The sequence below is a fragment of the Chenopodium album genome, chromosome 8 (genome assembly GCF_948465745.1).
Source record: "Chenopodium album chromosome 8, dcCheAlbu1.1, whole genome shotgun sequence".
Lineage (NCBI taxonomy): Eukaryota > Viridiplantae > Streptophyta > Magnoliopsida > Caryophyllales > Amaranthaceae > Chenopodium > Chenopodium album.
The window spans coordinates 50,904,558-50,976,646 of NC_137841.1; the positions used below are offsets into that span (position 1 = coordinate 50,904,558).

At 38.1% G+C, this 72,089-nt stretch overlaps 1 protein-coding gene and 1 long non-coding RNA gene across 2 annotated transcripts; one reads left to right on the forward strand and one right to left on the reverse strand.

The window, feature by feature from the left end:
- Positions 1-21,616: 21,616 nt before the first annotated feature.
- On the reverse strand, positions 21,617-23,410 carry LOC145556112 (uncharacterized). Its single transcript, XR_014091747.1, has 3 exons — positions 22,963-23,410; positions 21,941-22,033; positions 21,617-21,823 (listed from the first exon to the last, which is right to left on the reverse strand). It is a non-coding gene; the product is annotated as an uncharacterized LOC145556112 (long non-coding RNA).
- Positions 23,411-39,554: 16,144 nt separating this feature from the next.
- On the forward strand, positions 39,555-39,881 carry LOC145643025 (uncharacterized). The gene has a single exon (XM_081694189.1). It carries the CDS (start codon positions 39,555-39,557, stop codon positions 39,879-39,881), a length of 327 nt encoding a protein of 108 aa, XP_081550315.1.
- The last annotated feature ends 32,208 nt before the right edge of the window (positions 39,882-72,089 follow it).

Here is a 72,089-nt window from a genome sequence, read left to right on the forward strand (position 1 = left end):
CAACTTTCCCTAAATCGGATTGTCATACATCATACAAGAGTTGAGTTGGCAACTATTCCCAAAGAAAAGAGGATTGTCATCACAACAAAAGCACCGACGTACAGGTTCAAAGCAACAGAAGTGTCGACATACAGGCATAGCGGAAGCAAAGTTCAGGCGCGAACTTTTAAAGATCGACAGGCGTGGATCTTCGGTAATTTCCTTTGGAAAATTATCGCATCAAATGAAGGTGACTTCAAGAGAAGATATCTTCGACAACATTCCCTAGCTTGCGGAGAGTTGTCACGAACAACTAGAGGTAATTTCGGGCAAAGTTATCTTCGATGGTATTCCCTAGGATGTGGAATATTATCAATGCGGATGAGGATTGTTTCAAGAGAAATAATCTTCGATGGTGTTCCCTAGGATGTGGAATATTATCAATGCGGAAGAGGATCGTTTCAGGCGAAGCAATCTTCTATATTGGAAGCAGTTACGGGCGTAGCAGTTTTCAAGCAGGATGACATTCACTAGCTTGTAGGAGGTCATCAAAACAACAGTAAAGCGGCAGCAAATCGGTTACTTTCAGAGACGTGTGCTTGACGGTGAAAGATACGCGTTTCTTAACTCTTTTATCTGTTAAACTAACGTTAGTTTGCAGGTATCGACGTTACAAGAGTGATTTAGGATCGCAAAACGTTCTGAATCATTCTCCGTCCCTATCGCTACTTTGACTTTTGTTTTAGAAACTTGCGTTTCTCCAAACTCAGTCAAAGTGGGGGCTTCTGTAGACACCCATTTGTGTCTCCCCTAAACCAAACCCATTGATGAGTACCTTTCACGTCGAATCATAATCGAATGAAGCGAAAGTGTGGAAAGTCTAGTGTTGAAGAAAGTTTTATTTTCTTTTCTCTTCTCCCTCTTTTTGAAAACCTTATTTTAAGAAAACAGCCAATCCAGTTTGGTTGGTCCAGGATATGGGTCCAATAATGGTGTAGTTGGATGGGGCTTGCAAAGACCATTCCAACGATATATTATAAGCCCAATTCGATGAATATTGAGGAAGTTATGGCCAATTTACCAAAATGGGCCCGGTTTGAGCTTTATATGCGGCCCAATGATCTAGGGGAGGGCCTAATATGATTTATCATTCCTAATTCAATTAGGAATGGTTTTAGTCTTCTAGATTCTTCTAGAAGTTTCTTTTCATTCCTAATTCAATTAGCATTGATAAATTGACTTTTGTTGACTTTTCAGAGTTTTAATCAAAATCAAATAGCATTTTCGAAGAAATTATATTATTTTATCCTCCAGTAAGGTAAACTTATCGAATTTTCGAAAACGCGTTAAAATCAAGCTCGGCGTCTGACCCCAGGCCTTGGCGCCTAGAACCAGGCCTAGCGCCTGTTGCTAGCCATTGGCGCCTGGCGCTAGTGTTGGTGCCTGGCGCCAGCTAGCCAGGGTTGGTGCCAGCTCTGTTTTATAAGCGTCAGACTCTGTTTTGTTAATTTATCTTTTTTGGCTGATTTTCTCTATAAATATCGTATTAAAAACTCCGTTTTTATACACCAACTTTCATCAAGATTTTCTTGATTATTCTCTCTCTTTCTCTGCTTTTCTAAACTTTGTTTTCACATACAAAATTCCGCATTCGCAAGATCTAGAAATACCTAGCCATATTCGAAGTTGCCTTCGCCCTAGACGTGAAAGATTTAATTTCTAAGGGTTTGGTCCCAAATCTCTCTTTCAATTATTTAATTTAATTGTTTGTTTATTATTTTCCTTGAAGTTATTAACGTGTGTATTTTGTTATTAGAAAGAGGTACGAAGCATCAAAGTAAGTACTTTAATTGATTAATTGATATTATGATGTAGAAATCATGTTTATATTGTTATTATGATATTCCTAGCATCATGTTTTGGGAAAAGGTTATAATATCAAATATATTAAATATGATTGTTACGATGCTTCCTATGTTCTTCCTAATATTTATGATTGTTAGTATCATGTTAGGGTTAAAGATTTGATTTTTATTGTTTAGTGACATGCTAGGGTTTGTTATTAATTTTGTTAGTATTATGCCTAGGATCTTGCAATTATTATGCTTTAATATTAACATGAACATGATTATGATTATAATCGTTATAATTTATGATTATGAATATTATTATTATTATTATTATTATTTCGATGATAATTATTTTATTTATGATGATATTATTATTATTATAATTATTATTCATGATATTGATTATTTATTGTGTTGCTTGATTTTTTATATTTATTGCTTGATCACGCCTTTTATGCATGCTTAAAGGGAATTTGGTACTTGTAATCAAACTTAATAAGATATTTAATAATCTTGTTAGGGTTAATGTGATTATAATTCAAGTGATCACCAATGATAGTTTATTTGTGCATTAATATTCAACCAACATAGATAAACAGGTTTAGGGTTAACCTATTGATTGCATGTTAATCAGAAAACGCACATGAATACGATCAGAATAAAGTAGAGGCCTATTATTAGGGCAGGTTCAATCTCTTTTAGGTTGGATTTGTACCTTCATCCCCGAACCCTTATTTGGTTCATGACCTTATTTTTACCTTCATTCGTTAAGGGTTGTAACCTTCACCTCGTGAACGGTTTACAAGTTCCTAAAAAACTTGTTGGCGACTCTTTTGCTCTATCTTCTTCCCTTTTGGACGCCACCGTACTTTAGTGTATGATCACAGTGGGTTTCAAGTTAGTGGGATTTAAACGCTTGAAATTATTCCCTACAATTATGTTGTGATTATTTAGTGAACTCTAGCGCATCATCAACCAACATAAATAAAATCTAACATGCATAATCTACTAATGAAATTAATCATAACATAGTATGGCCCCTTAGTCCTAAGAAAACTAGATATGAAAAAACTCCCACTTGAATCATCATGGATCTCCATCCACCTTGCTCCTTTGGGCCTTCATTTCATGGGCTTCTTTGGACTAACACTATTTTAAATAACTATTCTATTTACTTTAAATAAAAGTTACAAAAAATACTTAACGATACGCAGACCGTATTTAGATTACAAAAATACTTCACGATGCGCAGATCGTATTTAAGAATCTATGGGCCATACTAGTCTATATATATAGCAACATATTATCATATATTGTAAAAGTGCCATATAATAAATCACTCAACATGCTTGTCTAAACTACAACATCGAATGTTCATAATAAAGTCAACGCATTTCCTAAAATATCTCATATTTTAATTATAATTAGATAATATCATATATTATTCATGACCGTTTATAAAATATCATATATTTAATTTAGTCATAAGATATAATCAAATCATATTTTAATCTAGAAAGATAAATCATATTTAATCTTTCATGATTATCCTAACAAGTTTAGGAGATTCTATCCTAATTACTAGCCAATAAAATAATTTTAAAATCAATTATGTCCTAATCTAATTATGGGATAATCACATTATTTAAAATTATTATCCTTTTGGAATATGCTAAGAATATCCTAGTCAATCTTATCCAAAATTAACAACTTTAATTAGGATAATTACCAATTTAACAACTTTAAATATGGATAATATCAAATATAACAACTTTTGAATATTTGATTTTATCCAAAAATAAAAGATTTTATCCAAATAAAATCAATTTTATCTTTTAAAATAAAAGATCATATTTTCAAAATATTCTATCTTATCCAAAATAAAATTGATTTTATCCCAAAAAAATTCACAATTATCTTGAAATAATTTTTAAAATAAGATAACTAATTTTTTTTTTTTTTTGAAAAACCGTGACTGCACAGTTGCTGGCCACCGTGGTTGGCTAGCCGGAGCTAGCCACGGTGGCTGGCTGCTTTGCAACAGCCACTTCCGCAAGGCAGCAGCAACCAGCAGTAGAGGCAGCCACGGCAGCAGCGTGCAACGCTTGCACAGCTGCTGCCTCAGCCACCAAGACCGCCGCCCTCCCTTTTCCCTCCCTCTTGGACTGCCACCTGGTCCGCAACCGCCGTGGATGCGCCACCCAGCCGCGGTTGTCGACCACCTAAAACATTTTTTTTGTGTTTTAATTTAATTATAATAACATTTATCATAATTAAATTGAATCAGTCCATAAGATTAAAATTAAATCACATTTAACTTTAAAATTAGGGTTCTTCATAAAATTAATCCCAATTTAATTTTAACTTTTAAAATTAAATTGATCATCATACATAAAACATTTTTATGCATAAATCAATCCGATTAAAACTATGAATCATAAAATAAATAGAATTAAATCAAAATCAAGCACAAATATCATATTTTAGGGCTAGGATTTTCGAAAAATTTGAAATTTTGTGGTTAGGGTGTTCGAAAAACTGTGTCTTCATGGCTATTAGGGTTAAAATTCAATGTCTTCATGGCTATTTTGAGCATAATTAAATCATATTTAATTGATTCCAAAAGTTTAATCACATTAAATATAATAATTGAAACATAATTAGATTAATTTCTCCCTCTTAATTGATTATAAAATTAACGTGGACATCAAATAATCGTATTATTATGATCTAGCGCGTTCGTGCAAGAGGCTAACTAATACCACTGGAGGAGTTTATAGGTAATACGCAGCGGAAAAACATGAATCATATTCAATCAAGTACCAATCCCAAGAATAACATGCATAACACACAAGACACATAATCATACCTTTGACGCGTGAATTCCACGTAACTATTCGACAGGCAAATCAGGGAGAGAATAGAGCCCCAAGCGTTGCTCCTCTACTTAGTCCACGAGATTCGAACGAGCCGTCCAGCAATACTAGATTGGCCGAGTGATTGAGGAAAATCGCGATCACCACCTTTACGATCAACCGACCACCGCACAAAACACCGCCACCACGACACACAACCGGTGCCTAGGAGGAGGAGAGAGCCGTGTGAGAGAGAGGACTATGATAGGGGTTGGGTTTCGTGTTTGCTAATTCGGGTTTGATCATACTGATCAATTAATTCCTTCCTTACTTGCAAACCTAGGCACCTAGTCTATTTATAATCCTATTATAATTAGACTAGGGCACGAAGCCCAAAACCACTTCTAATTCCCCTACATGGCCGGCCACCTAGAGTGATGAGACCCATTATGGGCCTCGTCCTCTAATGCTCGATTTAGCCCCTTTGTGTGACCTTATAGGATCCGTCCAATTGGGCTTTGGGCTATTTTACTAGTCCAAAGATCGTTAGTACCTCTAGCTATGGCAAAACGACGACCCAAATGTACGAACTTAATTATCTCCATAATTTGATCCAATTATATATCTAGTAATTGCACACGACGAAGACATAACTCCTTCACATGTATCGTCCTTGGTGACCATCAAGTCTTCGTCTGGAAATTCATTATCGTGTATTGGCGTTGAATCTTCTATTGGAAAGTCCGCTAGAAAATTTGAAACCACATATCCTTTGATAGCTTTTTGGGGCATGAATCTTACGTCAATTAGGCTAAGTTGACTATCCATCTTGATATGCGCCCATTGAGTGTAGATTTCTCGAATAAATACTTGAGTGGAACCAATCGGGAAACTACAAAGACTGTATGCACGAGCATGTAATGTCTTAACTTGGTTGTGGCCTCCACCAATGCGAGGCACAATTTCTCAAGTGGTGTATAGAGTACCTCATACTCGAGCATTTTTTTTGCTTAGATAGTAGGTTGCATTTTATTTGCCTTCTACTTCTTGCGCTAGCATGGCTCCCATTGTCTCTTTGGTGACTGTTAGGTAAAACCTAAGAGGTATTCCTGGAAGTGCTGGTGCCAATACGGGAGGATTTGCGAAATAGGCTTTGATCTTTACAAAGGCGTTTTTACACTCATCGCCCCATATTACTGGTACATTCTTTTTAAGTTTTTTTTTAAAATTGGTTCACATATTGTTGTCAATTTTGATATGAACCTGCTTATGTTTTGCAACCGGCCAATAAATCCTCGAATTTGCTTCTCGATTTTGGGCGGTGGCATTGTCATGATTGCCTTGATCTTGGTTGGGTCTATCTCTATTCCTCTAAAGCTTATGACATAACCCAAAAGCTTGCCCGAGGTGGCTCCAAAATCACACTTGGATGGATTCAACCTCATGTTGTATTTTCTTAGCCTTTTGAAGAGTTTTCTCAAGGCTATTTGATGGCCTGGACGATCTTTTGACTTCACAACCATATCGTCCACACATACTTCAACTTCTTTGTGCATCATGTCATGGAGCAAGGCAGTCGCTGCTCGTTGGTAAGTAGCACCCGCGTTTTTCAACCCGAATGGCATTACCGTGTAGCAGTAAGTACCCCAGGGTGTTATGAAGGTTGTTTTCTCCATGTCTTCTTCCGCCATGAGAATTTGATTGTATCCCGCGTATCCATCCATGAACGAGAGAAGTGCATGATTCTCTGAGTTATCTACCAGAATATCGATGTGTGGTAAAGGGAAGTCGTCCTTTGGACTTGCCTTATTTAGATCTCGATAGTCGACACACATTCTTACCCTTCCATCCTTTTTCGGAACTGGGACGACGTTGGTGACCCATCCGGGGTATTTGGATACCTTGATAAAATCTGCAGTTATTTGTTTTTGAACTTCTTCTTTTATTTTAAGAGCTACGCCGGGTTTCATTTGACGCAACTTTTGTTTTATAGGTTTCATTCCTTGAATTAGCGGTATGGTGTGTTGAGCTATTTCTCTATTAATGCCTTGCATATCTTCATATGACCAAGCGAATACATCGATGAATTATTTAAGTAGGTTGATTAAATCAGTTCTTTCTTGTTCATTAAGTGTTAATCCGATTTTATCTTCTTTTTTATTGGTTGAATCATTTGAGATATCAATCATCTCAGTTTCCTCAATTATCGGTGTTTTCTTTTCAAGTGTTTCCATTACTTTAATAAGTTCTTTGTCATTTTCATTGTTAGTTAAGCAATGCTCGTCATCTTGGGTTAAAGAAAAACACGAGGAGTAAGAGGAAGAAGACATATTATTAAATTCGGAAATCATTACATCGAATAGAGATATGTCCTCAAGGACTTGATCACTGACTATCCTAGGGGAAGAGATAAAAGAAGAGGGTGCTACGACTAAAGATTTAGATAACTCTACTGGAAAAGACTCTAACTTAGACGACTCTTCAAACATTGGTCCTTTCCCCATCGTAATGAAGATTTTCCTTCCACTTGAAGTAGTCACCTTAACGGTCTTGCGCCACCCTTGTAGTGATCCTTCCGCTAGAGTGATGAGCTTTGAGGGATCAAAGCTTTCGCTTTGTAGGACCGTTTGGATGAGCGAGGAGTTATCCTCTATGTACGCTGGCTCATCTTTTTCTTGCCCCTATAGTAATCCCATGACATTAAAGTCGAAGAATGGGGGTGCTTTCTCCTTATGAGTAGGAGTTGGGATTTCATCTATAAAATAGCAATCTGGGAAAATTTCGAATCCCGGTTGCCTTATTCCATTTACGTTAAATGGTTCAAGAAATCCGTAGCATGGATAATCCTCTCCTTCTTTTATGAATTGTCCATTGAGGGTAAGAGGATATTGATCCATTGGGATTGCTTTCTTTTGGATGCGAGCGTTCCTACGTGCTTTTGACTTTTCCTGGGCTCGCTTGAGTTCTTCCCGTGTCAGTTCGAAACCAAGTCTGAAAGTGTCATATTTAGGGAGGCCAAGTGATTCCAGCGATTTTGCTATTCCTTTCTTCTTTCCTAGAGTCATCCCTGGAAAATGTCCTTGTTTTTTCAGAATAGCGTTCACTATCATATTGTAGTGGGGGTCGTGGCAGAGAGGGGTCCTTTCAACTTCCTCGATTAAGAAGACCTCTTCATTAAATCCCCACAAATCTTCATCATCTTCATCATGCTCCACATTAATTATTGGATTTTCTATGGCTTTAATCCTCATGGGTGAAGCACCGATTGTAATGGGAATTCCTCCAACTATGGCCTTTACCTGTTGGTGGAGAGATAAAAGGACGGCCTTTAAATCATGAAGCCAAGGGCGTCCCAACAATAAATTGAATGAAGCCTTAATATCTACTACTTGGAATGTAGTAGCGTTTTCTATTGCTCCCGCCGTTATATTCATAGTAATCTTGTCAAGAGCTTGACGATGAGTGTTATCGTGAGCTCTTATTCCTTGTGTTGATGGGGTTAGGTCTTCATCTCTTATGCCTAGCATCCTCGCAGTTCTAAGTGGACAGACATTAATGGTCGATCCATTGTCTACAAGAGTCATAGGGACGTTCATTCTCTTGCAAACTACTGTGAGGTTTAATGCCTTATAATGCTTGTCACCTTCTGGAGGTAAATCCATGTCGAAAAAGGTGATCAAGTTGATTGGACTAGGGAGATCACTTGTAAGGAAGTTAGCCAACCCCTCAAGAGTGGTGTCAGAATCTATCCCTATCTTATCCAATGCATTCATCACTACCAACCTATGTTCTCGAGATGTTGCTAGAATTTTCCATACATTCATTTCAACTTTGGTTTTCTTTAATTGCTTGACAATATCATTGTCTTCTATGATAGTTATGGGAACTTGCTGCGTATTTGGTATAGGTTGTGTCGAAATAGTAGGTTGCATTCTCCCGGATCTTGTGAGGACGTCTATGGATGAATCTCCTTCAACCTAGAAATCATCCATGGCATATGACACTGAAGGTGGAGGTGCTACCATGTCTTTTAAGTAAACGTCTTCTTCATCACTGTCCCAAAATCCATTAATACTTATGTCTTCCTCCTGTGGAATTTGGACTAGCCTTTTGTCATCAACCATTTTCTGAATTAAATCTTTAAATTTTTAAGCAGTTTTCAATAGTGTGACCCCCTGATTGATGGTATTGACAGTAAAACCTATCTGTCATTTTTAATGATTCAAATGGTCTCGGTTCGAGAGGTTTAACCACGCCACTCTCATAGAGCATATTGAACATTTTAGCATATGGAATCCCAATTGGAGTATAGAGTCTATTACTCTTCTTGGGTTTATTAATTACTTGCAGAGAAAAGGGTTTCTTCTTTGTGGATGGAATCTTGTCACCCTTTTACTGAAGCTCTTCTAATTGTTTCTTCGCAACTTCAGGAGCTTCACGCAGCAAGTTTGATCCCTCCTACATGGACAATGTAAGCAATTGTATGTCCTCTTTACTTGCTAATTCTGGAAAGTCATCCATGGCATCGAAAAAGATCTCCTCCTCTTCTTCAATAGCATGGATTTCTTCGATAGGCTTGATGAGAGATGAGGGATCAACCTCGTTTTCCTCATCAGAGATGGCAAAGGGGTGAGGGAGAGGTGCACTATCAATGCTCGGCTTCTTACTGGCAGGAGGCAATGACAGTTTGTTATTGTCGATTAAATCTTGGATAGCTTCCTTAAGCTTCCAACAATTTTCGGTAAGGTGGCCCCTACCTTGGTGATATTTGCAATGTGCATTGGGGTTCCAATTAGCCGCCCTCTTCTCGACCGGTGGGTCACCGAATGGTCCAATAGGAGTTATAAGACCTTTTGCATTTAATCGGTCGAATGCAGTGTCATAACTCTTACCTATAGGAGTAAAGTTCCTCCTAAATAATTTCTTTTGTCCTTGATTATTCATAGCAAGGACTTCACTTAAATTAAAGGTACTAACATTGTTTGAGTGTGTGGTTTTGGAAGAAAGAGGATTGTCGTTCTTCTTGCCTTTCCAGCCACTGTTGGAGTTACTGTTAGTAGCTTTCAGCTTAGCCAGGTCGTCTTCAATATTGTTTCCAATGTAATAGACGGCCTTGAAGGTATGGAGATTATTCTTCTATTTGAGACGCTTAGAGTACTTCTCTTGAAGGTTTTTGATGAATAACCTCTAAGATTCTTTTTCACTTGGCACCTCAATCATCTTAGCAGAGGTTTCTCTCTATTTGTTGAAGAAAGAAGTGAAAACTTTATTCTCCTTCTGCTTGAGAATTTCAAGTTCCCTATAGTCAGTCTCAACTTGAATGTTGCACTTGAATCTATCAATGAAAACGTTTACTATAGACTCCCAAGCAGAGGTTTTATCCTTTCTCAAGAGAAAAGAACCATGTTGGCAAACAGTTTCGAGAGATAGGGAGAACAAAGAGGGAAACATCTTCTTATCAATGCCTTTGATACTCATTATTGTTTCGAAGGCTCTTAGGTGAAAGTAAGGGTTATCAGTCGCTTTGAATTTCGGGATGTCGTTGGCATTGAACTTCTGCGGAAGAAGATCCTTGTTCACCGAGACCCCTTGTGAGCTAATTCCTTGAAACTTATAGTCACTAGACAATTTGATCAGACTCTCTTGCATGAGGTCCATCTGTTGTTGTTTCACAGGATCATCGATTTTGAGGGTTAAAACCTTTAACGCCTCAGTCACAGTAACCAATTGGTTCCCGAGCTCATTAACTTCCTCTTGAGTTGCCATTATTGTCTTAGCTTTCCTTTTACAAGTGATCGGTTTGTCGAAAATTTGGACTTGAATAAAAAGGTTGTCTTTGATCAAACGCCCTTCCTTTCTTGACCACGCGCTGTAAATTAAATCATTTTTGTTTTAATGACTTGACTCAAATTGACTTTAAGTTTACGGTTTTAAAAAAAGAAAAAAGCAAAAATATGGTGCATATTTTTGGAAAAAATAAGGTTTACATTTTTGGGAGTTAAGTTATTTTTGGGAGTTAAGTATAGGGTTCAAACAAGTGGTTTAATTGGAGGATTAATATCTGAATTACCCCCTAAAAAAATGACAGAAAATACGCGCATACAAGACTCCCTTAGACATGGTCAAAGTGTGCATTAGTGTGTGCTTTATATGGTGAGTGTAAGTGATATGCTTTAACTCTTGTGTAAGACCATGGGACTTAGTGATTAGACTCGATTAATGACTTGACAAGGTATTATTACCAGTAAAAATTAACTGAATCGACTAGAAAATTGTTCAATTAGACCAAAGGTGATGACTCGAGCAACAAACCGAACAATCGTCAAAACGACAGGACTGGCGCCTCTCTTTGCAGTGTAGCGCCAGACGACAGGACTGTCGCCAGGCGCTACTGATGAGTGACATTTATGTCACTCTTAGGAAGTATTTTTAGAGTCATTTTCGCGTTTATTTTATCTTATTTTTCCTTTCTTTCTCTTGTTTTCTCTTAATAACATTTCTTGTTTATTTTGGTAATTTTGTCGTGTTTTAGTTCTTTTCGTAGTTTTTATTAGAATTAGTTTATTTTCGTATTTTATTTGCTTTTGATTTGTTATATTTCGTTCTTTATTTTTCCTTGAAAGTATTCTAATTTACTTTCATTTATTTTAATTAGTTTTGAGTCTATTTTATTTCACTTTCTTTACTTGTATAGTTTTATTTAATTTTTATTAGTTTAGTGTTATTTATCTTATTTTATTTTACTTTATTTTACCTTTTCTTTATTTTATTTTATTTTATCTCTTAGTAATACCCTCGTGTTTTTGGTTGTAGGTGTCCCGGGTTTCAAGGTCATATTCGTGTTCGGAGGTCCAAGGTTCGAGGCCCAAAACTTGAGCCAACCCATGCTGCCAGCATTATCCTACACCCCACACCTTATCCTCCACCACACACACACCAACAACACAAGCAGCACTCTTCCCCTGCTTCACCCCGCAACACCACCAACACCAACAGCAACATTAACCTCTTCCTTCCACTCACACCACCTGACCACAGCAGCCCCTCACAGCACCCAAACCAGCCACACAACACCACTCACCACCAGTCCAGCTTTACCACCGCAAACAACACACACACCAGCAGCCCACCAATTTAAACCACACAGCAGGCGCACCACCACCAACCCACAATTGCCCAAACCAGCCACGCATTCCTATCCCCTGCTGCCACCAATCAACCACCACCAACCCGCAATAGCCCAAACCAGCCACGCATTCCTATCCCCTGCTCCAATTCGCAACACCTCCTCCTTCCACCACAATCAGCGCACCTGCACCACCTTCAACAACCACCACCAATTAAGCAACCAATCGACCCAAAAATCAGAACAATTAGCGAATTAATCAAGTTCGAGCAAACCAATGAGTATTCGGCCGAACGTCGAGTCAGAGACTTTGGGGGTTTTGTTATTCGAAGAGGAGTGGTCGAACATACCCATGGTTCGACCGAACAAACCCCGTAGTTCGGCCGCACCAACCCGTGGTTCGACCGAACCACTTCACGAGCTTCTCACGCGAGTTTTAATGAAAATTGAACGGCCTTGATTGATTGCTGGTTGATGAAGATATCGATGATGATTTTTGAGCCATTGATGATGGTGGTATGATGATCAAAAAAATCAGAGCAGCCATTAAGGTCGAAGAAGAAATGGGTTCCTGATGGTTTTTGGTGGGGATTGGTGGGTTCATTTTTATTTTTCTTTTTCTTTTATTTTTATTTCTTTTTCTTTTTCTTTTCCCTTTTCTTATTTTCTTTCTTTTATTTTATTTTTATTTTTTAGTTTCTGATTTTTTTTTTAGTTTTCCTTTTAATTTATTTTATTTTATTTTCTTTTTCTATTTTTTTCCTGGTTTTATTAAGTTAGTATAAATACCCATTTTTTGGGGTAATTGGATATGGAAGAACTATCTATTCTTGTCTCTAATTAGTTTTAGGTTAGGTTAGGATTAGTCTTCATTGGTAGAGAGAGAGAGTGTGGTTTTCTTCATTAATGAACTTGGATCTTGAAGAAGGAGCTTGTTCAATCCTTTGTAGACCTTCATCTTCAATTAATGAGCAATCTCTTACTCTTTCTCTTTACCTTTGTTTTTTTATTTTGCTTATTTGCTTTTATTTTTCTTCTTTGCTTATTAATCATGTTGATGCTTATTGATTTGATGATTGATATTGTTTTCAACATGATTTGTGAGTAGTCACCTAGCCAAGGGTGTGGGGATGGTGTAGTTGCTAATTGTTCATGCTTTTAATGTTGGGGTTATGTTAATGGTGATTAAAGTCTTTGCATGCTTGATATTCTTTGGTCTTTCTTGCAAGTGCACATTGTTAGTTGATCAAAGATGAGTCTTTACTAACAAGTAACGGAAGTTGACTTAGTTGAGATTCATTACTATCGATTGTTATTTAATAGTACCTCCTAGTATATGGTTCTAATGTGGAAACATAGAGGCTATGTTAGGAGAAGCCAACTGACCCCGGAAGGCGGCTAGATTGGACCCTTTACTTAGGTATTCATGCATGTTTAGTTTACCATTGATTTGCTACTTTGTTATTGCATGATCAAGCTTCAACTTCACCTACCAATTTCCCTTGGTGCCTTAATGTTTTATTTCTTGTTTTAGCATCTTTAGACTTTAGTTTATTTATCTCCTATTCCGGACTAGCTTAATTGTCGATAACATTTGGTGGTGTTTATCCGTTCTCTGTGGTTCGACCCCTATGCTTGCCTTATACTCGTATTAGGTTTGTTTAGGTTGTATAAATTGTATTTGATCTAGGGATAGAAAATTGACGACACGTTTATTCCCTTGTCAGCTAAGCTCCGCAGAGTGGCGCTGCAGTTTAAATCTTGGTGCCATTGCTGGAACGTCGATCTGGAACTTTTTTTGGTATTATTACTCTACAGGGTATGCCTAAAGGCGTACTAAGTCAACTCCGATTAAGTTATTAGACTTTAATTACTGAAATTAATTAATTAGGAAAAGTTCTTTTAGTCATAAATCATTTTATTTAATCTAACACAAGTCAAACAAACGGTTAGGAAAAACACATAGAGGATGCACAACTAATAATGCACAATTAGTCAAGTAGGCATAATCATGATGCAATGAGTTTGCAACCTAACCATGGCTCTAGTTCTCTAAAGTTCGGGATATGGGTTAGTCAATAGAGGGTCCATGATTAATTGTCTTGTTGCACCGCGCAGAAGCCTAACCGTGAAGGGTTGGCGCGAGTGGATGGGACATCGCGAGTTTAGAAAAACTCGCTTCCATGGTTTGGTGAATTCAACATTCTCGGATGTACCCTTTGTTTCTTAGAGCGTTCAATCAATTAGATGGAGCATGAATTCCAAGGGGGTTATGTCCATATGTAGAACACATATGGGTTTCATAAAAGTGAGAAAAACTCAATCAGGAAGTAGGATCGAGAAAACAGTGCTAAAAACTGGTCGAAATTAGAACGCATATTTCTGGCTCAGTATTGGAAGAACTTGGCGCCAGAAAACAGAGGCTAGCGCCACAATTTGGCTTTAGCGCCTGGCGACAGAAGCTGTCGTCTAGCGCTAACGTCAAATTGTTGGCGCTAGACTTTGTTCCCTGACGCTAATTCCTACATGCCTCAACAGCTTTTTGTGTCGATAAAATTTTCCAGTTTCACGCAGCATTATTTCGGTCCTAGTTGTGAAAGATATTCCTCAAATTTCCTACGTGTAAAAATTCAATGTTTTAACTCATTACGGATGGTCTTTCCAATGAGATCTTTTTTATGCATATGACAATAATGTTAATCAAAATTACGTACATGAAATACTTAGAACTTTTCGAGTCTCATCCACTCATTCTAAATCATTGCCAAAATAAATATTAGTAATTAAAATAGAAATCGTCCCCAGTGGAGTCACCAAAAAACTGTAGGGAATATTTCAAGCATTACCCAAAACTTGAACCCCACTATGATCATACACTAAAGTACAGTGGCGTCCAAAGGGAAGGAAGCTAGAGCAAAAGAGTTGCCAACAAGTTTTAGGAACTTGTAAATCGTTCACAGTGTGAAGGTTACACCCCTTAACGATCCAGGAGATCGTCAACTCCAATTGGTCTGGAACCATGACTGGTAGTTCGGGGATGAAGGTACAAATTAAATCTAAAAGAGAAAGAACTTGCCCTAATAATAGGCCTCTACTTTATTCTGATCGTATTCATGTGCGCTTTCTGACTAACATGCAATCAATAGGATTAACCCTAAACCTGTTTATCTATCTTGGTTGAATTTAATGCACAAATAAAACAATTATTGGCGATCACTTGAATTATAATCAAATTAACCCTAACAAGATTATTAATTATCTTATTAAGCGCGATTACAGGTACCAAATTCCCTTTAAACATGCATAAAAGGTGTGATAAAGTAATAACAATAAATATATATCAAGCAACATGATAAATCAGAATAATTATAACAATAATAACCATGATCATAATAATAAACATGTTCATGTTAAAGCATAATAATAGCAAGATCCTTGACATGATACTGACAAGATTAATAACAAACCCTAGCATGTCACTAAACAATAAAGATCGAATATATAGCCCTAACATGATACTAACATGACATTAGGAAGAAAATAGGAAGCATCATACTATTAATCATATTTGATATTAGGAATTTTTATTTGTTACTCTAAACATGATACTAGGAAGATAGAAACACCCTAACATGAAGCTAGGAATCATAATAACCTAGACATGATTTCTACATTATAATATCAATTAAAATTGTTAAAGCACTTACTTGGATGCCTCGTATCTCTTTCTAATAACAAAATACACTTGTTAGTAACTTCAAGTAAAATAATAATCAAAACAATTAAATTAGGGTTCGTTTGGCATTACTGTGGTTTCCTTTTTTTGTTTTTTTTAAAAGTATATGATATATACCCTATAATGAATCAAAATTATATAAACTTATTAAAATCATGATAATTTGTAAAACTGATAATAAAAAAGTGGAAACACCTTTTTCTTGTTTCATGTTTTTGGTTTTTGGTTTTTGGTTTTACAAAAAATAGAAATCTGAAAACCAAAACTGATGTCAAACAAGCCTTTACATAATTGAAATAGAGATCTGGGACCAAACCCTCAGAAATTAAAACCTTTCACGTCTAGGGCGAATTCAACTTCGAACAATGCTAGGTGTTTCTTGGTCTTGTGAATGCGGAATTTTGTTTGTAAAAAGGTTGGTTTAGAAAAGAGAGAGAATAAGCTTTAGCTTAGAGAGAAAAGAGATTTAGAGAGTTGATGAGAATTAGAGAGAATTGATGATTGAAAACGGAGGTTTTAGGAGGCTATTTATAGAGAAAATCAGCCAAACGGATAGAAAAACAAATCAGAGTTTCGACGAGGAAAAAAGAAGTTAGCACCAGGCGCTGAACGTTAGCGCCAGGCGCTAATTAATAAATTCACGCTTTTTCTTAATTCTGATAAAATTTAGCCGTACAGAAGTGCAAAATCGTATTTTCCTTAAAAACACTCTTTTATTCTGATTAAAACTACAAAAAGTCAAGAAAAGTTAATTTATCAATGCTAATTGAATTAGGAATGATAAATCAATATTAGGCCCTCCTCTAAATCATTGGGCCGCATATAAGTATCAAATCGGGCCCAGTTTAGTAATTTGGCTATAACTTCCTTATTATTCATCGGAATTAGGTTTATAATATATCATTGAAAAGCTCTTTTCAAGCCCAATCCAACTACACCATTATTGGACCCTTACTACAAACCAGACCAAATTGGATTAGCTGTTTTCATAAAATAGGTTTTTAAAAACAGAGAGAAAGAAAAAGAAATTAAAACTATCCGCAATCACTAGACTTTCCACACTTTCACTTCATTCGATTATGATTCGACGTGAATGGTACTCATCACCGGGTTTGGTTTTGGGGAGACACAAATAGGTGTCTACAGTTACTCCCTTGGGTGTGACCCGAAGGATTCAGTCACGATTAAGTTGTAATATTAATTATACATTAATATTACTGATCGGAAGCTGCCTCCACCTAGGCATTCTGATCACTTGACCTCCCCGAATAATTAGATTTCTAATAATTCTGAACCCTCTATCGAATAATACACTTGTTTAAAGGACACCATTCTTTTCACGAAGACCCCTATTTATAGGCGTAGGAATCCAGGTTTAGGGTTTTATAACCGCTTTGTCAGGTGGCGCGCGCAACTCTTTGAGTCACGCAGGGTGCCGCGCGCATCTCAATGACTTAATGAGTTGCACTCGGTGCGGTTTGCATTATGCGAAAACGCGTTTTTAAAACTTCCATTTATTTTGATTTCGATATCCGATTAAGGCGTGTGAGATCTCATTGGAAATCTCTGAATGTCTACTTTCCAATTCCATTTTAATTTTGTTAAAATATATTATGGATTAAAAGATATGGCCATTGGAGTGCAAGGGTGTCGTGTTTTAAGGCCTGATTTAGAGGTTTTGATCATAACTTCTTCGTTTTAACTCGGAATTGGGATTATTATATACCGTTGGAAAGTTCTTTGAAAGGGGTATCCTTCTTTATTGGTATTTCATAAAAATTTGATGGTTGGTTATCTGATTTGATCGGTTTTTAACAATGTAAGATACATTAGATCCAATCATTGCATTTGACACATTTGGGTCAGTTATTAATCAAGTTTAAACATATATGAGCACCACTTAGGCATAATTAGTAATCGGATAAGGCTCTAAGATAACTTAGTCTCAAGTATGAGTTTTAATTTACTTCATAATGTATTTCATAGTCCATAAACACTTTAACTTTTATCTAGCATGAAGAACTGATTTTTGTAACATCATCACACTTCTTGTCGGAAAAGTGGCCAAAAGTAGGTGTCTAAAGTTAGCCCCCACTTTGATTGAGTCTAGAATAGACGATGATCAAAGTAGCCAAGGAAATAAATCCGACTCTCATTTTGCGAAGTTCCATAACAATAAGGAATCTATCAATAGTGTTGAGAATGTCGAAACTATCATCGATACACTTAAGCACGGTGGCGTCGAAAGAGAAAAAAGCTAGAGAAAAAGAGTCTCCAACAAGTTTTAGGAACTTATAAACCGTTCACAAGTTGAAGGTTACACCTGTTCACGATCCATGAGATCGCTAACTCTATAGTGGTCTGGAACCATGACTTGATATTCGGGGATGAAGGTACCCTAAAAGCTATCTCCTATAAGTCAAGCTAGGGTTCACTAAGAATGGCTAACAAGGAAAATCACAATCAATTCAACCAATTAAAGCAATTCTCAAATCAAGGGTTCATGTCATTGAAATTTGCTATGCAATCCAGATTAACAATCTAGGTTGACCATTCCTAATCAAATTAATCACATGCACAACTATGTCAACTAAAATAATTGCAACAACCTAATCAACTAAGAATCATCAACTAGCTAAAATCATCAATCAAACATGTGTCCCCTTCTCCCTAGCTACTAATCTAGTCACAAATCATAATGGAATTGAAAAAACAAAGCAAATTGTATCACAAACATCATCATTTCAAGCGTAATCAAAGAGAAAATCAAATTCAACAAATTCATAAACCAAAGATCAACAATCAAATCAAACATTAAAGAATTAAAGGAAAAAACAAGCAAAATTAAATTCAAAGAAAGAAATTCTCACAAATTTTCATTGATTGAAGATGAAATCCAAACTAAAAATGTAATTTGCAGTACAAAACAAGGAATCTAAAGTTTCTCTCTCTATTAAATTTGGAAATAAGTCTCAAGTACAAATGAAATCGTCATCCCCCTAAAAAAGGAAAAGTCAAGGGATTTATATGGTAAATCGATCGTAGAGGCTCGTAGTAGGGCCGTGCGTAGGGGTGAGCAAACCGGGTACCCGGTCAAAATTTTAGGACCCGGATTTGGAATTGGTTGGAACCGGGTCCTAAAATTCGGATCCGGAATTGAAATTGGTTCAACCAGGTCCTTAAATTTGAGAATTGGTATTGGAACCACCGGGTACCGGTTTCGGTTTCGGGTACCCACTTATGCATTTAATTGTTAAAATATAATAAAATTTATAATTCTTGTTTTAGTTCGGTTCATTTTTAGCGTTTAATACTTATATTTATATATGCATTAAGTTATTTGTATTTATGTTAGGTATTAATAATACTTTTTTAATTTACAATTTAGATACATTCAACATATTTTTATTATTTAAAATTTATTTAGTTTAGCACATATTAGGTAACCGAGTACCTAACCGGTTCCGGTTCCAAAAAGTTGAGAATTGGAATTGGAATTGGTTATAACCAGGTCCTTAATTTATTACCCGGAATTGGAACCACCGGTTCCAATTCCGATTCTGGACCCGCCGGATCCTAACCGGTTTCAGTTCCGATTCCGGGTACCCGGAATTTTTGCTCACCCTTAGCCGTGCGCATGCACCATAGGCCTGTGCGCGCACACGCACACTGCGCGTGCGCTCCCTGGCTGTGGTGATGCGACATGCACGGCTCCTCTTGCTCGCTCGTAGATCCTTGTGCAAAGTTTTGCTCCTAGCAGTCTCATGCATCCCTATCGTCGGTGCTCTTGTAATGACGCCCGCGAGGAGGGCAGCCCTTGATCTTCAAAAATTTGCGCGTTCATGACCTAGAATCAATGAGAACGCAACCGTGAGAGCGTAAAAAATAAAACTTTGAAACTTCATTAACTAAAATTCAAGTAAAAGTAAGAGAGAAAGAAAAATGAATAGAAACTTAACTAAAATAGCTAAATAAGAACAAAAATCATGAAAAAAACTCATAAAAGAGTATGAAAAAACAAAATGAGTTATAAAAATGGAAAATAAAAGAAAACTAGAAAGATTACATGAAAATAAAGCAAGAAAATATAGAAAAAGGAATTAAAAGCTACTCTATTAAGAGCCATAAATGACGCTCATCAAATTGCCCCAAGAAAGACTTTTTCTCGTCCTCGAGCAAAATAAGATCAAACCTAAGGAATGATGATGACATTATTTAAGCAAAGCAAGAAACAAGAAAACTAGAGAAGATGAGAATGTACACTAATTCAATTTCGTAGGAATCACGGTCAATTTTAGCAATGGCACATTCCGAGATATCTAAGCTAGGTTGATTGAAACATAAAACATGCTAAGCATAAAGAACTATCAAGACACGATTACCTTTCATCTCAAAACATTTTTAGCATATTCTCCCAATTAGCTTCTAATCTACCTTTAGTAGGCATTTTAATGGTTCCTCGATGGAACCTGAAAAAGAAAGAGATTTAAGGCTACTCAACGCCTCAACTATTGCATACAGCTCTGTAAGCGTGACCTACATCTCCCTCCACCAACTTGTGACTTAACCATAAAGGTCAAAAGGTCTTGGAAAGGGTTGTAATGTATGAGCGAAAAGGGTGAGGGTAGGCTAAAATTTGAAATTTGGTGGTATACCTAATTCGTAAAGCAAAGATTGGCCAAATCTCAACACCAATTCCAAGTAATCACCAAAGAAAAACACAACACCCCCAAGCTTATTCAAACACTAGTTGAAAAAAAGCCATCCGTAACGGGAAAAAACCACCTATCTATAACGGGCAACGACCGTTACGTTTGCGGGCGTTACGGATAGAAAAAGATATTTGTAACGGACACTTGTCTGTTACAAATAAGTAGTTATTCGTAACGGGCACATGTTTTGCCTGTTACAAGTAACTACTTATTTGTACTACTTATTTGTAACGGGCATTTCAAATGTTCGTTACCAATGACCCCTTATTTGTAACGGGCATTTCAAATGTTCGTTACAAATAACGGGGTTATTTGTAACGGGCTCAGTTTTTCCCGTTACAAATACTTTGTGATCCAATTAAAAAAATAAATCAAGCACGTGCCAGACCAACAATCATAGATCATTATTATGAGAACTATTTTTTTTAAAAAAATAAAAACCATAAGAATAATATTTATACACATATAATCATAACCTAAAAGAAAAAACCAAAACTAAAGAAAAGAGTACAAGAAATTTTCAGTGGTAACAATAATAACACATTGTATACAAGGAAAATAACATGTATAATTTGAACACTTTGGGTTTGGAACCTCTTTCTTTGCAAGTGTACTGGAAACACGGCTTTACATTTGATTCCAACCCCTTGTAATTCAGACTTGTTCCACCTTGGTTTGGAATCTTTATCTGGATTATGAAAGAGCCTAATGCTCTATGTTGAGCCCTTCTTGATCAGGTTCATTTTTCCCGTCTTCGGGGGTAGTTTTAGATTGTATAAATTACTGTGCATCTTTATTTCAGAGTACTTTGCTTGTGCCTTAATATGTTCTAACTCAGAGCAACAACAACCAAATCACTTTAACATCAATCAATTTCAAATTTACATGTGCTTGCAGAGTTCCATTAAAATTTCTTCTAGCATTAAGCCTAAAAAAATCCAAACATTCATTAAAATTTCTTTAATGAAGCATTATATATAATTTTTTCAGTAACAGTAACCAAAAAATTATTAGAATCATAGAGGTAGTGCTAGAATGTCTCAAAACCCTCTCCATATTCAGCTCCAATTGCCTGAATATCCAAATTTATTGCTTCAATTTAACAGATTACATAATTCATACAAAGTATATGCACACATAACTACAAATCATAGGAATATAAACACTTTCAAATAATTAAAGTAACCCAATCAAATAGCTAAAAAATATATTAACTTTCATAAATCAAGAAACCCCTTCTGAGATTTTTCAAACTAACTCAAAAACCTCAATTTTTCTAAATTTAATCCAAACCCACTTATAACTATAAATTAATTTCTCAAATATAACTCAAAAAATTATATAAAATACTTCTAGCATCCAAACAAATGCAAAAAGCCTAGATTAAAAGCTAAATGTTATTCATTACAAAAAGATAAGACAAGGAAGCTTATGAAAATTATATTAAGGCTTTGTCTGAAGCAACAGCCAACGGTGTATCATGTGGGCAATCTTCCATCCAGATCAAGTCGTCATCGAAGGAGAGGGCAAGTCTTGAAATAGAGTGGGCCACTTTATTACAACATCTATTAGCAAAGCAAAAAGAACACGAAATAAAAGAACTAGCCAGAGCATTAATATCATTTACAATCATTTGTGTGGCAGATAACAAAGCATACAAGAATAAGGACTTGATCTTTTACCAAAGCAATTGCTTTCGTCATATCTTTAACCTAAACAATTCCCACCATGGCGAAAAGGTTGAAAATTGCCTCGTATCCATACACGAATAAGTTCTGCAATAATATCAAATTTGAGGTAAAAATAAGTATCAAAGTATTGTATTAGTAACATTGCTGAATGTCAAGGAATCAATTTCCCCGAGGTAAAGCATTCAATATGTTATCATATTTCTCAAGGAGAATAACTATGCTATCACATGTGGTATGTAACATGCTCATATATCTCTAAAGTGTAACACTAACAAAGTTAAATATATTTCTATTACACACAACAAATCACTACTTTTGAAATTTCATAATATCATCCAAATTGAGTTCAGGACAGTGGCTCAAGTAGATAAGTTAATAGAAAAGGAAAGTTAGATTTTAACCAGATTAAAATAGAACTTAAATAGATTTGTAAACCGGTTAAAGGTGGGCATGGGCAGTGAGTCCGGCACGATTCCAGCACGGCCCGGCACGGCGGCCCACTTGTGGGCCGTGGGCCGTGCCGTGAACACAAATCTTGAAATTTGGCACGGCACGGCACGGGCACGATCGTCGGCACGCCAGCACGGCCAGTCGGCACGACCCGCCGACACGTTAATTTTGTAATATATATATCGATTTTGTATAAAATACATATTTTTTAAAATAAAAAAAATTAAAAAACTGTGGTGGCCCGCGGCATGGCCCGCCAAGCACGTGTGCCGTGCCGTGCTGTGGGCTACGGTGTGCCAAAACTTGGCACGGCACGGCCCGCCACCAAGCCAGCATGGCACGGCACGACACGAGCCCCACCCCGGCAAAACCAAGCACGGCCCGCGACGGCACGACACGATGCCCATCTTTCACTAAACCCAATAACTATTTCAAATACTAAGTGCATCATCATCATCAACGAACAAATCACAATTTAAAATTCCAGAATAATTAACAAAATTAAAAAGTACATCTAGTAATTAAAAAAAAAAATCAAATCTAGAAATAAGTAAAGGACTAACATAGATAGGAAGGCTAGTAAACTCATCCTCGCTTATCTTCAACAATCCTCTATCTGAAGAACACGAATGAAACACAAAGAGTTGAGTTTGAATCCGAAAACCCTAGAAAAAAGTGAGAAGTTAATAGAGAGTTAAGTACATTGAATAGTAAAGTAGGCGGCATGAGAGAGAAAATTACTATAACTCTATAAGTATGTATCTTATCTCTAATTGCTTTTCGGTTTGGTACTCATGTGCAGAGGACGATACAAGCATTCCTACAAGTGTCAAATTGCCCATCCTTATAGCTTTTCATCAGCACATATATGATCGTGACTGGCATTTTCCTGTGAGTAAACTGTGTATTTCTCAGCTTCTCTTCCGCTGTCCAAACTTTTTTCTTGTTATTCACAAATGACCTAGCATTCAAACTGTGATTTTGGATATTGTTTGTTCAATGTTTATCTTCTACTCCCTCCGTCCTATAATTATAGGCAAATATATCATTTTGGGTGTCTCAAAATGTTTGATCTATTAGGGGAATCTTTCTATTTTTGGACTATATTTTTTGACAATAATACCCTCATTTTAGTTTTTAAATGACGAATCTATCCTCATTATAGGCTGAATTGGAATATTATTTTTGGGGATAAGTGTACTTTCGTCTCTTTTTCGGAGTACTTTTAATACCCTATAATTAATACTTTGTACTCCCTTTTTCTCTCATTTTCTACTCCTTTTCTCTGAAAATTTTCTCTCTCCATTAAGTTTCTGGGTTCTTCCACCACATTCTCTCTCTCCTCTCTTCTTCATCCTCCGCCACTCCCTCTCCTTAATTCTCATGGCTTGTTGCTTCAAATCTCACGAAATTTACATGATTCCCTCTTAAATAGTCCCCTTTACAAAAGCCCCATGTTGATTTTGCGCAAATTGCTTCGCTTTGTCGTAGATCTGAAATTGTCGGAGTCACTCTTCATTTTCTCTCTCCTAAAAAACCATCAGATCTAGGGTTAGCTTGCTCAATTGTTACTGACAACTCATTCCCTCGATTATTTTGAGGTAATTTTCGAAAATCTTAAGCAATTTCTTTGCAAAAATTGAGTTTCTTTCTTCAATATATTTTCAACAACATGTCTAAGATTATTCCAAATAAAACTCATAAAAGGTAATTATCAATCCTAATCACATTAGGATTTAAAAGAACCTTCTAGAAGATTATAATCAATCCTAATTGCATTAGGAATGATAATTCATAATAGGCCCTCCTCTAGATCATTGGGCAGCATATAAAGATTAAACCGGGCCCAGTCTAGTAATTTGGCCATAACTTCCTCATTATTCATCGGAATTGGGCTTATAATATATCGTTGGAAAGGTATTTTCGAGCCCTATATAACTACACTATTATTGGACCCTTATCATGGACCAAACTAAATCTGGATTGACTCTTTTCATAAAATAGAGTAGGTTTTCATAAAACAAAAAGAGTGATTTTTAGTAAAAACTAACCGCAACAGTAGACTTCCCACACTTTCACTTCATTCGATTATGATTCGACGCAAAAGGTATTCATCACTGGAATTTGTTTTGGGGAGACATAAATGGGTGTCTACAGGTATTGATTTCATGGGACCATTCCCTACTTCTTATGGAAATCAATACATCCTTGTGGCGGTTGATTACGTCTCAAAATGGATTGAGGCCATTGCCTCCCCAACTAATGACCACAAGGTAGTTATAAAATTGTTCAAGAAAGTCATATTACCAAGATTCGGATTTCATATAGATGTGGTAAGTGACAACGGTTCACATTTTTTTCATAGTGCTTTTCAAACGATGCTAAGAAAGCACGGGGTTAACCAAAGGTTCAACCTTACCTATCATCCACAAACAAGTGGACAAGCTGAACTGTCCAATCGTTAAATCAAGTTAATACTTGAGAATACGGTTGCATGAAATAGGAAAAATTTGTCGGAAAAACTTGGTGATGCCCTATGGGCATATAGAACGACCTACAAAACCCCTATCGGCACAACTCCATATTGTCTAGTGTATGAAAAATCTTGTCATCTTCCTGTGGAACATGAACACTGAACTCAATGGGCAATAAAGAAGATTAACTTTGACTTGGCTAGTGCGGGAGAGAAAAGATTGCTTGATTTACATGAACTTGAACAGCTAAGATTGGAGACCTATGAGTGTGCTAGCAACTACAAGAATCGTACAAAGGATTGCTTAAAGGAAATAAGGTACTCCTCAACAACTCTAGGATGAAATTGTTTCCGATGAAATTGTTTCCCGGGAAACTTTTATCAAGGTGGAGTGGTCCTTTTGTTCTCAAAGAGGTGTTTCCTCATGGAATTGTGGAAGTTTGGGTTTTGGATGGAATAAGATATTTTAAGGTAAATGGGCATTGCCTCAAGCTTTACTATGAGGGTGCTCATGTCGGCTTGGTTGAATCAATAAAAATGTAATCATACCTTCTGAATGTGGAGGTCGTCAAGATATTAACATTAATGAAGCGCTTCCGGGAGGCAACCCGAGCAAAAAAAAAAAAAATGACAAGAGATAGAGAATGAGAAATAAAAAAAATGAGTGAGTAAGAAAACAGAGAAGAGTGATGGTGATATTTTATTTTGGCTAACATTTTGGTTTAATTTTAATCTTGTGATTTTGATGTAGGAACTTGGGGCTAAAGGAAACAAAGAAAAAGAAGCTAAAAAGCTTTAAGCAGCTGGGAGCGAGCACTCCACCATGACTGCACGCCCGCTCTTAGTTCTATACATAAATCATAAGGCTTACAGACTACGAGGATCAGACGCTCCTCTTGCAAGTACACCCGCTCCTCACAGGGTCTCGTTTTAAAACCAAACAAAATGTTTGGTGAAGTATTGGAGCGGGCGCTCCAAAGTTGAAGCACACCCACTCCTCACAGAGCAAGGATAGGAGCGCCCCCTCCAAGGACCATGCACGCCCGCTCCTCACAAGGTGAGGTTTTTAAAGAAAACAGGAAGATTTGAGAAGATTTGGAGCGAGCGCTCCAAAGACCATGCACGCCCGCTCCTCACAGGTGAAGGAAGTCAGATTCAAAATCAAAGATAGGAGTAGGCGCTTCGAGTGTTCAGCACGCCCGCTCCGTCGTGGAAAGGAAAAACAGAACCCAAGAACATGAGAAGGAGCGGGCGCTCAAACACACCTACACGCCCGCTCCTCGCAAATGCCGTAGCCAAAATATAATTTAGAGCGAGCGCTCCTCTCACCCTGCACACCCGCTCCTCACAGGAATTCTGAAACAAAATTCGACCATTAGGTCTGGAGCGGGCACTCCTCACCCTGCACGCCCGCTCCGACCTGTTCGGGTAAAAAAAAAACAGAGATTCTTTCTCTTTCCTTTATCTTGTTTCACCCTTTTCACCACTCATTTTCACATTCTTATTCTGTCTCTTCTACACCCATATACTTCTCACTCTAAAAACCCTTATTCCCAAACTTCTCTCTTCAATTTCATCATCAAATCCCCATTTTCTTCACTAAAAATTCAAAAATCCTCTATCTCAGGGGACGGCCTTTAAGTCATGAAGCCAAGGGCGTCCCAACATTAGATTGAATTAAGCTTTAATGTCTACTACTTGGGAAAGTAGTAGCATGTTCTATTGCTCCCGCCGTTACATTCATGGAGATTTTACCAAGAGCTTGACGATGAGTGTTGTCGTAGGCCTTTATTCCTTGTGTAGACGGAGTTAAATCTTCATCACTTATGCCTAGCATCCTTGCAGTTCTAAGTGGACAGACGTTGATGGCCGATCCATTGTCTACAAGAGTCATAGGGACATTCATTCTCTTGCAAACTACCGTGAGGTTTACTGCCTTGTAATGTTTGTCACCTTCCGGAGGTAAATCCTTGTCAGAAAAAGTGATCAAATTAATTGGACTAGGAAGATCACTCGTGAGGAAGTTGGCCAGCCCCTCAGGAGTGGTGTCAGAATCTATCCTTATTTTGTCCAAGGCATTCATTACAACCAACCTATGCTCTTGAGATGTCGCAAAAAGTTTCCATACGTTCATTTCAACTTTTGTTTTCTTAAACTACTTGACGATATCGTTATCTTCAATGTTAGGTATGGGAACTTGTTGTATGGTTGGCATGGGTTGTGTTGAAACGGGAGGTTGCATTCTCCCGGATCTTGTGAGGACGTCTATCGATGAGTCTTCCTCAGCCCAAAAGTCATCCATGGCGTATGACATAGACGGTGGAGATCCTACTATATCTTTTAAGTAGACATCTTCTTCATCACTATCCCAAACTCCATTAATGGTTGCATCATCTTCTTGTGGAACTTCGACTAGTTTCTTTTCATCAATCATTTTCTGAAATAAATCCTTAAATTTAAAACAGTTTTCGATAGTGTAACCCCCTGATTGATGATACTGACAGTAATATCTATCTGTCCTTTTCAATGATTCGAATGGTCTCGGTTCGAGAGGTTTGATCTCGCCACTCTCGGAGAGCATTTCGAACATTTGTACATATGGGATCCCAATTATAGTGTAGATTCTATTACTCTTCTTGGGTTTTTTAGTGACTTGTAAAGGAAAACGCTTTGCCTCATAAGTCGTTCCCATGGGTGTGAATTCTCACTTAGGTACGTCTTTCGGGAGTGGAATCTCGTCATATTTCTGCTGAAGTTCCTTTATAGCCTTGAGAGCTTCACGTAGCAAATACAATCCTTCCATCATAGACAGCATGAGCAATTGTATATCTTCTTTACTTGCCGGTTCTGGAAGGCTATCCATGGCGTCGAAGAAGATCTCCTCATCTTCTTTAATGGCATGGATTTCTTTGACAGGTTTAATGAGAGACGAGGGGTCAACCTCGTTTTCCTCATCAGAGATAGCCAAGGCATGAGCGAGAGGTGCATTATCAATGCTTGGCTTCTTACTGGCAGGGGGCAATGGCCCCTTGTTGTTGTCGATTAAATCTTGAATAGCTTCCTTAAGCTTCCAACATTTTTCGGTGAGATGGCCCCAACCTTGGTTGTACTTACAGTGTGCATTGGGGTTCCAATTAGCCGACCTCTTTTCGACTGGTTGGGTCCCCAAATGGTCCAATAGGAGTATAAGACCTGTTTTGGGTGTTTTTGTCCCTCGGGAGAGTTACAACACGAAGTCTGATCCGGATGAGCTGTACCTGCAAAATAACGGAGACTCCGGGTGGTTGGAGCTCCGCCTCCGACGGTCAAGTTAGTAACTTGAAAAGGAATAAAGAGGACGAAAGTTTAGGTGGGTATCTGCTCGGATTCCAAGCACAGGTCTTTCTCTGATGTGAGAGAATGCAAGTGTAATAAATGGTAAAAGGTGCCCTCAAAACGACGGACATCTCCCTATTTATAGGGTCTTTGGGATTTGTGCCCCTGATTAGGTCACTGAACCCTAATAATTGGTCGGCTGCGCCACATTGCGGCTTTCTCGGGATTTGGACCTGAAGGCCGCCTTTTTCCCTTAATTTCTGGAATGACACGGTTCAAGCAGGGATTGGTCCACTTTGGGCCATCCTGAGGCTGACACGTGTCATCCTTTGATTGGACCACGTGGCGGGGTAAAATGTTTTAGGTGTTTTTGTCCCTCGGGAGAGTTACAACACGAAGTCTGATCCGGCTGAGCTATACCAGCAAAATAACGGAGACTCCGGGTGGTTGGAGCTACGCCTCCGACGGTCAAGTTAGTAACTTGAAAAGGAATAAAGAGGACTGAAATTTAGGTGGGTATCTGCTCAGATTCCAAGCTCAGGTCTTTCTCTGATGTGAGAGAATGCAAGTGTAATAAATGGTAAAAGGTGCCCTCAAAACGAGGGACATCTCCCTATTTATAGGGTCTTTGGGATTTGTGCCCCTGATTAGGTCACTGAACCCTAATCATTGGTGGGCTGCGCCGCATTGCGGCTTTCTCGGGATTTGGGCCTGAAGGCCGCCTTTTTCCCTTAATTTCTGGAATGATACGCGTCAAGAAGGGATTGGTCCACTTTGGGCCATCCTGAGGCTGACACGTGTCATCCTCTGATTGGACCATGTGGCGGGGTAAAATTACCCTGAACAAGACCTTTTGCATTTAATCGATCAAATGCGGTGTCATAACTCATGCTAATAGGACTTCACCTAAATTAAAAGTGCTAACGTTGTTTGAGTGGGTGGTTTTGGAAGAAGAAGGATTGTCGTACTTCTTTCCTTTGCAGCCACTATTGGAGTTATTGTTGGCAGCTTTTAACTTTGCCAGGTCGTCTTCAATATTGATTCCAATGTCATAGACGACCTTGAAGGTATGGAGATTGTTTTGATACTTGAGATGCTTGGAGTATTTTTCTTGAAGGTTTTTGATGAATAACCTTACAAACTCTTTTTCACTTGGTACCTCAATCATCTTAGCCGAGGTTTCTCTCCATTTGTTAAAGAAAGAGGTGAAGCCTTCGTTCTCTTTCTGCTTGAGGCCGGATTTCAAGTTCCCTATGGTCAGTCTCAACTTGAATGTTGCACTTGTATCTATCGACGAAAGTGTTTGCTATGGACTCCCAGGTGGAGGTCTTTTCTTTTTCGAGAGAAAATAACCATTGTTGGCAAACGGTCTCGAGAGATAGTGAGAACAGAGAGGGGAAAACCTTCTTATCGATACTCTTACTACTCATTATTGTCTCGAAGGCTCTTAAATGAAAATAAGGGTTGTCGGTTGCTTTGAATTTCAGGATGTCGTTGGCATTGAACTTCTGCGGAAGAAGATCTTTGTCAACCGAGACTCCTTGTGAACTAATCCCTTGAAACTTGTAGTCGCTAGAGAGCTTGCTTAGATTCTCTTGCATGAGGTCCATCTGTTGTTTCTTCACGGGATCATCAATCTTAAGTGTGAGGAGCTTCAGTGTCGCAGTCACGGTAACTAATTGGTTCCTAAGCTCATTGACTTCCTTTTGTGTTGCCATTATTTTCCTAGCTTTCCTCTTACGAGCTATGGGTTTGTCGAAATGGAGGAGCATTTAGTTGGAAGAGTGCAAAGCAAAGCACAACCGCTGATTCTACAACAGAAGCCGAGTACTTGGCAGCGTCTGAGGTGCCAAGGAGGCAGTTTGGATTCGCAAGTTCATTGATGAACTTGGTGTTGTACCCTCCAACAAGGGTCTAATATACCTCTACTGTGACAACAATGGAGCTATTGCTCAGGCTAGAGAGCCACGAGAACATCAGAAGGTCAAACATGTCAAGAGTCGATTTCACATGATTCGATAATGGAAGACAGAGGGTGAAATCAGAATTTGCAAAGTGGGAATGGATGACAATGTAGCCGATCCACTTACTAAACCCTTGTCTCAAGTGAAGCACAACAAACACATTGAGGCAATGGGAATCAAGAATGTCGCGAACTGGCTTTGATTTCCATATTATAGTGTTTTAATTAAATTTTAGACAATGTTAATGTAAAGCACTATGATGAACCATTCAGTTTTGGGAGTAATTAAAATTTTTCATGTAATTTAATTCACTCCGTCTCTATTTAATTGTGGTTTAGAATTAAATAATGAGTCCATTCGATTTTAATAAATATTCAAAATAGGGTATCGAGTCAATGGCTTGGATAAAGAAACACCTATTAAGAGAACATTGAATATTTTAATCGAAAATTATCCCTAATCAAGGTCATATTTTTTGTGGACGATTAATGACCATTAGAGATTAGTGTGTAGTATGATTTATAGCACTGTTTCTTATGCTATGAGGATATAAATCATTTGCACAGGTATTGGTTTAGAACCATACTGGATCGACATATGAGAATACTTTAAGAGATTTAAAATCGTTATAAGTATTTTTCTCATTATTACTATCGGAACTCTTTTCCTTGACCATGAGTAGTGGGAGGTCTCTTGTTTGAGTACTAGTCCGCTTTGGTATCCGCCAAACGTCTGCCGTAACTGGGAATTATAACGACAGATATCGGGCAGCTAGGTCCTCTTAGTAAGAGAAGCTACATTACAAGACTGGAAATGTCCCCCTACTAACAATAGGGAACATGTCTTGTTGTTTACAAGGCCTCTTGAAGAGCGAGATTGTGAAAATGCATGGCCGTGCTCAGATGGATTTTAGAAATCATCTGCTTATTGACAGTCAAATTCGGATTTCGAGAAACAATACAGGACGTAATAGAGATGACGAGTAACCTTACTCTGTAGTTCATTAAGAGACATGAAGAGACATAGGAAAGGGGCTATACACTAAATGCACACTTGTCAGGAAGGACAGGTGGGAGATTGAAAGGAATGGTGTGCTTCGAACAAGTGTATTATTCTCATAGCGGGTTCAGAATTATTAGAAAGCTAATATATTCAGTAAGGTCAAGTGATCGGAATGCCTGGGTGGAGGCCGCTTCCGATCAGTAATATTAATATAATTAATATTACAGCTTTATCTTGACTGAACCCTTCGGGTCACACCCAAGCAAAATATACGAACCGATTCGACGAATTAATTCGGAAGAAATAAATTCGTCACCCGAGTGTTAAATATTTAGACATCGGTAATTCGAGCTTGGAACGTCGAAACCGATCGTCGGAAGTCGAGTCCAAAATAATAAAAAGACGAGACGCGCAAAATTATAATAAATCGACCATATTCCCAAAATACCCCTAGCATCGGAATGGCCCGAGCATCCGAATGCTAGGGTCAAAAATGTCCAAGCATAGGTGGCTAGCAAGCGCACCAAGCCGAGCCTAGCATGGCTGGCTAGGTGCGTGCTAGCGCACCGTGGTAGAAGCCACGCGCAGCAACAGCTAGTAGCCGCGTGCATGTAATGCGTGCAGCAGCTAGCTGCCGCAAGCTAGGCGTGCTAGCAGCGCACGCACTAGCAGCCACGCTCAGCAGCAAGCGCGCACCAAGTGCGTGGCTTGCGCGCACAGCAGCAGCCCGCATCTTGGTGCGGGGTTGGGCTCGGGCTGGGCTCGTGGCTGGGCCATAGGGCCGATAACTATGGGGAAGCTTGAGGAATATAGGAGCAAGTGGGTAAGGACATGTGGCACAAGGAGAGTATTGAGTGAGGAGCAAGTATGGTCCCCTACTCTCCATGTGGTCCTCACCAACCCATTTCACATGGTAATGCCACTTGTATATTTATTATTAGTTTGCAATTTTAATTTAATGTAGCTTTAAATTAATTTGTGGAATTTCATGATCCCACATTGATGGGATAGAAATTCCCACTCATACTTTCCTCTATAAATACCAACCTTGGGATTTGGAGTAAAGTGCTTGAGTGGGAGTTAGAAAGAGCATTCCATATTTTGGGAAAAACTCTTAAACTCCATTAACACTTGGGTTTTGGTCGGACCTTGCTAACTCCATGGTAGCGGACCTAAAAAGTCGTGTTCGTCCTTTGTGGGTGGATACCGTTGGAGGCACGACATTTGCGGTGCTCAAGGCTTTCAAGTAAGATCCCGTTTTGAGAGGGCGAAGCTCGCTTCAAGGGTATGATTCGTTCTTCCTTTTCTTGTGTTTATTTATTTATGCTTTATGGTTTTATTAAGTATGAGTGGTTCCTTGGGTCGGGGTTGTTTCCGCGGTGAGTCGGACTCACCAAACCCCAACAAGTGGAACTAAGGAGGTCCCTAAGGAGGTCTTGGTAGAGGATGAGAGAAATGGTGCATCTTTGAGTGAGGTTGTGATTGAGACACCTAGAGAGGTGAGAGTGGAGAAAGAGATTGTGAAACCCAAGCTTCAATATCTAAAAAAATTCATGGGGCATAAGTTGGATGAACAATTTGGAAGATTTATTGACATGCTTAAGCAACTTCATCTTTCTCTACCTTTTACCGAAGTTGTTACCCAAATGCCCAACTATGCAAAATTCCTCAAAGACATTTTGAGTGGTAAGAGATCTTGTGATGTGGTGAAGAAGGTCAACTTTACCAAGAATTGTAGTGCAATTATAATGAATAAGATGTCACCCAAGTTGAAATGTCCCGGAAACTTCTCTATCCTTTGTGCCATTAACAGGATGCAAATTGATAATGCCTTATGTGAATTAGGAGCTAGTGTTAGATTAATTCCATATTCGGTTTATGAAAGACTTGAGTTAGGGGAACTTATGCCTTCTAAGATCACTTTGCAATTGGCCGACAGGTTGATTAAGATTCCTATGGGGAAGGTTGAGGATGTTCCTTTGAGAGTAGGGAAGTTTGTAATTCCGGTAGATTTTGTGGTGCTTGAAATGGATGAAGATGCTACCATTCCCATTATTCTTGGTAGACCTTTTCTTGCAAAATCGGCTGCTATGATTGTTGTTAAGAGTGCAAAATTTTCACATAAGGTAGGAGAAGAGGTTATTAAATTTGACTTAAATGAAAGCATGAAATATCCATGTTCTTCTCTAGAAAATTGCATGTTGATCGATTCTCTTGATCTTGTTGTATTTTCCATGCATGAGCACTTGCTCACTTCTAATGATCCTCTTGAGAATGTTTTGTTGAATAAGGATAAGACAGGTGCTCCTATTAAGGAAGTGGCAATGTATGAGGATTTGCTAAATGGAAGCATTGAGGAAGTGGATGAGCATATGTTCATGAATATATCAAGCTAAGAAGCTTTGCAAGCAACCACTTCAAAGGAAGGTAAAGGTGTACCAATGGCTGAGCTCAAAACTCTTCCATCACACCTTAAGTATGAATTTTTGGGACCCAACTCTACTTTCCCCGTGATTGTTAGCTCTTCTTTGAGTGAGCACCAAGCTCAAAAGTTAAGTGATGTTTTGAGAAAGCATCAAGGTGCTTTAGGATATACCATTGTACACATCACATAACTCTTGAGAAGGGTACTCTACTATCCATTGAGAGGCAACGAAAGCTACATCCCCAAATAGGAGAGGTAGAGAAGAAGGAGATCACCAAACTTTTAGATGCGGGAATTATATTTCCCATTTCTAATTCTAGGTGGGTTTCTCCCGTTCATGTTATCCCAAAGAATGGAGGTATGACCGTCGTTGAGAATGAGAAAGGTGAGCTCATTCCAACGCGGAAGGTCAATGGAGGATGTGTATAGACTATAGACGTCTAAACACATCCACAAAGAAAGATCATTTCCCCCTTCCTTTCATTGATCAAATGCTTGAGAGACTAACAAGGCACAAGTACTATTGTTTTCTTGATGGTTATTCGGGATTTTTCAAAATTCCTATTCATCCCGATGACCAAGAGAAAACTACTTTTACTTGTACCTATGGTAACTTTTCCTATAGGATAATGCCATTTGGCCTTTGCAACGCTCCCGCCACTTTCCAACGGTGTATGATGAGTATTATTTGAGATATGTTGGAAGAGGAAATGCAGGTGTTTATGGATGACTTTTTCGTAGGTGGGGTTTCCTTTGAGGCTTGCCTTGAAAATCTTGAAAAGTGTTTGGCAAGATGTGAACAAGTGAAATTGGTGTTGGATTGGGAAAAATGTCATTTCATGGTTGAAGAAGGAATAGTACTCGGGTAAAAAATTTCTCACAAAGGCATAGAGGTGGACAAGGCAAAGATTGAGGTTATTTAAAAGTTGCCACCTCCGGTCAATGTGAAGGGTGTAAGGTCATTTTTGGGCCATGCCGGGTTCTATAGAAGATTTATCAAAGACTTTTCCCTCATTGCAAAGTCCCTCAATGATCTTCTTCAAAAAGATGTCGAGTTTGTATTTGATGACAAGTGTATGGAGGCATTCAATAAGTTGAAGAAGGCTCTAATCTCTACTCCTATTGTTCAAGCTCCAAGATGAGATTTACCATTTGAGTTGATGTGTGATGCAAGTGATTCGGCAATAGGAGGTGTCTTGGGTCAAAGAGTTGATAAGAAGCTTCATGTGATCTATTATATTTCCAAGACTCTTAATGGAGCTCCACGGAATTACACTATAACAAAGAAGGAATTCTTGGCTATAGTTCATGCTTTTGAGAAGTTCCGTTGTTATCTATTGGGTTCCAAAACCATAGTCTTCACAGATCATGCGTCTCTCAAATATCTTTTTGCCAAGAAAGAGTCCAAGCCAAGGTTAATCCGATGGGTTCTTGAGTTCCAAACCTTCGACATTGAGATTAGGGTTAAAAGAGGAGCGGAGAATGTTGTGGCGGACCATATTTATTGTCTAAATGATTCTCAAATTCATGATGATGGTTCTCCAATTGAGGATAAGATGCCTGATGATTTCCTATATGCTATTGAAGCAAAGGAGCTCCCATGGTTTGCCGATTTGGTGAATTTCCTTGCATGTGGGGAGTTTCCTCCTTCATTTTCTAAGAATTAAAGGAAGAAGCTTAAGAGAGAGGCAAGGCATTATGTTTGGGATGATCCCATCTTATACAAGTGAGGGGTCAATGGCTTACTTAGACGATGTTTTCCAAATGAAGAGGTGCTTAATGTTTTGAAAATGTGCAGTTCGGATCTAAGCGGAGGCCACATGAGTGTTTCTAAGACCGCCACTAAGGTCCTTCAATGCGGTTTGTGGTGGCCACATCTCTTTAGGGACTCATGGGGTTTTGTGAAGACATTTGATCAATGTAAAAGAGTTTGGAACATCTCCAAGAGAAACGAAATGCCTCAACAACCCATACTAGAGTTGGAGGTATTTAATGTATGGGGTATTGACTTTATGGGGCCTTTTCCTTCATCTTTCAAAAATCAATTTATCCTTGTGGCGGTCGACTACGTGTCTAGTGGGTCGAGGCCATTGCCTCCCCAACTAATGACCACAAGGTTGTTATGAAGTTGTTTAAGAAAATAATCTTTCCAAGATTTGGTGTGCCGAAGGCGGTGATAAGCGACAACGGTTCTAATTTCATTCACCATGCCTTTCAAAACATGTTGAGGAAGCATGGAGTCCATCAAAGATTTGGCCTCCCATATTATCCCCAATCGAGCGGTCAACTGGAAGTCTCTAATCGTCAAATCAAACTCGTACTTGAAAAGACGGTTGCGAGAAATCGAAAAGATTGGTCGGAGAAATTGTATGATGCTCTTTGGGCCTATCGAACGGATTTTAAGACCCCCATGGGTACCATTCCATACCGCCTTGTATATGGCAAGTCATGCCATCTCACGGTTGAGATTGAACACCGTGCTTTGTGGGCAATTAACAAGATAAATTTTGATTTAGCAAGTGCGGGGTAGAAAAGGTGGTTGGACCTTCATGAGCTAGAGGAGCTTCGACTTGATGCTTATGATTGTGCTAGTGCGTACAAGGCTCGTTACAAGGAAACACATGACAAACTTATTGAGAAGAAATATTTTTGTGTTGGTGATAAAGTTCTTCTCTATGATTCAAAAATGAAGTTGTTTCCCGAAAAGCTTATGTCAAGATGGAGCGGTCCCTATTTAGTCAAGAGTATCTTTCCAAGTGGTGTTGTATAGATTTCGATGATGGATTCCTCTTCTTTGTTTAAAGTCAATGGCCATCGCCTCAAAAAGTATTTTGATGGACATTTATTTGCCTTACTTACTCTTTGCTTCTCCGACAACTACCTTGAGTGGGTGGTAATCGTCGAGCTAACGACGTTAAACAAAAGCGCTTACGGGAGGCAACTCGGATTCTAAACCTCTCTTCTCATTTATTTTCTTTCTTTTATTTTTGAGCGCCTCCCACCCCCTACAAATGTGAAGGGGATAAGGAGCTTTCTTGGACACGCAGGTTTTTACCGCCGGTTCATAAAGGATTTATCAAAAATCGCAAACCTGCTCACTCAATTGTTTGTAAAGGATGCCCCTTTTGTGTTTACTAATGATTGTTTTCTAGCATTTTATAGGTTGAAGGAGGCATTGATTTCGGCTCCTGTCATTCAACCCCCTAATTGGGAGCTTCCTTTTGAGCTTATGTGTGATGCTTCGGATTTTGTCGTTGGGTCCGTTCTTGGACAAAGGAAGGATAAGAAGCTCCATACTATCTACTACACTAGAAAAACTTTGGATGATGCACAAAGGAATTACACAACCACGGAAAAGGAGTTTCTAGCCATTGTTCATGCAATTGAGAAGTTTAGGTCATACTTGTTGGAATCTAAAGTCATAGTCTTCACCGACCATGCGGCCTTGTGATCGAGAATTAGATAGTGTCGTTAGTCTACTAACCCTAATCAAATTAACAATTTATAAAACCTAAACTACCCTAATACGAGTATAGGGGTAAGTAAAGGGTCGAACCCAAAAGGACTAAGTGTATCAATCTATGCTAATTAGACTACTAGGAAAGCTTGTGAGGTAAGAGAGGTTCAATTAAACACTACTAAGAGCAAATAACTAAAACTAGGGAAAGTGGAATCCAATTACATCAATACATTCAATAACATCATACAATTAGAAGAAAATGACCTTGATTAGGAACAATTAACACATTTAACTCACTCTCGCACAATTAAGCATGTTAATTATCCTACTAAACTAATTCACTCTCGTGCAACTAGCCTAGCAAAGGTATGGAAGAATTTAGGGCTCTCAACCAACTCACTCTCGCACAATCGATTGAAAACACAATTAAAAGCATAGAATCAATTAGCTAGAAAGATTCTAATACATAAAAGCATCATCCATACACAATAATCAAGAAACAATTCCACACTAATCACAATCAATCATTCAATTTATTAACATGACCTTCATCCATTTCCCTAGAACAAAACCTAAACTAACATGGTGAACAAAAACAAGGAAAACAAGGTAAAATAATAATAAAAGCAAGAATCAACCACTAAACTAATTAATCTACTCAAATAAACAAATAAATAAGCAAAAACAATAATAAATGAAAGCAATAAAGGTGAGAGAAAGTTAGGAAGACTCATTGAATTTATGAGAGGAAAAATCCACAAATTTGCTTCTTCAAAATCCCAAAAACTCCATGAAAAATCCAAGCTTTCTCTCTCTAAACTACTCCTAAACTAGAGAGAGAAACTCCTAATCTAACCCTAAGAGAGAGAAGCTCTCCTAAACTAACTAAGAAAATAGCATAATAGATCCCCCCCTTTTTTACAAAGAGTCCCGTCTATATATATGTGGCTCCACCCAAAAGAAAGAGACTTGGACAACAAGGCGCAAATAAATCGTAAACCCAGTCGTGCGCGCCCGCACATGAGTCCTGTGCGCCCGCACACAATGTGTGTGCGCCCTCTCATCGTAGTGTGCGGCCGCAACTTTGTGGGTACGGGGAAAATAAGCGCGCCCGCACATGAGTCATGCGCGCCCGCGCAAAGGTGTGTGCGCCCGCACAGCGGTCGCGCATAGGGTCGCGCAAACTCTCTGGTTTTGCTCTGTTTCTTCAGTCTGGCTGTGCGGGTTCTAACAGGGCTGCGCGCCCGCACAGCCTCACATGTGCGCCCGCGCATAAGCCGCACAGCACCCCGCACACAACAGATAACTTGGCTTCTTGATATCCTCTTTCTTTCGGCGCATAATTCCTACAAAACCAAAGCATGGAGATCAAAATAAAAACAAAGAAGATAAATTAAATAAATTAAGAAAATAAGCTAAAAACTATTAAAAACCACTTAAATACTCGAAATCAAGATAAAAGACAAGAATAAGTAAATAAAGAAATAAAGGACAAAAAGGGTTAAATTATTGGAAAAATAAGCCGAAAAACGACTCAATAAACACCCTAAAAAGTGGCATAAAAGTCACTTATCACCTTTAAATACCTCTTGTCCAAGAAGGAACCAAAGCCAAGATTGATACGGTGGTTCTTGTTCTTACAAGACTATGACATTGAGATTAGGGACAAGAAGGGTGCCGAAAATGTGGTGGCCGATCATCTTTCACGGTTGCCTATCCTTGTAGGTGATCTTGATAACTTGCAAATCAACGATTCATTCCCGAATGATCAACTATTTGCTATTCTCAAAGCACCGGCACCATGGTTAGCGGACATTGCAAACTACTTGTCTTGCTCTATTCTTCCTCCCGACCTCTCCTATCAACAAAAAAGGAAGTTTCTTCATGATGTTCGCCAATACTTTTGGGACGACCCCTTGCTCTTCAAACAAGGTGTTGATGGCCTTTTTAGAAGGTGTGTCACGGATAATGAAATTGAAGATGTTATCACAATGTGTCACTCCTCACCTTGTGGAGGACATATGAGTGCCAACAAGACCTTGGCGAAAATATTGCAATGCGGTTTCTTTTGTCCAACAATGTTCAAAGATGTGTGGGGTGTGGTGAAAGCTTGTGACCGGTGTCAAAGAACCAGTAATATTTCAAAAAGAAATTAAATGCCTTTGAAAAACATCCTTGAACTTGAAATTTTTTATGTATGGGGCATCGATTTTATGGGGCCTTTCCCGAGCTCTTGTGGGAACAAGTTCATTCTAGTGGCCGTCGATTACGTATCAAAGTGGGTGGAAGCGGTTGCATCTCCTACTAATGATGCTAAGGTTGTGGTCAAGCTCTTCAAAAGAGTAATTTTCCCAAGGTTTGGAGTGCCCCAGGCTGTGATTAGTGATGGAGGTTCACACTTTGCAAAGCGATCCTTTCAAGCTCTCCTTGAGAAATATGGTGTGAGGCACAAGGTGTCATTAGCTTACCACCCCCAAACAAGTGTTCAAGCTAAAATTTCAAACCAGGAGGTAAAAATGATTCTTGAGAAAACGGTGGATAGGTCTAGAAAAGATTGGTCTATAAATCTTGATGATGCTCTATGGGCCTATCGCACCGCGTTCAAAACTCCTATTGGCACCAGACCATACAAGCTTGTTTATGGGAATTCATGCCACTTGCCGGTAGAACTTGAGCATCAGGCTCATTGGGCTATCAAAACATTGAATTTTGACCTTCAAAGCGCTGGTGAGAAGAGGTTGCTTGACCTCCACGCCTTGGAAGAATTAAGAATTGATGCATATGAGAGTGCAAGGATTTACAAAGAAAAGACCAAGGCTTGGCATGACAAGCATATTAGATAAAGGGAGTTTAAGGAAGGTGACAAGGTCCTACTATTCAATTCTCGGTTGAAGTTGTTTCCGGGTAAGCTTAAGTCAAGATGGAGTGGACCTTTCACCGTTAAGAAGGTGTTTCCGTATGGAGCGATAGAAATCTCAAATGACAATGGTGAACCGTTCAAAGTGAATGGCCAAAGGCTTAAGGCATACTTTTACGGTTTTGTGCATGAGGAAGCCAAGGTTGTTCACCTTGATGAGTTTGATGTTCCCTACTCTCATTGATCCCGCAATGTCGTCAAGCTAGTGACGTTAAAGAAGCGCTTCCGGGAGGCAACCCGAGTTTCTCAACTCTCTCTCTCTCATAAACTATTATTCAATTTCCATCACTCTTACTATTACTAACTTTTCTCTCAATGTCTTTAGTAGGTTTTGATGAAAAGAAAAGTAAGAAAAGGTTTTTATTATTTTATTACTATTATGCCTTACTATTACTATTATTCTCAAAATAAAAAAAAATTAAAAAAAAAAAGAAAAAAAAGGAAGGAACGTGCAGCACCAGGTCTGCACGGACGTGCAGAGAATAGCACGTCCGTGCAGAGGCAGTCAGAAGCAATCAGAAATTTTGAAATAAATTTCTCCAGATTGGCACGGATGTGCCAAATTAAGCACGTCCGTGCAAAGTGGCTAAGCACGTCCATGCTAAGTCCTGCACGTCCGTGCTAGCTAAGTCAGTACGCTACCTAAGTTTCTGTCTTAGGCTGCACGTCCGTGCCAAATGTTGCACGTCCGTGCGAAGTGGCTCAGCACGTCCGTGCTAATTTCTGCACGTCCGTGCCAAATAAGTCAGTGCCCCACCTACGTTCCTGTCTGAGGCTGCACGTCCGTGAAAAATGTTGAATGTCCGTGCCGCCCCGAAAATGTCTGGCAGCAGCACGGTTCTTTAGCATAAAAAAAAATTCACTCATCCTTCACTCTCTATCTCACGATTCTCACTCCTCCTCTCTCTAAAACTTTTACTTCCTCCTTCAAAACCCACTCAATTCTCCATTCTCACCCAAATCCTTACCCAAATTCAACAATTTTCTCCAAAATCTTCACTCCATTTCAACATTTTCACAATCTGCTACTCCTTTTCTCACATTCAAACCCAAGAATCACGAAAAATACTCAAACCCTAACCTTGAAAAAATCAATTCGGGGGTTTTCTTTGGAGTTGAAATTCAAGACAATTGGTTGAAGGAGTAAGTTCAAGCAAGCAAACGGAAGGTTAGAAAGGTTCATTTACGGGTATTACACCCACGATAAGCTCGGTATAATCGTTCCTCCCTTTTACTAATTTCATGTTTAATTCCTTGAATTTTTGCATGAAATTGCTTGAGAAAGTTTATTTGAATTGGTTGTGAGTGATTGATAGTTGATAATTGAAAAGAATTATTGAGTTTGAATGAATTTTGGTGTGTTTTGAGAATTGGATTTTTTTTTTGTAAGTGAGGTTCAGAAATTGATTTTCATGAAGGAAGAACATGCTTGTTTAGGTGAATTCTTGTGTTGGTTTGTTTGATAATATTGCATGAAATTGATGTAGAATTGTTGTAGATTCATTATTAAAGTGGTCTTTCTTTCTTGGTGATTTGCTTGTTTTAGGTGGGAGACTTAGAACTTGACTTGATTGTGTTGTGTTCATCGGCCTTGTTTGAGCTTTGGTTGGTCGACTTGTGGACTTAATCTCTTTGTGTGGTTGCGAGGTGATTATTTTGTCTTGGTTTGTTTGATTGCATCGCATTAAAACCGACCATGTCTAGAAGAAATCGACCTAGAAACACGGATGCTAGGTACCGCAACCCTTCTCCTCCTCCTCTCGTTGATCCACCACAAGTGGACACTATGGGAATCGTGTTCAATGACCCAACATTTTTGAACAACTATATAAGAATAAGTAGGAGGAGAGTTCGACCTACAAAGTTCTATGACGAGAGTGTTGCCGAGGCTTTAGGGGTAGGGGACAATGATAGGATGCTTTTCGAGGGTTGTGGCTTAGGAAATTGGCTAGATTTAAGCGTCCCTACCTACAGAAGGTTGACACATGAGTTCCTCTCCACCCTTCAAGTGCAACGAGACGACAATAGATCCCCCCGCCGCCTTACCATCCAACTCATGAACACCCAACACAACTTGAACATAAAGAGGGTGAACCAAGCTTTTGGGTGGCCAATTAACGGCACCATAGGACCAAAAGATAGGCCCCCCCGTAACAATTGTGCGGGTGAGTTTCGGAGGAAGATCACCGGCCTTTTCGACTACAACCCTAGGACAGATAAAGCTACGTCCATAATCCACCCCGCCTATAGGATGTCAAAGCGCACCATAGAGAACACGACGTTTGCTAGAGGTGATAGTTCGGTGTAGTGTCCACTAGGGAGCTTCACTTCCTATGGCACTTGAGCGAGGGTAATACGGCCCTAGATGTAGGGGCCTGGTTAGTCAACCACCTAGAGGATGTTGCCACTGAGTCCGACAACATCACCATAGATGGCATGATCACTATTATTGCTTCTACTCTTAACCTTGATTTTTCAGATGAGCAGGTTTGCCCAAGGGCGACGCAGCTAGACATGCAGTTGCTTAGGACCATGAGATCGGTTGCGGACGCGGAAGGGCCGCATCCTTACTTGTGGTACGTGAGTGGGCGCCCCTATTCCTACCTCCCCGATTCGGAGCGGACCTTCATCTACGACGAGAGCAACTGGGTCTTCGAGAGGGACCACCCTTTGATTCCTGGTGATGATGAAGAAGAGCATGAGCAAGAGCAAGAGCAAGAGCAGCCGCAACAACAAAATTTCCAACAACAATTCCAACAACAACAACAATATGAGCACCAACAAGGGTACCAACAAGGGTACCAAGGTCAAGGCATGGGTGAGGGCAACCCACCCCTTTCCTTTGAGCAACAAATGCAAATGATGAATGTCGGGTTCAACCGCATGTCCACCGAGTTCGAGACTATAAGAAAGTCTCACGAAGACATGAGGTCATCCTACGACAATATGAGGACAAGCTTTGAGGGTCTTCGTTCGGAATTGGGTGAATTCCGGAATGTCTACCGACATTGGTACCCCGGGGGCTCAAGCTCCCAATGAGGCCCGAGCCAATGAGTTAGTTCTCTTTCTCCCCCTTCTTGTGCTTTAATTGTTTTAACATTGGGGACAATGTTTATGATAGCTTGGGGGGAGTCTTTCTCTTTGGTTCATATGGTGGTTCTTGTATGTTCTTGTTGGTATTAACTTTGCATGTTGTTTATTCCTTCCCCTAACATCCAAACCCCTAAACATCCAAATTTGCCCCCTTTGAAATCCGACACCCTAAATCCAAATCTCTTAATATGTGAATACTTCTCTTCAATTCTCTCTTTATTGATTTAGATGTATAGTTGTGCTTCAATTTTTTTTTATGATTAGCTTACTTTCTTATCTTTTTTTTTCTATTCTTGCTTTCTAGTAACCTTTAGTAAAAATAAAAAATAAATAAATAAATAAAAAAAAAAAAAAGGAAAAATGGCCCTTGGATGAGACTCAAATGACGATGCTTATATGATTTGCTTGCTTGACTCTTGAGTGATGAGTAAAAGTTCTTTTAGAAGGGTGTGTGCAAGAGTAGGGGTCATTTAGAGGCTTATTAATCTTGATTGCATTAGAGTATATGAAATGAAAACCGATGAATGCTCAATTGCACGTCTAGTATAGGATATTGTCAAATTTGCCCAAAGTAGGATATGTTTGAATCGAATTGCGGTCCCTTATGCCCTTGATGTTCCTCCCCTCCTCCCCCAAAATGAAACTCTATTAGGGAATTGGTTCTATTTGTATCTTGTGTAATAAGTGGCATAATAAGCCACATGTATCGAATAAAAGAAAGAGCCGCTCAAAGTTAAAAGAGGCGAGGGCAATGAATGTTAAAAAAAAAGTATATAGAAAAAGAAAAGGAGATCAAAAACTCCTCCAAATTTCTCAAAGTTTTCACTTTTTCTTCTCTAGAGGTCAATTTGTGGATGCCTCCCACACGCTTTCTATTTTGATGTTTCTTGTGTAAATTTCCGAATTAGAGCGTAGTTGAAAGGGCTTAGGAGTGCATTTTGGGAGGTGGACTTGCATTTTGAGATTTTATAACCAAAAGAGGGCTTTTTGCAACTTTGGAATATCTAAACGTGCTCTAATGAACTAGTAAAAGGTATAAGGAAGTATCCTAGTGCAACCTTGCTTAATTCTCCTCTCTACCCCCAACTCATGTGCACATTTGTATGATCAGTAATTCTTGAAAGTCGCTCACTTGTCTTGCTTGTGATTTATATCCCTATGAGTTGACTTGGGCAATAAAAACATTGGTTTTGGTGTGTATTGATCACCTTGATGATGATGATGTGTTATGACAATTTTGGTATGGTTTTTGTGAGTTGTGGGTTAAACTCAAGGGAAACCCTCACGAGATAAAAACTCGTCCTCTTAGGCGACTTAGGGGTTTAAATTGCTTTTCACTTGTGCTAAAAGTGTTTATGGTTCTTGCCATGCGGATTTATGTTTGTGTTTTCTCTTTAAGTATCTTTCCTTGGATTGATCATTAGCAAGTAATCTTCCTTCTTGATTTGACATGTTTGTTTTGCTCGAGGACTAGCAAATGCATAGCTTGGGGGGATTTGATAACTTGTTATTTGATACGATTTTAGAGTGATTTCGAACCTTGTTTACTTGGTATATTGCCATTTTGGTTCACTTTTACTCTATTTTTGTTCAACTTTTGTGTATCCCTTGCTTCACGGGTTGTTAGTGTTTTTGTTAAGTTTTTAGGTTCAAAGACGACCATTTGAGGCATTTGGATGATAAACCGAGGTTATAAGCCGAAACAGTAGAGCAAAACCGAAGAAAAGTGAAGATAAAGGCCTTAAAGAGTCTGCACGGACGTGCAAAGTATGGCACGTTGACAAGGGAATAAACGCGTCGTCAATTGTCTACCCCTAGATCAAATACAATTTATACAACCTAAACAAACCTAATACGAGTATAAGGAAATCATAGGGGTCGAACCACAGAGAACGATTAAACACCACCAAATGTTATCGACAATTAAGCTAGTCCGGAATAGGAGATAAATAAACTAAAGTCTAAAAATGCTAAAACAAAAATAAAACATTAAGAGAAATGGTTTAGTTATAGCATTCACTTGAACATAAACAAAGGCATAGAAATTGAATTAATTATGAACTAAACATGCTCGAATATCAAAATAAAGGGTCCAATCTAGTCGCCTTCAGGGGTCAATTGGCTTCTCCTAACATAGCCTCTATGTTTCCACATTAGAACCATATACTAGGAGGTACTATTAAATAACAATCGATAGTAATGAACCTTAACTAAGTCCACTTCCGTTTCTTGTTAGCAAAGATTCACCTTTAACCAACCAACAATGTGCACTTGCAAGAAGATTAAAGAATATCAAGCATATAAAGAATTTAATCACAAATAAATTAATTCTAAACCCTAGAACATGCTCAAGGTCCACTACACCACAACCATCCCCTTAATGGGGAAATTACTCACTAATCAGGTTAATAACAAGATTAATTAACAAACAATCAAGGATAAACATGATTAACAAGCAATACCAAAAACTAAAATAATAATCACAATAAAACAAATAAAAATAGAGGAGAGAGAGTAAGAAATTGCTCATTAATTGAAGATGAAGATCTACAAAGGATTGAACAAGCTCCTTCTTCAAAATCCAAGTTCATTAATGAAGAAAACCTCACTTTCTCTCTCTACCAATAAAGACTAATCCTAACCTAACCTAAAAACTAATTAGAGAGAAGAATAGATAGTTCTTCAATGTTCTAATTACCCCAAAAATTGGGTATTTATACTAACTTAATAAAACTAGGGAAGAATAGAAAAAAAAAAAAAAAGAAAAAAAAATAAATTAAAAGGGAAAGTAAAAATAAGAAACTAAAATAAAAATAAAAATAAAATAAAGAAAATAAGAAAAAGGTAAAATAAAACAAAGAAATAAAAATAAAAGAAAAAGGAAATAAAAATCGAATAAACCCACAAATCCCCACCAAACCATCAGCTACCCCATTCCCCTTTCTTCTTCGAAATTGGCTGCTTCAATAATGGGAGATGATCCCCTACTTTGAGCCTAACCAAAATACATCATCAAGCTTCCATATGAAATCGCCACCGTTCATCTCCAACAGCACTCATCGAGCATCAATTCAAGCCGTTCGATCTTCATTAAAAACCATGCGCAAGTCTCGTGAAATGGTTCGATCGAACCGATGTCTGGTTCGACCGAACTACGGGGTTGGTTCGGTCGAACCAAGGGTATGTTCGACCACTCCTCTTCGAATAACAAAACCCCCAAAGTCTCTGACTCGAAGTTCGGTCGAACCACCAACGGTATGCTCGAACTTGATTGATTTTCTATTTGTTCTGATTTGGGGCTGTTGCTGTGCGAATTGGTGACGATGTGGCGCAATTGTTGATTTAATTGATACTGGTGGTGGCTGCTCTGTTGCGGGACGGTGTTGCGGGGTGATTGGTGGTGTATTGGTTGGTTTGGTTGATGTGGCTGCACGGATTGGTACGGGGGTGATTGGTGGTGTTGGTTGGTGGCAGCAGGTGAGTACGGCTGTGGTTGGTGCTGGTGTGTGTGGTTGTCACGGTTGTTGTGTGGTGGTGTTGATGGCAGCAGCTGGTGAAGCAGAGGAGGTTGGCTGAGGGGCTGCTGTGGTTGATGTGGTGGAGGATAAGGAAGGGTGCGGTGATGGATAAGGGGCAGCAGGTTTGTTTAGCGTTTGACTCAATTTGGAACCCGAACCCACTTGACATAAAACCCGAACCCCTACACACAAAACCGAGGAGAAATCAAGACAAATAAGAATGAAATAAATAAATTAGGAAAAGAGAAATAACACTAAACTAATAAAAGTTAAATAAAACTATACAAGTAAATAAAATCAAATAAAAAACAAAATAAATTTAAAACTAATAAAAACTAAACAAAAACTATACAAGCGAAGAAAGTGAAATAAAATAGACTCAAAACCAATTAAAATAAATAAAAGTAAATTAGAAAACTTTCAAGAAAAAATAAAGAACGAAATATAACAAATCAAAAGCAAATAAAGTAAAATAAAATACGAAAATAAACTAAAGCTAATAAAATAAAGAAAATAAACTAAAACGCTTTAAAATTACCAAATAAACAAGAAACTTTATTAAAGAGAAAACAAGAGAAAGAAAGGGAAAATAAGATAAAATAAACACGAAAAAGACTCTAAAACTACTCCTTATGAGTGACATAAATGTCACTCATCAAATTCCCCCAAGCTAAACCTTTGCTCGTCCTCGAGCAAAGCTAAGGAAAAAGAGAACAAGATGGAATTATTTAAGGCAAAAGAAACAAAATAGAAACAAAGAGAAAGAATGTACACTAACTCACTGTCGTAGGAATCACGGATGCGTTTAGCGTATGCATCAAGCCCTTTAAACCCCTATGTCGCCAGAGAGGACGAGTAAGCTCTCGTGAGGGTTTCCTAAGAGGTTTAACCCACAACTCTTGGCAACACATAACATTCAAGGCAAAGGTGAAATCAAGAAACTCGAGTTTTGATATTTCAAACCAAACACAAACAATGGGCTAAATGCACAAGAATACAATCCTTTCTAGACATTAAAGGTAGCCAAGCAAAAGAATAGCTAAGGTTGATGCACATATAAATCATGCAAAGGGTAGAGAGCTTAGAGGGACTTACACTCCTCCTTATCTCTGACCAAACTTCCGCATCCTCACTAGTTTTGCATCCACTTTTAAGGTGATATCTCAAGATTCCTCGAAGGAATCGGAAGAAATAATCAATGAAAAAACATTTAGGCTACCCGACATCTTGGCATTGATAGCTCGCTCAATAGGCTTGGCTTGATTACTCTCCATCGGTAGTAACTAAACCTCACTAAGGTCAAAAGGTCTTAAAAGGGTTGAAACGTTTAGGCTAGGGTAAAGGGTGCGGAAATAAATTTGGAAATTGGTGGTAAACTTAGAAGTGAAGCAAGGTTGATCATTCCTCAATTCAAATTCAATAAACTACCAACTTTCAAATCAAAAATTCTAGCAACTCCTCCCCCAAGCTTATTCTTTTTCAACCAAAAGACAAATATTTTTGTATTTTCTCAATATTTTCTTCTTTTTTTTTTATTCTTTGCTCTCGCCTCTTTTAACTTTTAGCGGCTTTTTCTTTCATTTCCTTTATTTTCTTCTCATTTACTCAAACCATTCAACATAACAAATATAATCACAAGTACCAAAATTTGAGTTTTTCACTTCTTTTTCATTCTTTTTCTCACTTTCATTAACCAAAAATACAAATCAAGTCCCAAGAATGCTTCACAAAAACTAATAAAGGTGAAAATAAAGCAAAGGTCCATTGGTTTGTAATGTGGTTATGCCAAAGAAGGGAAAATGGCTCAAGTTGGGTTACTAAATGAGCAAATGCAAAAGAAAAATAAAAGAATAGAAAATAATAAAACAAAACAAAAACCCTAATTGCCTTCGTCTTCCCCTAGGTTGGTTCGGTCTCGATCTTGGGTAGATTAAGCCAAATTCTCGATATAAGCTAGCAATGCCAAGGATCCAAACGCCACACATGCAAGAAATGTAGAAGGCTAGAACAAAATAGACACATCCTCACAAAAATGACGGTAGTGGAGTAGCAAAAATCACCTTTAAAGCTTCAACTAGCTAGAGAGCGACAACCGTCTTACCACAAACCAAGTGAGCTAAGGTCTCATAGCCCTTAAGTTCTACTACCTTGGAAATGTTATATGTGTGAACCAACCTCGACGTTCAAGTGCACAAAAACCTCTAACAACTAGCAAAGAGGGTATTCTAGGTGCTAAAGCCCAATTATGTCCAAGTTTAAAACAAAACATTTTGAAACTTGCCTTGAATGCCATGGAAAGACACTATACAGACAAATATTCACAAAACCAACAATACTCAAGAATGTATATACAATTGTGCAAGATGAAAGCATGATCAATCAAAGCTACAAATACCAAAAGTCAACTCAATAAGGCGCTCATGGCCATCCAAACATAGAAAACCAATCTCAATAATAGACTTTGGCAAGTATGAGAGAAATAAAACAAGCAATCATGAAACTATGGATTAAGAAACCACCAAGAGATATAGATAACCCCCCCAAGCTAGCGAATAGCTACTCCCCCAAGCTAGAATGGAGCATTGTCCTCAATGCTCAAAATAAAGGCACAAAGGGTGGGTGGGAGGGGAAGAAAGAAAACACATTCACACAACAAATCATATTCATTTGATCCAAATGCAATTAAGAAATCAAATCCAAGATGAGGGAAGAAGGAAAGAGTAAACCAAATGTGAGGTGGGTGTTGAAACCCGCAATTAAGCACATTGTCCACAATTTCATCTAATTCCTCGTCTTTGTTGCTTTTCCAAATGCAAGCAATCATTGGTGTGCTTCTTCTCAAGGAGCTCAATCCAAAATCCTTGCACATGAGTATATGCATCGAGTACCTATACACATAGACAAGAGAGTAAACAAAAATGAGAAACACAAAAGAAAGAAAAAGAAAGCAATAAAACACGGGTTACTTCCCGCAAAGGCTTGCTTAACGTCCAAGCATGACCAATCAAGTAAATAGCCCGACAAAGAACGCAATAGCTTATCATATGCACCGGCAAACATATCAAGAAATAGAGCATACACGATGCTCATATGACAAGCAAACATAAAGTACAAGGAGACTTTATGCTTGAGAGAAGGGAGAAAAGAAAAAGTAAAAGAATTAAAAGAAAAATCAAGAAGATAAGAAGAAAAAGTAGAAGAAGAAAAAGAAAACTCCTCACAAAAATCTTTTTGGTTGGCATTATAACTCTTTTCCTCATCAACAATGAAAGAGTTGGGGGCTTCGGAAGCATGAATAGGAAGAGGATCCCTAAGAGGTTCTTTGAGAATAGAAGGGAGGAACATAGGATAGTAGGAGATATGGTTAAACCTTTGGGAAAAAGGTGTATGAGAAAGGCAAAAAGGGGTAGCTAATCCCTCATCACAAGATCTCACATCACTATTGAGGGAATGAAAATCAATCATGGAATCCTCAAATGAAGAACCCTCATGTTCTACATCTCCCTCAAGCTCAAAAACTCCAAGGTAATCAACCTTATCCTCCTTTTCACCACAATAAACAACCTTTGCTTCTACTATCTCAAAATAAAGAGTGAATGGGGGAAAATTTCTCTCAAACTCATCTCTTTCTAATGAAGCCTTATCAATGAACTCACTCATAAGGTTATGGGCTACCGTTTGAAACTCAAGAAATATTTGGGCCATAATCTCAAATGAGTCCAAATCATCATGGATAGACGAGTCAAAAGCTGGCTCATTGGAATCATCTAGGGGACTATGGGGCACACCTTTAGAATTCATGCAAAAATCAGATGCAATATAAGAAAGAGCATGCACTTCATCATCATTAGAATGTACCTCATTACATTGAGCTATAGAGGGAGGGGAGTTGAAATCATGCATTACATGGTCACTATGGGGAGCATCAAGCACATCATGGGAATTCATATTAGACAAATCATGACAATTAGCATCAACATTAAAAGCATGAGAAACCCGAACATAAGTCTCATGATTGGCCCTCTCCCAATCATAATTATCCCTAGCTAACCATGAATAGAAATCCCAAGCTTCATCCAAAGACATGTCTTGAAATTTACCATTTAACATATTATCAACTACTCCTCTAAAATTCTCATTTAATCCCAAATTGATGATTTCACAATAATCACCCTTGGTTAAACCTTTAACACCATCTAGGAAATCCTCAAGTCTATTGAAATACACCCAAAACGGTTCATTATCAAATTGAGGGATAGAAATATAAGCCATTTTTTTTCTCAAATAAAGCAACACAAATAAAAACCAACAAATCAAAATAAAATTATAAACAATGGACTAGTCTCAATAAGATAACACAATGGTAATGGAAGCCGTTCCCCGACAACGGCGCCAATTTGACAAGGGAATAAACGCGTCGTCAATTGTCTATCCCTAGATCAAATACAATTTATACAACCTAAACAAACCTAATACGAGTATAAGGCAAGCATAGGGGTCGAACCATAGAGAACGATTAAACACCACCAAATGTTATCGACAATTAAGCTAGTCCGGAATAGGAGATAAATAAACTAAAGTCTAAAAATTCTAAAACAAGAAATAAAACATTAAGGGAAATGGTTTAGGTATAGCATTCACTTGAACATAAACAAAGGCATAGAAATTGAATTAATTATGAACTAAACATGCTCGAATATCGAAATAAAGGGTCCAATCTAGTCGCCTTTCGGGGTCAATTGGCTTCTCCTAACATAGCCTCTATGTTTCCACATTAGAACCATATACTAGGAGGTACTATTAAATAACAATCGATAGTAATGAACCTTAACTAAGTCAACTTCCGTTTCTTGTTAGCAAAGATTCACCTTTAATCAACCAACAATGTGCACTTGCAAGAAGATTAAATAATATCAAGCATATAAAGACTTTAATCACAAATAAATCAATTCTAAACCCTAGAACATGCTCAAGGTCCACTACACCACAACCATCCCCTTAATGGGGAAATTACTCACTAATCATGTTAATAACAAGATTAATTAACAAACAATCAAGGATAAACATGATTAACAAGCAATACCAAAAACTAAAATAATAATCACAATAAAACAAATAAAAATAGAGGAGAGAGAGTAAGAAATTGCTCATTAATTGAAGATGAAGATCTACAAAGGATTGAACAAGCTCCTTCTTCAAAATCCAAGTTCATTATTGAAGAAAACCTCACTTTCTCTCTCTAACAATAAAGACTAATCCTAACCTAACCTAAAAACTAATTAGAGAGAAGAATAGATAGTTCTTCAATGTTCTAATTACCCCAAAAATTGGGTATTTATACTAACTTAATAAAACTAGGGAAAAATAGAAAAAAAAAAGAAAATAAAATAAATTAAAAGGGAAAGTAAAAATAAGAAACTAAAATAAAAATAAAAATAAAAGAAAGAAAATAAGAAAAAGGGAAAAGAAAACAAAGAAATAAAAATAAAAGAAAAAGGAAAAGGAAATAAAAATCGAATAAACCCACAAATCCCCACCAAACCATCAGCTACCCCATTCCCCTTTCTTCTTCGAAATTGGCTGCTTCAATAATGGGAGATGATCCACTACTTTGAGCCTAACCAAAATCCATCATCAAGCTTCCATATGAAATCGCCACCGTTCATCTCCAACAGCACTCATCGAGCATCAATTCAAGCCGTTTGATCTTCATTAAAAACCATGCGCGAGTCTCGTGAAATGGTTCGATCGAACCGATGTCTGGTTCGACCGAACTACGGGGTTGGTTCGGTCGAACCAAGGGTATGTTCGACCACTCCTCTTCTAATAACAAAACCCCCAAAGTCTCTGACTCGAAGTTCGGTCGAACCACCAACGGTATGCTCGAACTTGATTGATTTTCTATTTGTTCTGATTTGGGGCTATTGCTGTGCGAATTGGTGACGATGTGGCGCAATTGTTGCTGGTGGTGGCTTCTCTGTTGCGCGGTGGTGTTGCGGGGTGATTGGTGGTGTATTGGTTGGTTTGGTTGATGTGGCTGCACGGATTGGTACGGGGGTGATTGGTGGTGTTGGTTGGTGGCAGCAGGTGAGTACGGTTGTGGTTCGTGCTGGTGTGTGTGGTTGTCACGGTTGCTGTGTGGTGGTGTTGGTGGCAGAAGCTGGTGAAGCAGAGGAGGTTGGCTGAGGGGCTGTTGTGGTTGATGTGGTGGAGGATAAGGAAGGGTGCGGTGATGGATAAGGGGCAGCAGGTTTGTTTGGCGTTTGACTCAATTTGGAACCCGAACCCACTTGACATAAAACCCGAACCCCTACACACAAAACCGAGGAGAAATCAAGACAAATAAGAATGAAATAAATAAATTAGGAAAAGAGAAATAACACTAAACTAATAAAAGTTAAATAAAACTATACAAGTAAATAAAATCAAATAAATAACAAAATAAACTTATAGCTAATAAAAACTAAACAAAAACTATACAAGCGAAGAAAGTGAAATAAAATAGACTCAAAACCAATTAAAATAAATAAAAGTAAATTAGAAAACTTTCAAGGAAAAATAAAGAACGAAATATAACAAATCAAAAGCAAATAAAGTAAAATAAAATACGAAAATAAACTAAAGCTAACAAAATAAAGAAAATAAACTAAAACGCTCCAAAATTACCAAATAAACAAGAAACTTTATTAAAGAGAAAACAAGAGAAAGAAAGGGAAAATAAGATAAAATAAACACGAAAAAGACTCTAAAACTACTCCTTAGGAGTGACATAAATGTCACTCATCACACGTCCGTGCAGAAGTGTCCCAGCACGACCAGAAGCTACTGCCTACTGCTTCAAGGTCTGCACGTCCGTGCAGAGGTCAGCACGTCCGTGCAGTTTGCTCAGCCTAAATCAGTTTCAAAACTGATTCTACTAAACAAGGCCTACACGTCTGTGACATATTTGGCACGTCCGTGCAGGATGCCCTGGAAAAACAGTACCTTCTGCCTCCCAGGTGCACGTCCGTGCCTACCTTGGCACGTCCGTGAATGTATAGCTGCATATCCGTGCCAACCTCAGCACGTCCGTGCTGACTTGTAGCCGTGCCCGACTCTTGTTTTCTCCGTCCTTTTTATTTGGGGGTCTTTATAAATAACCCCTTGAGCTCATTTGTATGGAATCCAAGTTTTTAGTGCTTCCTCTTAGTTTCCAATTGTAGAAACACAAATATTCTCAAATCATTAGTTAGATTATACTGATTAGCTTGGAAATTTCATTCTTAATCATTGTAGAAGACAAGTTCCACCATTGATATTCAAGTTGAAGCTTCTAGTAACATTTTCTCACTCCTCTCTTCCATTTTAATTGCTTTGATTTTTAATTATCTTGCTTAATTCTTGTATGCTTATATTGTTATTTAGCTTAATCTTTAGTTGATTCTTGTTCATGAGTTACTTGAAATCCTTAATCGCTTTAATCTCCATGGATTGTGAGTAGTCTAATTTTCTAGGGTTTGGGTAAAACCCTCAATGTAGTCACTAATTACTTGTTGCATGTGTTAATTTGGTAATTTTTGGGTGTTAATTAGTTGAGCTTAAGTGGTTTAATTGCTTAGTTTTTGCATATGGGCATTGCTAGAACTATTATCTAAGCTTTCTCAACGAAGGATCGAGAGATGAAGTTGAGTTAGCTCCCTTATGCTTAATTGACTTGAAATGCCATGAGAATAGGAATTTCCAGTCAAGGGAATGTTTTTTTCATCGTGATTATGCTTTAATACTAATTTTATGCTTTGTAACCATGAGAGTAGGTTGTATTCATGATTCGAGTAATCCCTCTAGCTTGAGTGAGTAGTTGTGTGCTTTAGATGACTTCTCCTATATTATCCCCTCAAATTACCTTTGTGTGTTACTTGCTAATTGTGATTTGTGACGAAATTGAGTGATATATCCCAAGCCCTAGAATTCTCTAAATATTGTTAATCATCCCTTAGTATTAGTTTATTTGAATTAGTACATGCTACATAAAGTCAAACCAATTTCGACTTCATTTAGCTTGTTTAAACGGTAGTTTCTCGGTGGTTGATTCAACGCCTCTCTTGGGTTCGACCCTTTCTTACCCTTGCTATTAGCTAGTGAGACCAAGATAGGACTTTATCTTTGGTAGGCTCGACGATGGCCTATCATTTTGTTGTTTTAAACAGGTACCTTGTATTATTGGGGGTGTTGTGTAGTTGTGTGGAGTATTGGTGGTAGAATTGGTATTGAGAAGTTGTTGGTGTGATTTCCTTTATGCTATTTGTTGTTTTTGATTTGGTTATCATGGATTTATTGAGAAAAGCCAAGTCTAGCAAGAAACGTTCCCATCAATCACCCGACCAATCCTCTCATGGCCAATCCTCTCAAAGCCAACCTCCTAATCCCAATCCTCAAGATACTAACCCTCCTCCACCTCTCCCACCTCTCAAATTCTACAATCAGTCTAAACAAGCTCCCATATATAATAACATGAAATCTCAAAAGTTTAGACCGACTCGGAATTACTATCGTGATGACATGGTCATGTTAGGGATTGAATCCGACCTTGACTTCCTCCTCCACAACCTCCGTTTGACTGAGTTTGTTAAAACTGCTCCTAGAACTTACTTGGAACCCACTATTGAATTTTTCTCAATATTTGAATATAATCGGGTGGGGGATTCAGACTATCTCATTTCATTCCAGATGTTCAATGTCAAACACACTTTAAACCTCTTTGAATTCAATGAAGCTCTCGGGTTCAACCATCATGCAGATATTCATGAGCCACTCCTCTTAAACCCGACCACTTATAATGAAGTTTTGTGGTGGCGAACCATTGCCCATAAGAAAATTTTTTATTCCAAGAAATCTATTGCTAGCGAAATCATTCATCCGGCTCTTTAGATTCTTCATAGGGCCCTTGGTTATGCAGTGTTCAACAAGCAATATCTTGGTAAGCTCTCAAGAGAAGAGATCATGGTTCTATGGTTGGCCACCAAATCGGATCCTGGGCCACGGGTTAATTTTTGATACATTTTCATGAAGTGTTGCCGGTAAATTATTAATAGGGTTAAGACCCGTGAAATTCATTGTGGAGGGATGGTGACGGGGTTGGTAAATCATTTCAAGCAAGATGGGTTCTTGAAGTCTTGCACTCCGATTGGAGGAGTGAAGACACGTTAATAAATTTGAAGCAACTTGACACTCTTCGCTTCATTAATAGTACAAGGAACGCCGATATTTTTTCTTGGCTAGTGAGAAATTAACACCATTGCTTGCTCCCAAACCCGGCAGACGCTTCTATTAACCGGGAGGCTAGGAATGTTTGGAGTCCTCCTAAGGATGCGGGGCAAGTGGTGGTGGATATGGAGGAGGATGAGGATTTCAATGATGAGGATGTCAATGATGATGATGATGGTGATGGTGAGGGTGATGGTGATGAACAACAATAACCACAACAACATCATCATCGAGGTAGACGACAACATAGACAACATCTAGACTACCAATAAGATCCCTACCTTAGGGAAATTACGGCAATGCGGGAACAAATGGAGCGCATGCAATTAAGCATCCAAGGTATGTTTGCCGGTAACCAAAACTTGTCTTTTCAAACAAGCGCCCTATACGATGCTACCAAAACTTGTCTTTTCAAACAAGCATCCAAGGTATGGAGCGCATGCAATTAAGCATCCAATGTACGTAGAGGGGAGGTCACTCCTCCGGTTAACTACCCCTATGAGCCGGCGCAACTAGGGCCCGTGCCATCATGGGGTGGTGATAACCTCCCGATGTACCCTTATTGGCAAGGGGTCTCAAACCCCAATGTATCTAGGCGTGATTTCCTTGACGAGTCTGGTCATTTTGACTATCGGGTTTCGGGGGGGATTTACTATAGGGGTGATCCCTACTACCCCTATGTTCACCCTACTCACCCCGAGCTTTGCATCCAACCCGAGCCATATGACCAATTGTCTGCATCCCAACTCGACCTTTTTAAAGGTCATTATGGGTGGCCACCCGGTTACACCGGTGGTTGGGATCCCTATGGCCCCCCATCGGGTTTCTCTTATGATGAGGATGCGGGCGATAGTAGTGTCGGGCCTAGTGGCCATTAGTCCCCCTTTGGTTGTTTATTTCCTCCTTTTTGATACCTCTCCTATAATTGCCTTTGTATGAGGAGAGGTATCGAAAAGGGTGTTGTAGGGTAGGCTTGGGGGAAGCACCTTGGACTTTAGGGGTATGTTTGAATAGGTTTTGGTCGGTCTTCTTGCTTTGCTTTTGGTAGTCCACTTGGTATGTTGTCTATTATGCTGTCTTACCTTTGATGTTGTTGTTTTGGGATTTCCACCATTGAGGATGATGATTTTCTTCTAGGTTTTTGTATATTATTTTCTATTGAGTTTTATTTTGGTTGATTTTGTTTGGAAGTTACTAACAATTTTCTTTGTATATACTTCTTTATTTCTCATCGTGCTCTATTGCTTAAGCTTTGGATTTCAACGATTCGTAAGTTGCTCTTACACCTTGATAATGTAGCATAGCTTTGGCGCTTGGTGATATCTTTCTATATCTCTTCTCTTTCTTTCTTGATTGCTTAGTTTAGGATTAACTTTAGGATGAATTGAATGGTTCGAGGATATTTGCTTTGTAACACCTAGCGTGTTTGGGGTCATTGGCGTTGATGCTAAATGACCACTTGTTTGGCGATTGGGTATTACTTGTCATTGCTTGCATTCTTGAGCTTTTCACTCTTTATTTTGATTTTTAGCTCTTTTACTTCTTTGAATTACAAATAAAACATTTTTTAGGCTATTCTTTTTCTTTTTGCTTGTTTAGCTCTTTTCTTTGAACGTTCTACATCTCGGAATTTTGCCTTTAAATGTATGCTTTCCTATGTTTAATTTGAGTGCATGTTTTGAGAATATTTGCGGTTGACCCTAGGATAGGGTATGCTAATGTAGTGGTTTAGACCTTTTGGGGCCTTGAAGCCGGATTCCGTTGGGTTTATAGTAAGACGGAGTTGTTTCCTTTGGTTGATTTGACACCTTAGTGAGTTTTTGCCACATCCATGTGAGGTTCATTATTTTTCAAGCCTTCAACATATATTTGCATGAGCGGCATGGATCCTTGACTATTGCGGACCAAATCTAGAATCTTGACTCATAATTCTCAAACTTGAGACCGAACCAACTAGGGAGGACAAAGGCACCTTTTTGAGGTGGTAATTTTTCATTTCTCGGATTTTTATTTTTTTTAGTTAATTGGTTTTACTTTGCCATCTTGCTAACCATTTGAGCCTTTTCCCTTCTATTCAAGCCACATCTTTAGATCTTGAGCCTTTTGTTTCATTTTCGTTTCCATTATTGGTTTTTGCGAAGCAATTGATCATTATTGTTGGAGTTTGTGGTGAAGAAGTTTGGGTATTTGGTTCTCTTGAAAGGAAGCTTATGATGTGTTATATGTGTGAATAATGGAAAATGATTAAGTAAAAGCCTTCCAAAGAAAAACAAAAGGCAAGGACAATGCAATTGCAAATTTGTAAAAGTCGTTCTACGTTTAAGAGGCATGGACATTTATCTTGTTATTAATCAAAAAACAAAAAGAAAACAAAAAAAAGTTGATTATGAGAAATCCAAAAATATTTTGATGTAATTTCTTTTCCCTTTTCAAGCATTGAGGACAATGCTTCCTTTTAGCTTGGGGGAGAAGCGTTTACGCTCTTTGTATATATACTTGTGGATATAGTTGTGAATAAGCTTGGGGGTGTTAGTTTGTTTTTGTTTGGTAACTACTTGATTGTGATTCTAAGAAAGGGCCCGTTCTTTACTTCACTTTTAGGGAAACCACCAAATTTTAATATTTTAGCCTACCCCTAACCTTTTGCCCTTACGTTACAACCTTTGGGAAAAGTCCTTTCGACCTAGTGGTTGAGTCATATACCGAGGGAGGGAATTATGAGTTAAAGCCTAAGGAAAAGGGATGCAAGGTCAAGATGTTAGGAAACCCTAAAATTCTAATCTTTTTCCGGTTCCTTCGAGGAACCATAGGACGCTCACAAGGGAAGATTTGAAACCATAGGGAGAACGCGGCTAGATTGGTTGGGATGAAAGTGGATTGTTCCTCATTAATTCTCTACGCTTAGCATACCTTATGTATCAATCAAACGTTAATATCTTGAAGCATGCATACCCATTCCTTATAGAAAAGTGTTCATGCATTTGCATTTGACTATTTGTGAAAGTCCTTGTAAAGAGTTATTTGTTTGAACTTTTGTTTTACTTTATTTTCTTTTTAAATGATTTTGCCTCATTTTATTTCAAAGAGTTGTGGGTTAAACTCTTAGGAAACCTTGACGAGACCTCACTCGTCCTTATAGGCTACTTTGGGGTTTAAAGGGCTTGTTGTAGCTAAAAATAACCGTGATTCCTACGATAGTGAGTCTTAGTGTATATTCTTCTTCTTTCTCTCTTTTTGCTCAAATAAACCCTCCTTATTCCTTTTTTTTCCTATGTTTTGCTCGGGACGAGCAAAAGTCTAGCTTAGAGGAATTCGATGAGCGTCATTAATGGCACTCATAGGGTAGTGTTTTAGGATATTGTCAATATATTTTTCATGCTTTTCCTTTGTCATTTTGGTCATTTCTCCTTTAGTTTCTCTATTTCTTCTTTCTTCGTGTTTTACTTTCCTTTATGTGCTTTTCCTCGTGTTTTCCTTTTATATTGCTCTATTTCTCTTCTATTTTCTATCTTTGGTTTATCTTGTAGGTGCCTAAAGACTTAGCTTTGAAAAGGATTCAAGTAGAGCAAAAAGAGCCAAGCAAAGGAGTTTTAAGTCTCATGGAGAGGGCTTGGAGAGGGCTCAGAGAGGGCTCTCTACATTTTCTCATTGCCGCGGGCGCGGGTTTTGGTTCACCATTTTGGTGATTTTGGGCAGGAACTCTCCGCGCCCTAGCCGCAGGCACGGAGATTTTGGAGAGAGTGCTCCGGATTAGAGACACCGCGGCCCCCTGCTTCACCTAGAATAGGGCATTTTGCTGCGGCATGAGTCGTGGGCGCAGGTGGCGATGTCGCGGGCGCGGGCTACAGTACCCGCGGGCGTGGGTTTTGCCTAGACTGCCCGCAGAGTTAGTTATGGAATTCGTACCCATTTCTGCGCGCCCGCAGAGTCTTCTTGGAGAGGGCGCGACCAATAAGTTTTTCTTCTTTTTCTATATATACTCTTGTAAATCCTTTTGAAGGACAACTTTTAATTAAAATTTTATTTGATTAGTTTTTAGAGAGAGAAACTAGAGAGAAGTTAGAGAAAAAAGTAGAGATTTTAATCTTTGGATTTGAATTGTAAGTCAGCATTGTTTCTTCAATCAAGTTTATGATTCTTCTTCATATCAATCAAAGTTTGTAAGATTTCTTTCTTTTGAATTTACTTCAATTGCAATTTACTTTTACTCTTGAATGTTTGGTTTTTATTTTGATTTAGTTTTGAGAATTTGTTGATTGATTGTAATTCCTTTTGGTTTAGCTTGAGATGGATATGTTTATGATTGAATTTGTTTTAGCTTTAGATTTCACCCTGATTAGTGAGTAGATTAGTTGCTAAGGGGAAGGGGAAGCATGCTTGATTGATGATTATTGCTAGTTGATGATCATTGATTGATTGATTGTTGCAATTAAATTGGTTGACATAGTTGTGCATGTGATTAATTAGACTAGGAGTGATCAACCTGTAAGATTAATCTAGATTGCATTGCAAATCCCAATGACACGAACAATTGATTTGGGAATTGCTTTAATTGATTGAATTTGATTGTGATTCTCCTTGTTAATCATTCATAGTGAACCCTAGTTTGGTTTATAGGAGGTAACCTTTGAATTCCTTTGATTGCAACTATTGTTTGTCCCTTGCAATGTTTGAATCAATTGGGTGATCTATCAATTAGCATGATTGTTGAGCTTGCATGTGGAACCTATATCCCTAGTGCTTAGTAATTTGATTGAACTCTCGATTCTTGTTATTCTAGTCACCAAACTCAACCCTTGACAACTTTTCGATTTAGCTTAACATTAGGCTATAACATGTCTTTAATTCATTCCTTTGGGTTCGACCCTTAGCTTTCCTCTATAATTGTATAAGGTTTGTTAAGCGTTTACAAATTTAGTTTGACTTAGGGATAACTAGATGACGACCTAGTTCCAACCTCTTGTCAGCTAGATGTGTCTAGAACTTGTGAATACGGAATTTGAAAAAAAAGGGAAGGTTTAGAGAGAGGGAGAAGAGTAAGCTTAAAAGAGAAGAGAATGAAATTAGATGATTGTTGATGATTGTGAATGAATGAAAACGGGGAAATACGGTCCTATTTATAAAGAAAATAGTTCGTAAATGATAGAAAAGAATCAGAATTTAAATCAGAATAAAACTGGCCCCTGTCGCCAACAACATGATCCAGCGCAAAATGACAAGAATCACGCATGGCGACAGGCTCTGTCGTTTGGCGCTAATTAAAAGATAAAACGCGCTTTTGTACGAAATTCTTTTCTTAATAAAACTAAGCAATTAAACTTCGTGTTTATCAATTTTAAATTGGATTTTATCATAATAAAGCACTTGTTTTATTTCAAAATCAAATTCCTTAATTATTTTCTAAAAGAAAGATATCAATCCTAACTCTATTAAAACTAAAATTAACCTTCTAGACAATTCTATAAAATAAGAATAATTATTTTAGGATTAATATTTAATGGGCCCTCAACTAGATCATCGGGCCATAAAACCATTTCAGACCCAATTTAGTATTTGGTTATAACTACCTCATCATTCATCGGAATTGGGCTTATAATATATCATTGGAAAGCTCTGTGCGAGCTCGACCTAACTACACTATTATTGGACCCTTATCATGGACCAAGCTAAATTTGACTATCTATTTTCATAAATAGAGTAGATTTTCGAAAACAAAACGAAAGATTTTATTAAAATGACCGCATCACAAGACTTTTCGCACTTTCACTTCGTTCGATAATCAAGTGACGTGAAAAGTATTCATCACTGGGTTTGATTTTTGGGGAGACACGTTTGGTGTCTACACTGGTGCAGCTGCCTTATCACTACTACAAAAAGCGTGTTTTTTCGACGCTTTTAAACCTTATTTTCTACACAAAAAAGCGTCGCAAAAATATTTCTCGACGCTTCTAAAAAGCGTCGAAAATAAGTGAGTCGAGAATTTTTTTGGACATAAAAAAGCGTCGAGAATCTTGACGCTTTTCTATGTTCAAAATAATATACGAAGCGTCGAATTTGCAGTAGTTGGCGCTCTTATTCGACTTTATCGACGTTTTTTTGTGTCTAAAATCCTTAGATTGGTGACACTCTTTTGTGTCTAGATTTTTAAATATTTGATGTTCAATATTTTGGCGACGCTTTTTTCTGTCATTTTTTTTTATGTTGGGGACACTTTTTCTTGTCCATATTCTTTTAAAAAAGAAACCCATAATATATTTACCAAAAATCTTGCATCTTAAAAAAAATATTACTAAAAAACGTATTTCATACTGAAAATATAACCAAAATATGTATGTATACCTAAAAATTGGGGTAAACTTTTTTTTATTCAATAGAAGTATATTATAGTACATGTACAACATCTCATAGTAATGAGTTTTCTATTACAATAGATATAATTCCAACTTATACTCCATTCGTGACCAGTTGTAGAAGAACAAATCTGCTTATTTCTTCTCAAAAAATCTTCAATTAATCTCCAATTAGCTGCTCCTTAATATGCTTGCAAGAGGGCGTAAAGCAAAGTTTGAGATAAATGGAGGAAGAAGGAAAAACCTTTATAACTAAATGATGCCCCATAATATAGGCCAAGATAGTAGGAGATTACGTCAGAGGATAGAAAAATTTAAAGGAAGCAACTGCCCTTGAAGGTTGCCTGATGCCAAAAAAAAATAAAATTAAAATTATCAACAAACTTGTACCTGTAATCCTCAAACAGAAGTAACTGTAGTAGGGAAGGATTATAACGACTAATTCCTTCCTGAACATTCTCCCCCGTATTTAGTCATGAACATTCTTCACGAACACACACACAAGATAGGACAAAAACACAGGCATGAAGATTATTGGGCCGGCAACTCAGTCAGTAACGGAAGGCAGTAGCAAATATGCAACAACGCCACAACGCGTGCAACAGTAACATCATACAATAATAGCAACAATAATAGCATTCAGATCAAAACATTATAACTTTCTACGTAATAAGACTAATAACCAACCTTAAAAGTATCAATTTCAAAAAGAAAAAGTTCTGAATAAAAAAAAAATGTAACATGTGTTTCTGCGTTCCTCTAAATGCAACAATAATAGCATTCAGATCCTTAGCAACCCCAACATATGCCTGCATTAGACAGATTAATGATATTAGAGAGAAGTTAGGAAATGATAAAAATTCTGTGAGGCATATAGGATAGATAAAGATGTGACTACGCACCTGCTGTCATTCTGGTTTAATTATTTTTGCTTCATTTCTTATTGTTTCTCAAGTTCTCTTTAGAAATTTACTTATAAATTTCCAATTCCATCGATTGAATATAAACTTCTTTTAGATTCACACATGAAATCTGATTATACTATTTCTTATAATCGAATATTTCCTTAGATCAAAAGTAATTCGCAAAATGAAGCATAACGATATATATAAATATAATAAAACGCTATACTTTCTGTTATTCAAAAGCCAAACAATACCTGATCATAATTTTGTGATAATGTTAAAAAATTCCTAAAAAAAATTAATTAGACTTCAAATTAAAAGCGAATTTCGAATTCTAAAATGAAAAATGTACCTTAGAATTAACGGCGGCATAGAGAATGACAAATTTGATTACAGTTCAAAGTGAGTAGAGAAATTTCTCCACGCAGTAATTAGGGAAATTACATGTAGAGTTAAGATCTGGATTTAGAATCTATGAATCTCACGAAGGAAGGAAGGAGAGATGAAGAGTTAGGGTAGAGAACTTGAGTAGTCAGAATTTATTTTTTTTTTTTTGTTGTTTTAATTTTTTCCCCAAAAATTGAAAATGTGGGCTGACTCACGAGGCACTAATTGCATTCACGTGCGTGACATGTGCTTGTATTCTCGACGCTTTATAGCGACGAAAATTGCTTTTGTCACCTAAAAGCGTCGTAAAAACGCAGGATGAAAAATTTACCCGTTGACGCCCCTTACCTAGCGTCTAGGCAACAACGTCGAAAATACACTCCTTTTGTAGTAGTGTTAGCTGTTGCGGCTTCTGGGGTAGCAGCCTGGCTGCTGCCTGGCTACTACAGCAGCCTGGCCTGGTACATATGCCTGGTTGCTGCCTGGCTACAATAGCCTGGGTAGCTGCCTAGGCAACAGCCTAGGCTGTTGCAGCTACTTGGGCTGGTGCCTGGGCTAGTGTAGCTGCCTGAATCTCTTTTTTTTTTTTTTTTTTTTTTTTGCCTTGCCTAACATGTACATTTGCCATTCTTACAGAGTGTGCTTAGTATTCCTTATGAGCCAGCCAAGAGATTATGTTTTAAAGATTTTGTACAAGAGAGGTTCAAAAACATCAAAAGTTAATTGAGAACCAGATGAATCTATAAGAAAAAAAAGGAAAAGATCAAAGAAAAATGTGAAAGCTACTGAAGCAGATGAAGAACCTGATAAGGAACCGTGGGATTTATATCAATAAATAGCGGTGTAGGACTTGGAGAAGTTTGTGGCGAAATTAGTAACTAGAATCGCACTTGTACGTTTTATACATCAATTACAGATGGCTACTTAATTTTAGTTTACTTTAAAGATTGATGCTAGCATTTCTGAATGTGTAGGAAAAAACTGAACAAGCTAGAATCAATCCTTGGAAGAAATTGTATAGCCATCATATGGGTTGTAAGAGATTTTTGGAACGTAGACCAAAGTGGATCAAAGAGGGTCTATACCCCAAATCCATATTGTCATCATCTGAGAAACCACTTTCTTCCACGGTCACAACTTTGGTATGTCGTGCCATTGGTTGGTGGTGTGCTATGCATGGGATCGACAAGAAAACCAGCAAGTATGTCCTGTAAGAGGATACAAAAATAGTAGCAGATGCACTTGTAAGAAACCTATGCTAATATTACACCCTTATTATTAAATATTTTCATATAAAGTACATCTTACTTAGAACCGGTAAATTTTTATTTTGTTACATCTCGAGCATATGTTGGAAGTGATGGAAGGCAAGCTCACTCCAAGCATTGAAGAATATCCTTTCACCTTAGCTTTGGGAAAACCATACCACCCTGGGCGAGTTATTGGTTCTAGAGAGAAATAACTAGGGTGGGAAAAGGTGATGGGTTCAGAATACACTAGATCAGGAAGAAGTAGATCAAGTGTTAATTCGCCACATTGTATGGATGAGAAGGAAAAGGAATCAAGGAGGAGATACACGCAGAGGTGAAAGAACATATGCAAAGTCAATTCAATGCCATTCTGAAGCACACAAACTTGCCAATCTTGCCGTGACCCTCGATTCCCTTAGTGGACTCATGTAGTCACCTGTAAGGAGGGTGTACCCATTGTAAGGGATCTTTCTCCTTAAATTCCATGGCCCTTTAAAACCCTAGGACATTACACTTGTTAGGGAGTATTAGGATTTGAATTTCTGACTGTTTGGGGGACCTTAAATTAGAAATGATCCTATCATCACACTTTTTTGTAAGAAACAAGTAGGAGTCTGTAGACACCCATTTGTGTCTCCCCAAAACCAAACCCAGTGATGAGTACCTTTCACGTCAAATCATAATCGAATGAAGTGAAAGTGTGGAAAGTTTAGTGTTGCAGATAGTTTTAATTTCTTTTCTCTTCTCTCTGTTTTTGAAAACCTATTTTAAGAAAATAGCCAATACAGTTTGGTTGGTGCATGATATGGGTCTAATAATAGTGTAGTTGGATGGGGTTTGAAAAGAGCTTTCCAACGATATATTATAAGCCCAGTTCCGATGAATATTGAGGAAGTTATGGCCAAATTACTGAACTGGGCCTGGTTTGAGCCTTATATGCGGCTCAATGATCTAGAGGAGGGCCTAATATAGATTTATCATTCCTAATGCAATTAGGAATGGTTTTAGTCTTCAAGATTCTTCTAGAAAGTTCTTTTCATTCCTAATTCAATTAGCATTGATAAATTGATTTTTGCTGACTTTTTAGAGTTTTAATCAGAATCAAAGAACGTTTTTGAGGCAAATACGATTTTATCCTCCTGCACGGCAATTTCTATCTGATTTTAAGAAAAACGCATCGATTTCTTAGCAAGCGCCAAACTCCAGCTGTAGCGCCTGACGCTACGCTTGGCGCCTGGCGCTAGCCTTAGCGCTTGGCGCTAAGGTCAGCGTTTGGCGCATATCTCGCCTTTTGCGTCAGAACTCTGTTTTTTATGTTTTATCTTTTTGGCTGATTTTCTCTATAAATAGCCTCCTCAAAACTCCGTTTTCATTCACCAACTCTCATCAAGATCTTCTTGATTACTTTCTCTCTCTTTTCTAAACCAGCCTTCTCTCAAATATAAAAATTCCGCATTCATTAGATCTAAATACACCTAGCCATATTCAAAGTTGCCTTCGCCCTAGACGTGAAAGGTTTAATTTCTGAGGGCTTGGCCCCAAATCTCTCTTTCAATTATTTAATTTAATTGTCTTGTTTATTGATAAGTGACTTTTATGTCACTTTTAGGCTGTTTATTGAGTCGTATTCCGGCTTATTTTTCAATAATTTCACCCTTTTTATCCTTTATTTCTTTTATTTACTTATTCTCGTTTTTTATCTTTATTTTGAGCATTTTTGTAGTTTTTAAGAGTTTTTAGTTTATTTTCGTATTTTTAGTTAATAATTCCTAGTTTCTCCCTTTTTCTTATTTTATTTTATTTTAGTTTAACCTTTTATTTTACTTCGTTTAATTTTATTATTTTAGTCTTTGTCCCAATTCTCCCATGTGTATTTTTGGTTGTGTAGGTATGTTTTCGGGTTGAAGCACGGATTTCAAAGTCAAATGTTTTGCAAAGGAAGTTCGGGACCCGAGTAAATCAAGTTCAACAAAATGTATTACAAGCTGCTACCCATAAACCTTCACCACACCTCACCTTACCCTACACCACAACACAACCAAAACACATCTCACCTGCTTCCATCTCCACCACACCACCTCACGCAACAACAACACCCAACAGCCGCACCAGCCACACCTCCAATCACCACCCACCAATAACCGCAATTCTCCCCTATTCTACCACCACCACACAAAACCGCAGCCTCCTTCACACTCACCATCAACAGCCACCACAACTACAACCACCAGCACCTCACCTCACCTCCAACTCACCCACCACCACTCACGCGCAACCGCTGCTGCGCTGCACCTATCACCAAACACAAACCTGAGCAGCAACGATTTCCCAATCACAAACCGCCAATCGCCCATCAATCAAACCACCAATTTCAACCACCAGCTGCCGTAAACAGCGGCGCCACCTGCGACCTCCATCTCACCACCATTAATTACAGCAGCCACGCATTCTCACAACTCCTCCCCGCATCACCAAACTGCAACAATTCACAGCAAGAGGCTACCCAGACCACCGCGGGCGCACAACCCTGTCAGAAAGCGCACGAAATCGAGTTCAAAATCGAGTTGAGGCAGAAGCTTTGCGCGACTTGTTGTGCGACCTCTGTGCGGGCGCGCAAACGTAGGTCAATCACGAGCTTTTCACGTGATTTTTAATGAGAATTGGACGGCCACGATTTGATGCTAGATGATGATGGATGCTTGCTATGGTGGTGATGATGGTTGCGTGATGATTGATGATGGAGTTTGGTGTGGCGTGAAGCAGGGGATTACATCCCAAGAAATGAGAAAGTGAAGGGGTTTGGGGGGTCTGATTGTTTCGTGGGATTTGGGGGAAATTAGTGGGTTTTGTTTGTTTTTCTTTTTCCTTTTCATTTTCCTTTTTATTTTATTTTATTTTTAGTTTTGTTTTTTTTTTTTTTTTTAAGTTTAGTTATTTTAATTATTTTAGTTTAGTTATTATTTCTTTTTAGTTTTCTTTCTTTTATTTTAATTTTACTTTAGCTTGTATTATAAATACCTTCTTTGGGTTATTTTCAAAAGGGAGAATCAATCAACATTTTATTTTAGATTAGATTAGTTTAGCCTTTACTTTCTCTCTCTTAGGGTTAGTTTAGGAGTAGTGTAGAGAGAGAAAGCTTGGATTTCCATGGAGTTTTTGAGAGGTTGAAGAAGCAATTTTGTGGAACTTCTTCTCATCTATTCAATGAGCATTTTCTAACTTTCTCTCATCTTTATTTCTTGCTTAATTTTTAGTTTTTGCTTTTTGTTTATTGATTTGAGTAGATTAATTAGTTTATTTGTTTAATCTTGTTTTTATTCTTATTTTACCTTGTTTTTCATGTCTTTCTTCATTATGTTAGATTAGATTTTGTTGTAGGGAAATGGATGAAGGTTATGTTAATAAATTGAATGATTGATTGTGATTAGTATGGAATTATTTCTTGATTATTGTGTATGGATGATGCTTTTATGTATTAGAATCTTTCTAGCTAATTGATTCTATGTTCTTAATTGTGCCTTCAATCGATTGTGCAAGAGTGAGTTGGTTGAGAGCCCTAATTTCTTCCATACCTTTGCTAGGCTAGTTGCACGAGAGTGAATTAGTTTAGTAGGATAATTAACATGCTTAATTGTGCAAGAGTGAGTTAAATGTGTTGATTTTTCCTAATCAAGGTCATTTTCATCTAATTGTATGATGTTATTGAATGTATTAATGTAATTGGATTCCACTTTCCCTAGTTTTAGTTATTTGCTCTTAGTTGTGTTTAGTTGAACCTCTCTCTATCTCACAAGCTTTCCTAGTAGTCTAATTTGCACAAATTGATACACTTGGTCCTTTTGGGTTCGACCCTTTACTTGCCACTAACTAGTTTAGTGTAAGTTTAGGTATTATAAATTTCTAATTTGGTTAGGGTTAGTAGTACCAACAACCTATTTACCCGCGATCAAATTTTGGCGCCGTTGCCGGGGACTAAGGCGTTCATTAGCTTGTGTTGATTAGATCAGCTAGGTTCTTGTATATAATTTGATTTTTGTTTGCTTTTCTTTGTTCTTTGTATAAAAATGGCATGCTTATCTTTTCCTCAATTTGATGGTGAACCCTTCTATGCTTACTTTGAAAGACTAGATGGTTTTCTTAGTTACCATGGGTGTTCTCTTAATGATGCTTGTGGTATAGCTTATTGGGGCATGAACGAGTATACTAGGGGAATGGTTGAGGACATGAATAATGGTAGATTTTGTCATTTGTCTATGCATGATGCGTGGTATTTCTTCACATGGCTTGCTAAGGACTCTTTAGGTAGAGAATCGCATGTTTCTTGCTTTGATTCTCAATGCCAAGATTCTTTTAATTTTTGCATGAATTCTCTTGATAATTCTTATGTGCCTTGTGATGATCCAAGTATGCAAATTGACACCTTTCCCCCTTATGCTCATTTTGATGAGGTTTGTGCTAATTTTGATGATGTGCAATTTGACTTTGATCATGAACCTCAACCCAATAACATTGATGCCCAAATTCTCTCTCAAATGCAATATCTCACCCAACAACTCCAAGAGCTTCAAGAGGAACAAAAATTGAGAGAAGTGAGGCTTGCCCAAGTGATGAGTGCTTTGGTTGATGTAAATGGATGTGAGGCACCTCATTTGGAGTGTGAGAGTGTTTTTGAGAATGATGTGGGCCAAGGGTGTGAAAGTGAGGGGAGATTTTCTTGTGATGAGAGGATTTTTGAGGTTTTTGATCCTTTTTAGTCCCCATTTGAGCTTGAATGCCATCCTTCCCCTTATTCACCCCCTTTGAGAGCTTCCCATGGTGAGGATGTGAGTGAGCCATCTTCATGTTTAAATGAGGGAGTTCATGAGGATGATGATGATGAGTTTGAGCAATCAAGAGAGATTGAAAGTCCCTTGAGTGATGGTGGAAGAGTTGTGAATGAAAAAAATGTCGATTTTGAGGTTTCCAACCCCCTTCCCCATCTTGATGAGTCTACCTTGCATGTTTGTGACCCTTCTATCCATGAGTCTTTGGACTCATTTGAGGTTATGGCTAGTATGTTCATTGAAGGTGTAACAAATCACTATAGCCTTTTGAGAGAGTTCATTGGCAATGCTTCATGGGAAAGGGATGAGTTTGAGAGAAACCTTTATCCTTTCATGCATGGTTTAGAGACTCTAGGCTTTGAGGATCTTGAGGGAGTTGTTGTTCATCGTTGTGATAGAGAGGAGGATGAGGTTGTTTCTATTGGAGAGTTTTTGTTTGAGGGAGATGTGAGTCATGAGTGTTCTTTTGAGGATTCTATGATTGATTTTCATGCCCTCATTGGTGATGTGAGGCTTTGTGAGACCATTGTTTCTCCTCCCCTTCCTCATGTCCCTTCCTCTAGGAAATTTGACCACATCTCCTACTATCCCATGTTCCTCCCTTCTTTTGTCAAAGAGCCTATTGAGGACCCTCTCTCGTTTGATGAGACTTTTCCTTTTCATCCTCCCATTATCGAGGAAATGGGTGATTATGCCACCCAAAAAGATTTTGAGGAGGTTTTGCCTTTTTATTCTCTTCCTTATTTTTCTTCTTCTTTCTCTTCTTCTTTTCTTGATTTTTCTTTTGATTTTTCTTCTTTCTTTTGGCATCTTCCTCCTCATTTACGTGCAATAATCTTGTTGCACGTCCTCCTCCCGTCATTTTCCTACTTGTTATCATATGAAATGTGTAGTAGTGCATTTGATAAGCTCTTGCGTTCGTTGCAATATTATTAACTAGAGCGGTCTCGCTTGGACGTTAAACAAGCCTTTCTCGGGAAGTAACCCGAGGTTTTTATTGCTTTCATTTTCTTTCCTTTTTAGATTAGATTTTCTCTCATGGAAATGTTTGTGTGCCTTTTTCTAGGTACATGACTTGATATACTCTTATGCATTGGTTTGGATCAAGAACCAAGGAAGTTTGACGCCTTTTTTTGCTAGCATAAGGAAATCGAGATTCAATTCAAGAGGAAATCGGCTTTGAAAGGTTAAATTGGTTCATTTGCGGGTAATTACACCCACCAATATCCGGTAATATCTTTCCTAGCTCTTTCTCTAATGGTTGGTGACTCGTTGGACTTGTGTTGGTTTGTTGGATTGATTTCTTTCTTTTCCCCTCCCATAGATTATTTGGTTTATGTTTGAGTATATTGTCTCATTCAAGCTTGGGGGAGGGTATCCTATCATGTTTGGTGGGATGTTGATACATTTATGCCATGCACTTGAGTATATGCATTTCCATGTCTTTTCTTTTATTTTGAAAAATCCAAAAAGATTTTTGTTTACTTTCAAGGTAATTTTGGCAAAATGTGTTTTGTTTGTTCTTATTTTGGACATTCTATTTTGGGAATTGCATTCTTGAATGTTTTTCTTCCTAAGTGGTAAATGTGTGCACGGTTTGAGAGTGTCATTGGTTGACTATAGGATATTATATGCTAAGGTAGTCGGGTTAAGAACTTTTAGGGGTCCATGAAGCCTTAGTTCTCGGGAATGTGGTAAGATGGAGTTGCTCTCTATAGTGGATTTGAAACACTTGGTTGGTATTTGTTTGGTTATAATCCCTTGTGAGCTTCATTTGTTCTAGCCTTCATCACCTTGTTGAGCGGCTATTTAGGATCCTTGACTATGCATGTCTTAATCCTTGTTTTGACCTCTAGCTCCCAAGATCGTGACCGAGCCTCTCTAGGGGAGGAAAAGGGCACCTTTTCTCATTTTTCTTTATCTTCTTTTTATTTTGTTACAAATTTGGTTTTCTATTTTGCATCGACCTACTTATTAACCAATTTGAGCCTAATGTTTCCCGCTCTTGTTTAAACCGCATTACAAACCCAATGGCCTATGTTTAGTTTAGTTAGTGAAGCATTGGCATGTGAGGTTTGAGTTTTGAGAGTGTTGATCATGAGCAAGAAAACTTTGTGAATTGGTTTAAGTACGGTATTGAAAATTGAGCTTGAAAAGAAAATGCAAAAAGTTTGAGAAGAAAGATACAATTCAAGAAAATCAAATGACGTTTCAAGAAAAAACCGTCCATGGTTAAAAAAAAGGCAAGGACATCAAAAAATTCCCTCTTTAAAAAAAAATTTGAAAAAAATTGAAAAAGAAACAAAAAACACAAAAATATTTTAGTTAAGTTTCGTTTTCTTCCCTAGTTTAAGCATTGAGGACAATGCTTCGTTCAAGCTTGGGGGGGGGGGGAGCGTTATTTCGTTTTTGGTATATATTGTGTTAGTGTTGAATAAGCTTGGGGGAGATGGCATTATTGGTATTTTGTTTGATATTTTGTGACTTCTTGAGTTTGTTTTTGAGAGTAGGCCACTCTTTTGCTTCACTTAGGAAATATCACCAAAATTTTCAAATTTTTACCCC

Excerpts from the sequence above, each read along its gene's own strand:
- LOC145643025 (XM_081694189.1), top strand. The coding sequence starts at position 39,555 with ATGATTCTTGAGAAAACGGTGGATAGGTCTAGAAAAGATTGGTCTATA.